The sequence below is a fragment of the Neoarius graeffei genome, chromosome 21, assembly GCF_027579695.1.
Source record: "Neoarius graeffei isolate fNeoGra1 chromosome 21, fNeoGra1.pri, whole genome shotgun sequence".
In the NCBI taxonomy this organism is placed as follows: Eukaryota; Metazoa; Chordata; class Actinopteri; order Siluriformes; family Ariidae; genus Neoarius; species Neoarius graeffei.
The window spans coordinates 29,455,130-29,527,218 of record NC_083589.1 but is presented as its reverse complement, the minus strand read 5'-3'; the positions used below and the strand labels follow the sequence as shown (position 1 = coordinate 29,527,218).

At 41.8% G+C, this 72,089-nt stretch overlaps 1 protein-coding gene across 1 annotated transcript; it reads right to left on the bottom strand.

Annotated features, from left to right (window-relative positions):
• Nucleotides 1-13,425: 13,425 nt before the first annotated feature.
• b4galnt3a (beta-1,4-N-acetyl-galactosaminyl transferase 3a) lies at nt 13,426-71,148 on the bottom strand. Its single transcript, XM_060902941.1, has 20 exons — nt 70,945-71,148; nt 48,973-49,016; nt 48,809-48,847; nt 48,597-48,692; nt 47,109-47,199; nt 46,756-46,856; nt 46,573-46,640; nt 46,310-46,385; nt 46,009-46,075; nt 44,783-44,926; nt 43,199-43,308; nt 33,845-33,948; nt 33,694-33,746; nt 33,366-33,573; nt 33,032-33,267; nt 30,943-31,096; nt 29,124-29,196; nt 28,822-28,975; nt 28,523-28,649; nt 13,426-15,676 (listed from the first exon to the last, which is right to left on the bottom strand). Exons 1-20 carry the CDS (start codon nt 71,090-71,092, stop codon nt 15,583-15,585), a joined length of 2,187 nt encoding a protein of 728 aa, XP_060758924.1. The 5' UTR covers nt 71,093-71,148; the 3' UTR covers nt 13,426-15,582.
• Nucleotides 71,149-72,089: the final 941 nt, after the last annotated feature.

Genomic DNA, 72,089 nt, shown 5'->3' with positions numbered 1-72,089 from the left:
GCATCCCGGAGTTGCTGGCCAAATGCAAACGGCCAGCTGACCTCCTCCAGTGCCAGCGTCCGGAAGCGCTGGCGATGTTGTTCCGGAGAGCGGCCGACCCGCTGCAGGATGGCTTTCCTCAGGTCAGCATACACCAGTCAGCTGTCAGCAGGGAGCTGCTGCGCTGCAAACTGCGCCTCGCCAGTCAGGAGTGGGAGGAGGCGCACCACGCGCTGCTCCACTGGTCACCCCATGCCTCGACTGCTTGCTCGAAGAAGGTGAGGAACGCTTCTGGATTGTCCTGCGGGCCCATCTTCATAAGGGTGCCGGCTGCAGTGATGGTCGACGCCCTTGCTGATGCAAGCATGTGCTAGAATGCCTGGCGATCTTCCTGCTGGGCCAGCATCAAGGCTTCAAAACGTTGCTCCTGTTCCTTTCAGAGGGTGATCAGCACTTGATGCTGGTTCTGCTGGGTGGTAGCGAGGGCAAGGATGAGCTCTTTGAATGGGGAGGACTCCATGGGGTGGTTCCCTTCTGTGCTCCCGGGTTTCGGCACCACTGTAGCAGTTCCTGATGTGGGTGGAGGACAGAAGCATGGCAGGTGATGGTTGATGGCAGAGTGGATGGTCACACAGAAATGTTTTATTTCAGCTTTTCAGCTTGCTTTCTTTCTTTCTTTCTTTCTTTCTTTCTTTCTTTCTTTCTCTCACTCACTCACTCACTCACTCACTCACTCACTCACTCACTCATGCGTTGTGGTTGGGAGGGAGCCCCTTTTCTCTGCTCTCTCCCTCCTTTTATGTTCCATCCCTGTAAAACACACACACACACACACATTAATTGACAGCAGGTGGAATGACTTAGCCACTTACCTTCCCTGACCCCACCCTCCATTCACAGACTGCTGCTTGGCCATGCCCCCGCTGCCACACATAGGAATAAGGAAAAGAGATGCAGGCTTGGGACAACTCATAATGGCTTTTTATTTCTATTTTATTTTATTGGAAGTGCTTTTCATGACTTGATTGTCTCACCCAGAGACACAACAATATATTCACACCCAATACAGCTTAGTCATCTCTCTCTCTCTCCCTCCCCACACACACATCTGTGTCATTCCCTGCTTTTATCTCCTCTTTTGCTGCTCAGTTGCAACATGGAACATTTATTGGATAGACAGAAGATATGTCCATTTCCATAACTGGTTAACAGAAGATGCGTCATCTGCTGTTATTCAGCTGTTGCTTCCCTGTTTCAACAAAAAGGATAATTAAGTGAGAATGATATTCAGTGACTTCAATTCAGCACTTAACAAAATCACCCCACAGCAATTCAAAAGAAAGGTAAACCCGTCAGACTCGAACACCTCCTTCTGCAAACACATCCTTTCATGCAAACTGAATATATATGTATAAAGGGGATTTAGGGCATGACATGATAAACATGTAATTAATTACATGATTGATTGTGCTGAAATCACGATTCATTATGATGTCTCTGACATGCTCTTGTGTTTCCACAGGAATGAAGAAAAGGGATGCAGGCTTGGGACAATTCAAAATGGCTTTTTATTCCTATTTTAATTTATTGGAAGTGCTTTTCATGGCTTTCTACTTTATTGTGTCACTCAGAGACACACACCAACATAATTGCACACACCCAGCTCAGTTCAGTCAGCGCTCTCGCACTCATTCTCATTCTCTCTCTCTCCTCACGTTTGTGTCATTCCCTGCTTTTATCTCCTCTATTGCTTTTAACTGCACCATAGAACATTTATTGGATAGATAGAAGATGTGACATCCTTCAAGACCATCACCGCACATGTTTTTGTGAAGCCATAGATGACTTCACAATGACATGAGCTACTGAAAACTTGAGATGTTGCTTTCAGGTCAGAGACATGCTTAGACAAAAATGATAATTAAGTGAGAATGCTGTTCAACGACTTCAACTCAGCATTTAACACAATCAGCACATGACAACCACATGAAAGCTAAATCTGCCAGGCTTGAATGCCTCCTTCTGCAACTGGATATTGGACATTCTGATGGGGAGACTCCAGCCTTCCATAATCTGCAACACAACTTCCAGCACCACCACACTGAACACCAGTGCTCAGCAGGGCTATTTATGCTAGTGACTGTTAGAAAATCATCTTGATCTCTTTGTGTTTGTACATAATGCTTTGACTGTTATATACAGTGTCTTGCAAAGTATTTGTCTCCCTTGGTGTTTGTTCTGTTTTGTCACATTACAAGCTGGAATTAAAATGGATTTTTGGGGGGTTAGCACCATTTGATTGACACAACATGCCTATCACTTTAAAGGTGCAAATTGTTGTTTTATTGTGACACAAACAATAATTAAGATGAAAAAACAGTAATCTGGAGTGTGCATAAGTATTCACCCCCTTTCGTATGAAACCCCTAAAAAAGAGCTGCTCCAACCAATTCACTTCATAAGTCACATAATTAGATGATTAAGATCCACCTGTGTGCAATCAAAGTGTCACATGATCTGTCACATGATGACTGTATAAATCAACCTGTTCTGGAAGGCCCCAGACTCTGCAACACGACTAAGCAAGCAACATGAAAACCAAGCAATACTCCAAACAGGTCAAAGACAAAGTTGTGGAGAAGTATAAATCAGGGTTGGGTTATAAAAAAAAAAAAATTCCAAACTTTGAATACCCCACAGAGCACCATTAAATCCATTATAGCAAAATGGAAAGAATATGGCACCACTACAAACCTGACAAGAGAAGGCCGCCCACCAAAACTCACAGACCAGGCAAGGAGGGCATTGTGGGTGCAATTGGTCTTAAGTGATCAATCTCATTAAATCATTCTCAAATCAGTCTCATTAAATCAGTCTCATTAATAATACCATTAATTTTGGTGTTTAATAATAAATTACCAAACAGCTAAATTATGGTATATTCCAAATTATTATGATCACTACCAATGCAGCAATAATGTATCACTTACCGTACTACATAAACGCTACAGCCAATAGCACACTGAAGGCAATTTGGAGGTCTTTTAGATTGTGTGACTTCAAAGTTATTATTTTATAATATTAGCAAAAACAATCACAGTTTAACAGGATAATTGAATTTATTAATTTATTATAACAATGATAAAAATGAGTAATAGCAGTTGAATACATTATATACAATATAGTCATATACTTGATGAGCGTGTGTATGTGTGTGTGAGCGTGTGTGTGTGTGTGTGTGTGTGAGGGAGTGCAAGGGGGGTGTGAGGCAGAGATTTTCTCCTTACTACTACGCGAGCCACTGAGCTCTTAGGGTGTGTCCCGTGCGTGACTGCGCAGTATGGGAAGGAGGAGACAAAGAGAGTTTGAATGTGAGCGTGGGAGAATGCGCTGTAAAGTTTGAAATGAATCAGGGCTTGGAATGTTATCTAAGGTGTGTTTGTGTGTTGGGGGAGACCAACCGCCTCATGGTCCCTCTAGACAAAAGGAATTAGCCCTGATTGCTAATTAGACAAAGGAATTAGCTGTGCTAGCTAATTCCACTAGCTTATAACATTACGAAATCCACTGAAATCTTGATGAGGTCAAAATATGTGTAATAATGAAATTAAAGATGTTAGAAAGGATAGAGAAAAAGCATGCAACAGCCTATCTATTAATAATTGAGAGAACAAAAATAGAACAATGATCAATCCAACACTCTGAGTGTCTACAGTGTGCACAATTAAACCGTTCTTGAGTTTAAATTCACACTACTTCATAAAGCTAATTCCTAAGACTAGTCTTTGCCCAAAATGCCAGTCTTACTTCTAGTATTTTGCCTCTACGTAGGATCTGTAGAGATGTCCCGAAGAGGCTGGAGTTCACAGAAACTCGTGAGTTGCTTCCGTGAAAAGCGCAGAGAATTTCTTGGTCTGAACTTCAGCGTTCGTGGGGAAAAGTCTCCGATCAAACAATGTGCACAGCGATTAAGTCAGAAGGAATCTGGTCGCTTCTAACTTTTAATTAACTGCTTTGGGCTGCAGTCGTAACATTACTTATAATGAACAAATAAAAACCGGTTGTAACTCAATCTGAGTGAGGTGGCGCGATTTAAGTAGTTTTACCGTGGTCAGTGGTAAATGAAAACGCGCTGAATCTTCTTTCTTGCCAGGTAGAAGTCGTGATTTCGGACGGTCCAGTGAGAGAGTGCCTCTTTATGTCTGTGTGACCCAAGTCACATCCGCGCCAAAGAGACCGAACTGGAAGTTTCCGGGTCACTTATAGAGTCATGGAGGAAGTGATGTAGGTGATCCCACCTAGCTGTGATGTAGGTCATCGTGGAAGTTAGTTGATGGGATTTGTAGTTCTACACGAATGTGGCTGTACCTACAGCATTAATCAGAGATGCAATAAAGACACCAAAGACAACACTGAAGGAGCTGCAAAGATCCACAGCGAAGATGGGAGTATCTGTCCATAGGACCACTTTAAGCCATACACTCCACAGAGTGGGGCTTTATGGAAGAGTGGCCAGAGTTTGCCCAACAGCATGTGGGATTATCTGGTTAAATGAGACTAAAATTGATCTTTTTGGACATCATGGGAAATGCCATGTGTGATGCAAACCCAACACCCTGAGAACACCATTCTTACAGTGAAGTATGGTGGTGGCAGCATCATGCTGTGGGGATATTTTTCATCTGCAGGGACAGGAAAGCTGGTCAGGACTGAAGGAAAGATGGATGGCACTAAATACAGGGCAATTCTGGAGGAAAACCTGTTTGAGTCAGCCAGAGGTTTGAGACTGGGGCCCACTTTACACGGGGACGGTCTGAAACAAAAACGCAAAAGTCCGTTTTCGTTCTCACTTTTTTCCGCGTCTACACGACCGTTTTCAAGGAGGAAATCTGCGTCTATACGGTGACGCATAAATGTGTGGAATTCAACTGGATGTTGTAATAGAGTGTGCCGAGCGGATGGAGTAGTCAGTCAGAATGATGAGCAAAACAAGGAAAATTCTTGTACAAAAATAGTTTTTTTTATTATTATTATTAAGCCGGCAGTTAACGCAAACAGGACAAACCAAAAAAAAAAAAACACTGATGACAAAACAAAAAAAAAATTCTGGGACAAAATGCCCACGCAAGCTAGGCTACTCTGGCATTACTCACACAGAGCTCAAGTCATGCGTCCTCTCCCTGCCGAGGCCATCCCCCGAATGAACAGTGCAGTGCATATTTAAAAGACTACGTCACAGTCTTAACACAATTAAAATCAATCAACACATCTAGACAGATTTTAACAGTTCTAAACATTTTCACTGCATGCATTTCACTCCTACAACAATGTGCAGACCTTAAATATTACAACAAACACTTATGTAAGATTTTTAGACCATTTCTCTCCGCTCTAATGAGCTGCTTTCCCGCGCATCGCGGAAGAAACCTTGAAAAGCGCTTTCAGACCTGCATTCTGGTTTGGTCCTGCACCCGGAAGACTACAGCAGGTAAATGGCTACAAACATTTCTGGCTGATGTTAGATAAACTCTAGCAGAAAAGGATTCAGATGTTAAGCGTGCGCACTTAATGAATCTTTACACGCTGTTGTTTATAGTGAAAACTAATAAATGCTTCCGCTGTTTAAACCTGCGTCTTTTACAACCCCAATTCCAAAAAAGTTGGGACAAAGTACAAATTGTAAATAAAAACTGAATGCAATAATTTACAAATCTTAAAAACTGATATTGTATTCACAATAGAACATAGACAACATATCAAATGTCAAAAGTAAGACATTTTGAAATTTCATGACAAATATTGGCTCATTTGAAATTTCATGACAGCAACACATCTCAAAAAAGTTGGGACAGGGGCAATAAGAGGCTGGAAAAGTTAAAGGTACAAAAAAGGAACAGCTGGAGGAGCAAATTGCAACTCATTAGGTCAATTGGCAATAGGTCATTAACATGACTGGGTATAAAAAGAGCATCTTGGAGTGGCAGCGGCTCTCAGAAGTAAAGATGGGAAGAGGATCACCAATCCCCCTAATTCTGCATCGACAAATAGTGGAGCAATATCAGAAAGGAGTTCGACAGTGTAAAATTGCAAAGAGTTTGGACATATCATCATCTACAGTGCATAATATCATCAAAAGATTCAGAGAATCTGGAAGAATCTCTGTGCGTAAGGGTCAAGGCCAGAAAACCATACTGGGTGCCCGTGATCTTCAGGCCCTTAGACGGCACTGCATCACATACAGGCATGCTTCTGTATTGGAAATCACAAAATGGGCTCAGGAATATTTCCAGAGAACATTATCTGTGAACACAATTTACCGTGCCATCCGCCGTTGCCAGCTAAAACTCTATAGTTCAAAGAAGAAGCCGTATCTAAACACGATCCAGAAGCGCAGACGTCTTCTCTGGGCCAAGGCTCATTTAAAATGGACTGTGGCAAAGTGGAAAACTGTTCTGTGGTCAGACGAATCAAAATTTGAAGTTCTTTATGGAAATCAGGGACGCCGTGTCATTCGGACTAAAGAGGAGAAGGACGACCCAAGTTGTTATCAGCGCTCAGTTCAGAAGCCTGCATCTCTGATGGTATGGGGTTGCATTAGTGCGTGTGGCATGGGCAGCTTACACATCTGGAAAGACACCATCAATGCTGAAAGGTATATCCAGGTTCTAGAGCAACATATGCTCCCATCCAGACGACGTCTCTTTCAGGGAAGACCTTGCATTTTCCAACATGACAATGCCAAACCACATACTGCATCAATTACAGCATCATGGCTGCGTAGAAGAAGGGTCCGGGTACTGAACTGGCCAGCCTGCAGTCCAGATCTTTCACCCACAGAAAACATTTGGTGCATCATAAAACGGAAGATACGACAAAAAAGACCTAAGAGAGTTGAGCAACTAGAATCCTACATTAGACAAGAATGGGTTAACATTCCTATCCCTAAACTTGAGCAACTTGTCTCCTCAGTCCCCAGACGTTTACAGACTGTTGTAAAGAGAAAAGGGGATGTCTCACAGTGGGAAACATGGCCTTGTCTCAACTTTTTTGAGATGTGTTGTTGTCATGAAATTTAAAATCACCTAATTTTTCTCTTTAAATGATACATTTTCTCAGTTTAAACATTTGATATGTCATCTAGGTTCTATTCTGAATAAAATATGGAATTTTGAAACTTCCACATCATTGCATTCCGTTTTTATTTACAATTTGTACTTTGTCCCAACTTTTTTGGAATCGGGGTTGTACTATGAACACATGTACCAAACATTTCAGGTTTACATATCTAAAAGTTGTAACAAATGTACCCGTAACAAAACATACTTGTAAAGCCCCCATTACCAAACCCACAACAAACATACAACACAGATTGTATTTGGGATGTCTTTGCAACTGTGGTTTAGTCCACTGCACTTGACCATTGAAACATGACCAGCGGGAGGAACCGCTGTTTAGTGACAGACGCATTGCGCTCTGTCACAGATGTGCATGCCAGGCGGCTAGGTGGTGCTGTGAAAGACCTCCGCTATGTCTGCACGCATGCGCAACGTCTTCCGTCTTGTCTGATCTGCACCGCGAATGACTACTCTGGCTATGGTAAGTAAGAAAGTAAGTAAAAAAGTAAGAGCATGCTATACCCGCCTCTGTTCATTAACGGTATATGTGCAGATTCGGTATAGATGTTCGAAGGACTCCTGGACGTTTATTAAAGCTGCCAGAGCAGCTTGAAGGTCCGTTGGATCGATGTAATCAGACATGCTCTTACTTTTTTACTTACTTTCTTACTTCCCGGGCTGGCATGTACAGTATATGACATATGTATGACGTAAACGCGTACCCGACGTGAGCAGATCCGAGCAGTTTCACGTATTGGGTAGTTTAGACGGATATGCAACGGGGGCTGTTTTTAACTTATCCACTCTGGAAGGCGTTTTCAATTTTTTCCGTTTTTCAGCCTCGGAAACGCCGTCCCCGTGTAGACGAAAGGCACTTCCAATAAAATATTTAGTCGTTTTTACCCGACAGCGTCCTCGTGTAAACGGGCCCTGGAATGAAAGTTCACGTTCCAGCAGGACAATGACCCTAAACATACTGCTAAAACTACACTGGAGTGGTTTAAAGGGAAACATTTAAATGTCTTGGAATGGCCTAATCCAGGGCTTTTCAAAGTGTGGGGCGCGCCCCCCCTGGGGGGCGCCAGAGTTCTTCAGGGGGGGCGCAACGTGAGAGACAAAATGGATCGATTTTTAGTACCTGAAGCTACAGGGAGTGAGGAGACAGCCAAGCAAAAAAACAGAGCCTCCAGGATGTTGCGATTTGCAACTTCAGCGCAAATTCAACCAATCCCCGCGAATTCAGGGCGGTGTTGCAATTATATCCAATCACCACAACTTTCCCGCAAATTTGACCAATCGTTGGCGTCGTCTTGAGGTGACATCGGCAAACTACCTTCCGCCTTACTTCCGGATGTCTATGTTCAAGAGAAGCAGCATGTGTGCAGTGTTGCCAGATTGGCGGTTTCAAGTGCATTTTGGCGGGTTTTGAACATATTTTGGAATGGAAAACGTCAGCAGTATCTGGCAACATTGCATGATGTGCGAGACAATGTTTATATAGGCTTAAATTCTGTTGCTGAAAGTGTGTTATGTTTACAGTGGACTGTGTGCACTTTATTTTTTATTTTTTTACTTAATACAAGAAATTAATGGATGCCAACATTTTTGCCAAAATGGTATTTTATTTTCCATTGTTTAGGCAGCTTCAGCATCATACTGTGAGATTCTGTTCAAATTGTTTTTTTTTCTTCTATGAAGCCTGAGCCATTTATTTTATTAGTTTATAATTACTGTTTAATTTAGTATTCAGGAGAGACTGCCTGCACATGGTACTAGTATTAATAGTTTTTTTTTTCTTACATGAAAGCTGAGGCATTTATATTATATTTTAAGGTAACTTCATGTTGTGCTGTGAGGTTCTATGCACTTTAACTTTTGAACCAACAGGTGCATTTGGATCAGTAAAGCCTATTTTTCTGCATTTTTGTAGTCCTGGTAATCTTTTATATTGGTAAAGTTGTTTATAGGACCATTTCTCAGTGTTTTTTTTAATCAATAGTTTTTCAGTAATAACTTAATATTTAACATATCACTCAATTTTAATCACAAAAAGAGAAAATCGCAACAATTTCTCGCAACTTTCACTTCCTCCCGCAATGTAATCACAACAAAAACCTAAACACTGCAACTTTCATCGCAATTTTTTTGGAAGCCCCCGCAACATCAGACATTTTAGCCCCCAACAATCACAAAAAAGGCCCGCGGAATCCTGGGGGACTGGAAAAAGAAGGAAGTATGACCACGATTATTTAAAGTTTGGATTTTCATGGACTGGATCTGAAGATGCTCCACTGCCACAGTGTGTTGTCTGCCAAGAGGTGCTAGCTAACGATGCTATGAGATGTTTAAAATGTGTAAAACAAGATGTTTTAAAAAGCACAGATGTTTAAAATGTCTCATCTCATTATCTCTAGCCGCTTTATCCTTCTACAGGGTCGCAGGCAAGCTGGAGCCTATCCCAGCTGACTACGGGCGAAAGGCGGGGTACACCCTGGACAAGTCGCCAGGTCATCACAGGGCTGACACATAGACACAGACAACCATTCACACTCACATTCACACCTACGGTCAATTTAGAGTCACCACTTAACCTAACCTGCATGTCTTTGGACTGTGGGGGAAACCGGAGCACCCGGAGGAAACCCACGCGGACACGGGGAGAACATGCAAACTCCGCACAGAAAGGCCCTCGCCGGCCCCGGGGCTCGAACCCAGGACCTTCTTGCTGTGAGGCGACAGTGCTAACCACTACACCACCGTGCCGCCTTGTTTAAAATGTGAAAAAGAAAAAAATAATGTGTACAACAACCTTTTTTTTTAATACGAATGGAACATTAAGTATAGCAACAACAAAAATTGTAAGGGGGGGCGCTGTTGTTTATTTGCTCTCTGAGGGGGGGGCTGACTCTCCCACCTTTGAAAACCCCTGGCCTAATCAAAGCCCAGACCTCAATCCAATTGAGAAACTGTAGCATAACTTGAAGATTGCTGTACACCAACGCAACCCATCTAACTTGAAGGAGTTGGAGCAGTTTTGCCTTGAGGAATGGGCAAAAATTCCAGTGGCTAGATGTGCTAAACTAATAGTGACATACCCCAAGAGATTTGCAGCTGTAATTGCAGCAAAAGGTGGCTCTACAAAGTATTGACTTTGGGGGGTGAATACCTGTGCACTAGGGGTGTGCAAAAATATCGATACGGCGATATATCGCGATACTTTGTCTTCTGATTCAATATCGATACTCAAAATTTGAATATCGATATTTTTTCAAATAATAAATCATGTTTCAGACGGGTTGTAAATCCAGTACGACTTCCGCACCTCCGCTCCGCTAGGTGTCGCTGTGCCGCTCCCTCACTGCAAGGCACTCTTCATCTTCTCTTTTTTCCCCGGCGGTTGCAGTGAGGAAAAAAAAAAACAAGCAAGCATGGCTGTTAACGTAAACCTAGAGACGCCGCCGAACTTTAAGGCAGATGTTTGGAGGCACTTTGGATTCCAAAGGAAAGGAGAAAAAACAGTGAGCCGGACAAAGAGTATGCACTCTGCAAAACCTGTTTCGCTCCAATTAGATATTCAGGTAACACAACAAACTTGCGAACTTGCTTAGCACGACACCACCCCGACATATTAGCTCAGCCGGAGCCGCTGAAACCCGACCCGAAGCAAACTACACTGGACAGCGCCAAAGTCCTCCCGTCTACTTCAGTGATGTGTGACTTACTGTAACTGTGAACTTAATTTTGTCATTTAAGGCCAAAGGCAAGAAACTGCACTTTATCTTGCATTTTCAATTTTAGTGTGTGTGAGACACTGCATTTTATTTTGAGTATTTACTCAAAGTTCAGAAGAAACATGATTCACTGAGGTTTCAGTTCAGTTTCAGTGTGTGGACACTGACCCACACTGCACTTTGTTTCATAATTGTGCTCAGGGAGACTAAGATGCCCACTGCACTTTTCAATGTGTTTCAGACAGTGTGTTGTTCCTGCAAAATAAGCACAAGTTAAATGTTCTCAGGTATATGTTCTCAAGTTTACAAAGAACAAATTGATATTCGTGTTAGCACTGAAATGTATGTGCAGTCTGCAGTGCAAGTTTTAAGTTTTCATAAAACAATTTGATTCTGCTTGTTAAGCAGCACTGATGTGTCCATGCTTACAAAAAAGTTGATAATACTAGCACAGAAATGGGAATTTTCTGTATGTTGTAGTGAAGCAACTCTTGGTTTTGCCAGCAGTGGAATAGAGACAAATACATGTCTGGCAAGAGTGTGTAGTTATGTATGTGAAATGTAATTTTACAGTGGTCAATAAATTCTGATTTTCTTCAGTGACACAGATATCGTGATGTGCTTGAAATTTCTTGCAATATATCGATTATCGCAGAATTGCTGTACCGTGATATTATCATTATCATGGGCAAAATATCGCCATAGTATCGTATCGTGAGGTATCTGGTGATACCCAGCCCTACTGTGCACACTCCAGATTTCTGTTTTACATCTTAATTATTGTTTGTGTCACAATAAAACAACAATTTGCACCTTGAAAGTTGTGGGCATGTTGTGTAAATCAAATGGTGTTAACCCCCAAAAAATCCATTTTAATTCCAGCTTGTAATGTGACAAAACAGGACAAACATAAAGGGGGATGAATACTTTTGCAAGACACTGTACCCTTGCATGCTCCCCCTCCCTTTTAAGAGTTACATGAAAAAGTCATGATCTCTATACACTGAGCTTTCTTTATTTTCTTCCTGTGCTAGCAGAGTGTCCACCAGTGATAAGAAAGAATAAGATATTTTGGGCTAATCGACCCATATCATTTTCCCTTCCTTTCTCTGTAATTTTTTGTGATAATGCCTGTATAAATATTGTTCACTGATTATTAAAGTTGGGACCGAGTAAAGCCTGAGAACTGTTGTGTGGCTTGTTTTTTTTTTTTTTTCATTATCCAAGCATGCTCAGCACTCTGCATAAAGGAGGACTGAGTTCTGGATTTGAGCTTAAGAGATTTGAACCTAAGAATCACACATGACTCTGCTGCAAACTACACCTCAAATCACATCAAGTTTGCTAACGATACTGCAGTAGTGGGCCTCATGAGCAACACTGATGAGCCAGGATACAGGTAGGATGTGAAACAGCTCACAGATGGATACAGAGACAACAATCTACTCCTGTATCGCAATATCAATAAAATGAAAGAGATGATGTTTGACTTCAGCTGCACCTGTGGTGATCACTCTTCACTGTGCATCCATGGCACACTTGTGAAGAGAATTAACATCCTTGGTGTGTCCATCATGGGAGACTTCATCTAGATCCTCCACACAACCATTCTAGACAATAAAGCATAGCAGCACCTTCCTTTCCTGTAGAGAAAATGTATTTACCTCGTCTATGGTAATGAAATTAATTCTGGTCATTGTTTCATATAAAATAGTATGATTGGTGGGGGGCATGGCATTTGTTGTGGGAGGTACAGCAGGAGTATGGTGTATCTGGGCTGCTTGAGTCTGTGTAAGTGAGTGAGAATTATAGTCTTTAAAGGTATACTGCCTTTCAGATTTTTCAAGTGTAGGTCATAAAAAGAATTTTCCCTGACACCCAATTACTTCTGTTTAGTGGACCAAAAGCTACTGAATTCGAATCACAGACTTCCATTTTTATTAGGTTTTTTTTTTAAATAGAACAATTAATGAATTTCGGGCCACATGGCCCTAAATTAACCACTATTTTTTCTTGCGTCACCCAATTCAAGATACTACGTCATGCATCACATGGTGGGCTTTCCCCGTTTGTGCAAGGCATTGTGGGATAAAAACTTGAAGGAGGAGAGAAAAATGGAGGATGCACATGAAACGTGAAAGACCGACTACAGTAACAGAGACGAAAAGACATTATGTTGTGAAGGAAAGGAAACGCAATGATGTAACTGTCAGCGCACTGTCAAGGTAAACCTGTAGATGATGGTAATGCTACACTGGATGCCAGCTGCTGTAAAACACAAAAGAAGAAGGAAAAGAAGAAACGAAGAAGGTAAACCTGCGCAAGCACACAGACTTCCTCTGTCTGCTTGACTGGGCGAAGCAAGCAATTTCATGCACATTATTTGATAGGGAATCCCCTCAAATTAAATAACTTCCCAGCCACAGAATGGTCTGGGTTTTTTTTTTAGATATTGCAGAAACAAACATATATCACAATGACCAAATTTCAGATGGAACTAAATTTCACTGATTTTATGAAATCGAAAGGCTATCTAGCCTTAAGCCAGTCAGATGAGAAATTGTTGAAATCTAACTAGAATACAACAGGAGAGTTACATGTAATCTTACAGGATTTTTATTAACTTCTTTTTCATATCACATGGAATCAATAAATAATAACCTAGTCTAATTCTTTTTACAGTTGAAGTAAATATAAACAATGCTTACACACACACACACACACACCAGCCACTTTATTAAGTATACCCACCCACCTGCTGGTTTATGCAGTTATCTAATCAGCCAATCCCTTGACAGCAGAACAATGCATCAAATCATGCAGATACAAATCAAGAGCTTCAGTTAAAGTAGATACGCAGAACCATGGGCTCACTTTAATTTATAAATGCCTTGAGACCTCAAGAATGGCACAGGAATAGTTTTAAGCGTTAACAATAAATCTAACAGTCATTTTTATGATTAAAGTGATTCATATAGGTAGCGGTCTGAGTGAATGACCTTGACGTCTGCAACGTCACAGCAGGAAGGCTATCGGTCTCATCACCATTTCCGCTATACTAAAACACAGAGCTGACTGCAACTCCGATCCTCCATTTTGAGCTAATTTATTGCCATGCCACGTAGATGTGTTGCTGGCGGGTGCAGCAACATGACAGAAGGTGGATTTACATTGGATTCGTGGCCCAAGAATGTTCAAACTGCAAAGATTTGGACACGTTTTGCGAGAAGTTCACGGGCACATTGGGCACCTACGAAGTGGTCTCTCCTCTGCTCTGCACATTTTACTGAAGACTCATACGAGACCTCTGATCTGTTGAGGAGCGTTGGCTATAAGCCCGTATTGAAAGAGGGTGCAGTACCAACAATTAAATAAAACTACGAGAAAACGAAAGTATTTGTTTTATTTATTTATTTTTTTAAAAAAAGGAAAGTAAGTTCAGTTGCACCAGTTCTCCCATAGTGTGAGCCGAGGGTTGTTGGTAAAACCCGGGACGGAACAGGACATGACATATCGCTCGGGCAGTGACCTCCCTGTGGTTGTTGCTAAAACCGGTGACATCCCGTCCCGTCCCAGGTTTTAGTAATTGCCTGAGCCGAGCATGGCGGAGTACTAAGTATGGAGAAAATGGACAATGAGTGGACCAGCCATCTGATTTCTCTGCTGGATATTGCTGCCATCTCACCTTTACGTGGAAGAAGCAAATGAACGGAGAACTGAACAAACAACTGAAAGTCAGATTGTTTCAAAACAATCGGCCACAAGATTGGCCTTCAAGTGAGAACACAGAGAGGTAAGCTCCGACTCTCATTTGGATACAAAACAACAAAAACAACATGTTGTTTACCTGCATTTAGATTAATACACGTACAACTTGTATTGTGTGTTTAAGTTACGAGTATAAGATTATTTAATTTGCTTCAGAATGTGATTGTCTCAGTTCATCTGATTATTTAATTAGCCTTCTATGTTTTATCAGTGAAAATGCATGCATGTATGTTGCATAAGTTATAACACCTATCCTGTTTTAATGAGAGTCCACCCACAATCAATGAAGTCAAATCAGTCTTAGTTGAGCAAATCGGTAATGGTATTTCTCACTTTCACCATAACTTTTTATTTATATAACTTTGGTCTTTAGTTGTAAAAGGCCTTGGCCTTAAAACCGGTTACCACTGTGACGTCATGCACTCAGCTCGAATGCCAACTTTGCGGTCGATTTTAACTCTCAAAAATATATATATATATTATTCCCATTTATGCAGCATACAAGAATTAAGGATGGAGATACTATCCACTCAGAAATTTATTTAAAAATAAAAGTTTTGCATATCTGCTTTAATGTTCACTTCAAACATCAGAATGGGAAAAATTGTGATCTCAAAGTGTGACTTTCACTGTGGCATGGGTGTTGGTGCCAGATGGACTGGTTTGTGTATTTCAGAAACTGCTGATCTCCTGGGGTTTTCACACACAACAGTTTCTAGAGTTTACATAGAATGGTGTGAAAAACAAACATTTTTCCACATTGTAAAAAAAGGGCAGGTAAACATGAACATCATTGGATTGTTATTGAAGGGTTAATTTAAACCATTTAAAAATGCATCAAGCTTTCAATTTATTTATCACACTTTGGTTGCTGCATAAACTTTTTGATAGATGTTAAAATTTGAAAATAGCAAAAATAATATATCTTAAAAACTCTTTACAACATGCTCTGTGTCCTTCCAACTGATGCTGTCCATGCTGTTCAAGATTCATTCTGTGTTCCACATGCCTTGCTTTGTATGGAAGAAGTGTAAAAAATTCCTCAGGTTTAGTCGTTCCACCTCTAGCTTATGCAGTAGGATTCTGAATAGTAAATGAGAGACAATAACAGTGGATGAACCATACCTGTTGCATGGGATGCATTGTACTACTTCAATAAAAGTGATTCAAGAACAAACAATATTTGCTGCACTGGTACATGATTTTGATAAACATGTAAAATAGCGGTGGCACGGTGGTGTAGTGGTTAGCGCTGTTGCCTCACAGCAAGAAGGTCCGGGTTCGAGCCCCATGGCTGGCGAGGGCCTTTCTCTGTGGAGTTTGCATGTTCTCCCTGTGTCCGCATGGGTTTCCTCTGGGTGCTCTGGTTTGCCCCAAAGACATGCAGGTTAGGTTAACTGGTGACTCTAAATTGACCGTAGGTGTGAATGGTTGTCTGTGTCTATGTGTCAGCCCTGTGATGACCTGGCGACTTGTCCAGGGTGTACCCCGCCTTTTGCCCGTAGTCAGCTGGGATAGGCTCCAGCTTGCCTGCGACCCTGTAGAACAGGATAAAGCAGCTAGAGAAAATGAGATGACGTAAAATAGTTTCCACTGACTGTTATTACTTTTTTGCGTTTTTATAGTGTCTTGTTTGCATCTTCTGCATGTTCTTCTGTTACACACCTTTGTAATTGTTGGACAGAACTTCTGCAGAATTCACAGTGATACAGATATCGACAAAGATGTCAATTGGCAGATTTAGACCCACATTTTGAGTCAAATCTGATCCAAGTGCCACAGCCTAAATGGACTGCATAGCCATAAATGTTCATGCACAATGATGACTGATAAGTAGAATAAAAGCCACAAAACAGTTCTGAGTCTGTTTTGAAGAGTGTGAAGATGACCTCGGATCAGGTATTCCTCAGATATTGCTAAGTGCTATGATTTCAGAGCCAATTCTTCTTCCCACTCCTCATCCAAAGACCGTGAGTTGGCCTAGTGGTTAGCGTGTCCGCATCTCGACTGGGAGATCACAAGTTCTACTTGCCATCAGGTCATGCCAAAGACCAGTATAAAAATGGTACCTACTACCATCTGGCAAGGCATGCTGCAATACAGATGTGAGTGGGGAAGTCAAACTCTCATGGTTACCAGAGGACTAGACCCCCACTGTAACCCTAGCTGTATAGGTGAGAGGTCGAGGGCTATCGAAATGGAGATTGGCGCCACATCCATACGCCTTAAAGAGTTGGTTAGTACTGGGATGGGAAACTGCCTGAGAAGACCAGCTTCTCAGAGGGACTCTGACTTTGATTTGACTCCTCATCCAAAGAGGTTGCTTTACCTTTGGATCTGGGAGATGCTTTCTGTCAGACAAGGAACTGCAAGCTGAACCACTGTTGTCATCACTGGCTTCACCAGCATCCAGAAGTATATCTGACCATGCTTGCATACTCAGATGACAGCCTGAATTTCACTAACTCATATTTTCCTCGAACTATAAAATTATGGAACAGTCTCCCTAGTTATATAAAGCAGTCTACGTCAGTTCCTGAGTTCAAAAAACTACTTCGTAGCCATTATAATTCAAGATTGTACTCATGCCGGGCACCATGACCTATATTTATTTAATTTGGATATTTTTGTTACTTCGTCAATTGATAATTATTTTTTATATTTATTGTTTTTCTTGTTTTTAATCATCTAAATATGTTTTGTAATGTCTTGTATTTTGTTAAGGGGTTGAATGTAAATTGGGGCTTTGCCCTGTATTCTTCTCCTGCCACTTTTGCTATTTATGCATTTATTGTGGCAAACCTCAATAAAAGAAAAAAGAAAAGAAAAATGGCTACAATAGCCACCCTCAAAATGGCAGCAGCCTATATTCTATTCAGTACAGCTCATACCACCATCTACCATCTTCTCTGATGTTCTTTCTGCTTTGCAGACACAAGATTCATGACAGTGGATCCTCTTTTTCTTTCAGCTGCTCCTGTTAGGAATCACCACAGCTAATCTGTTCCACAAAGTTTTTACACTGGATGCCCTTCCTGACACAACCCTCCCCAATCTACCTGGGCTTGGGACCGGCGCTAAGTATGAACTGGCTGGTGCAACCCCAGTGACTGGGTATTTTACCTTGTCTGCATGTCTTTGGACTGTGGGGAAAACTGGAGCACCCAGAGGAAACCCACACAGACATGGGGAGAACATGCAAACGCCACACAGAAAGGCCCCTGTTGGCCGTGAGGTTCGAAACTGGAACCTTCTTTCTGTGAGACAAAAGTGCTAACCATTGCACCACTGTGCCACCAGTGGATCTGCACAATACATATTTTCATGTCCTCATCTCTGCAAAACACTGAAGCTTTCTGAGTTTTGCCTTCCAAGTATTGTATGTTGTTTGTCATAGAGAAGCTACTCAAATGGGTCCCTACACAATTAGCCTCACCATTTGGGTGACCATAATGGGATGGCAAAATATTGTAGTGGATGCACTGTCAAGGCAGCACATATACCCAGGAGAATGGTGTCTATATATTTGGGCGGCACGGTGGTGTAGTGGTTAGCACGGTCACCTCACAGCAAGAAGGTTCCGGGTTCGAACCCAGCGGCCGGCGAGGGCCTTTCTGTGTGGAGTTTGCATGTTCTCCCCATGCCTGCATGGGTTTCCTCCGGGTGCTCCGGTTTCCCCCACAATCCAAAGACATGCAGTTAGGTTGACGTGGGGCGGCCTTGGGCTGAGGTGTCCTTGAGCAAGGTACCTGACCCCTGACTGCTCCCTGGGTGCTCTGGTGTGGCTACCCACTGCTCTGAGTGTGTGCGTGTGTTCACTGCTTCAGATGGGTTAAATGCAGAGGATGAATTTCACTGTGCTTGAAGTGTGCATGTGACGAATAAAGGTTTCTTCTAAAATAAAGGTTTCTTCTTCTAATGCTAAAGGGACTTATTGTTGACTATGGTTCTTCCTGAACAGAACAGGACAATCTTAGGTCAGGATGCACTGACCCATGACTAGCCTAACTGTTTAGCATATATGATTCCTCCACTACTGCGTATTCTGACAGTGTTATACACAATTCAACAGTCAGATCACACAGTCCTGGTTGTGGCCCTGAAATGGCCATGTGAGACCTTGGTTTCCTCCACTGATCTTGCTGATGGATTGAATTCCTTGGCAGCTTCCTCTCAGCAAGATCTGTTGACTTAGACAGGATGACTTGGATATGTCTTCTCAGGTGGGTATGGCCTCTCAGATGGAAGCACAAGCCAATGACTACAACTCGACATTACAAGAAACATTATTGAATGCAAGACCCCCCAGTACAGAGGCCTTATACTCTCCCAAGTGAAAACTGTTTTGCAAATGGTAGGCAGCAGTTACTGCATTCTCATGGACCCAGTGCACAGTCTGATGCCTAAAGACCTAACCTTTCTACAGCAACTGCTACAAAAGGGCAAGTCTACATCTACATTTAAAACATACTGCACATTATGCATTTCGCTGCACACTATGGAAGGTGACTTGGTGGCCTAGCTTGTGGTATAGTTTCAGACATAAAGTTATCTATGTGTTAAAACACCACCCCTGGTAGTTAACCGGTCTTCAGAGAATGACAGTTACACTTGTGTTTTGATCTTTGCAATGGACTTTGATTATAATTCTTAAATGGGTCATTCTAGAATTTGGGGTACAGTTCATGTCTCCGAGATAAACCTTTTGTTATTTTCCACAAAAGAAATCCTTATTGAATCAGTTTTGAACAATAATGGAAATGATGACAAGCTTTCACCAATAGCAATGCTTGATGTACATTTTAGACCCAATTTATCCATAAAACATTAACTAAATGACTCCCTCCCCCCACATTATTGGCTGTCTTCGACGACTGATTCATACGTTCAGCCTGAATAAACATGAAGTGATTCAGTTGAACAATCTGTTTTTTGGGGGCTTAGTCTATTAACTGTTATAAAATAATTGCATAGAAAGTCTATTTTCTGTATTATGTGAAATTTCAGGAATAAAAAAAATAAATTTTTTATCCATCCCAATGTTCTTGTCTACTCTGGTTCTATACCCATATAATGTCCTAGGGATGAGCGAGTACAGCATTATCTGTATCTGTATCTGTTAACCATTATGAATTATCTGTACCCGTATCTGTACTCGGAGTGGACGGGGCATAACTCGGAAGTGGGTCTGGTTGTCTTGAAACGGTCGGGGTTTTAACCAGTATGTTATTTTAAGCATGCAATTGATATGGGTTGATCAGAAATTGTTATATTTATTGCTGATTAGAAAACTATTTACAGGACAGCATCAGCATTGAGCTTCAGATCAATGGTTTTGATCACGATAGCAAACGAACTATTTACAGAACAAGTTTTGCAACAATGAATACAACACATGCGGTTGCAATTATGAAATGAAATGTAATGAACAAGAGTTTTCATACTCAACATAACTTTCTTTTTTTAACTTTTAATTTTTTTTATGATCAGTGTGAATTATTTTTTTTTGGTTCTTTTTTATTTTTTTTTATTTCCACACCAGGTGTGTGTGTGTGTGTGTGTGTGAGAGAGAGAGAGAGAGAGAGAGTGTGTGTGTGTAGCTTAATTTGTAATATTATTTATACCACTACTACCTAGAAAGTGTCAGACACTCAGTGCGTGAAGTAAAATAAAACTGGTTAGAGCCAACTGATGGTTTAAAAAAAAAACCTCAGACAACCGGCAGAGAGAGAGAGAGAGAGCGCGAGAGAGAGAGAGTGTGAGTGTGTGTGTGTGTGTAGCTTAATTTGTAATACTTATACCACTACTACCTTTATTTTTACATGAATTACAGCAAGAAAGTGTCAGACACTCAATGCGTGAAGTCAAAAAAACTGTTTTTAACCGATGGTTAAAAAAAGAAAAAAAATCTCCAACAGGCAGAGACGCAACGCGAGTCGCTTTCTACCAAGCACCACGTCTGAACGAACCCACGTTTACCAGAACTCTACTGGTTATAAGTAAGTACAAACTGAAATAAAAACAAACTTGAAGCTGAAGAAACCCGAAACATTAATGGAAAAGAGCCGCGAACCTGAGTGACTGAGGGAGAGACAGAGAGCTGTTCTCTGTGTGAGTGAGCAGAGCAGTGTGTGTAGGGGAGGGGCGCTGTGACGCTGTGTGAGGATTTTCATTCAGGCCGAACACAGATATTGACTCGTATTACTTGTATAATACTCGTACTCAGCAAAAGTGCTTTGTCCGTACCGGATACTCGTTTCAGCCGAGTATCCGGCTCAACTCTATAATGTCCACAAAGACTTTTAATAATAATATGCATGACACCTGCACCAAGTGATGTCACTTCCTCTGGCGGGAAACTTCAGAAAGGCAGTGAGGTGTGTTATGTTTCTTCTCTCATTAATTTGAACAAAATGTTGAGGATACACCAACAGGAGATTAATTATTCATCAAATCTGTTATTGTGATATTGGAGTGAATCTCTCACTCATTTTTAAAAAGCAATAATATGATTAAGATCCATAAAATTCTGTTTTTATACATGCCATGTGGTCGCTAGTTTGAGGTTAGCACGTGGAGTTAAGACACAAAATAGTGGGAAATGTCAACTCATTTATTGTCAATTCTGTTAATGGATTGCCCAGTTTAACAATAATTTTTTTGAATTTTTGAATAAATACTTAAAGTTTTACAGATTTAAGGTTTGAAAATACTTCTAATGTTAAATTTGAAGTGTGTTCTATGACAATAAAAAAAACTTTACTGGAAAAAAAAATCATTCCAATTTTTTGTTTTCTTTCAACACTTGAAATGTACTTGCAATTATAGAACAGGCCAAATATATCCACATTTACCTTCTTTAGTTATTGTTTATAACTCATTTTCAGAATGAATATTCAGCAAAATGACTTTTCTATGCATTAGAGTGAGTTCACTGTGGATAAAATGCAATTTCAACTAGGGAACTAGTTCTTGACGTCTGTTGCTGTCTTTTTGTGAGCAATTATCCTTATTTAGCTTGGTCCTTATTCTATCATATTTTCCATCCATTATCTGTAGCTGCTTTATCCTGTTCTACAGGGTCGCAGGCAAGCTGGAGCCTATCCCAGCTGACTACGGGCAAAAGGCGGGGTACACCCTGGACAAGTCGCCAGGTCATCACAGGGCTGACACATAGACACAGACAACCATTCACACCTACGGTCAATTTAGAGTCACCAGTTAACCTAACCTGCATGTCTTTGGACTGTGGGGGAAACCAGAGCACCCGGAGGAAACCCACGCGGACACAGGGAGAACATGCAAACTCCACACAGAAAGGCCCTCGCCGGCCATGGGGCTCGAACCCGGACCTTCTTGCTGTGAGGCGACAGCGCTAACCACTACACCACTGTGCCGCCCCAGTAAAGGAATATCTTATCTTATCGTATCGTATCTTATCTTGTAACAAATTGAAAAAATAGGTGCCATGGTGTTATTTCAATTTAATATCTCATCTCATCTCATCTCATCATCTCTAGCCGCTTTATCCTTCTACAGGGTCGCAGGCAAGCTGGAGCCTATCCCAACTGACTACGGGCGAAAGGCGGGGTACACCCTGGACAAGTCGCCAGATCATCACAGGGCTGACACATAGACACAGACAACCATTCACACTCACATTCACACCTACGGTCAATTTAGAGTCACCAGTTAACCTAACCTGCATGTCTTTGGACTGTGGGGGAAACCGGAGCACCCGGAGGAAACCCACGCGGACACGGGGAGAACATGCAAACTCCGCACAGAAAGGCCCTCGCCGGCCATGGGGCTCGAACCCAGGACCTTCTTGCTGTGAGGCGACAGCGCTAACCACTACACCACTGTGCCGCCCCAGTAAAGGAATATCTTATCTTATCGTATCGTATCTTATCTTGTAACAAATTGAAAAAATAGGTGCCATGGTGTTATTTCAATTTAATATCTCATTATTTTCAATTAACTCATTATTTCAAGATATTGTCATTTTTAGTTCTCATTATTGAGATATTTTCTCATTATATTTTCAACTTAATATTTAATAACCCACAATCTTTAAGGTAAGTTTTTTAAACATTATCTTAACTCTTATTCTGTATGATTTTTCCCAGGTAATAAGTAAGGTTTAGAGCAATTCAGTTGATGCATGTATGTCTAATGACTGGTATCATATTTATGCGTTCACGTCAAAGTCCTAACACATTGAAAGCATTCCAAAATTTGATTTGCTTATTTATATAATATTCAATACCCAATAACATTCAAAACCAAACAAATTATATAAAATGAAAAACTAACATATGTTTTCCTCAATACAGCAATATCTGGCTTATTCTCTGAAAAAACAACATACAGAATAAGGATTATTATTACTATAAACTAATATTCAATCAATAAATCTTATTGAGAGATTGCAGGATGTTAAATATGAAGAAGAGGCCTTTGTCACGTGTACACAAGAGCACAGTGAATTTCCTCCTCTGCATTAAACCCAGCTGAAGCAGTGAACACACACGCGTGTGCACAAGTGAGCAATGAGCACACACACATATCCAGAGCAGTGGGCAGCTATATTACAGCACCCGGGGAGCAGTTGGGGGTTAGGTGCCTTGCTCAAGGGTACTTCAGCCATGAATACAGAGGGAAGGAAAAGTGCTGTTCATTCACTCAACTCCCCCCACATTTTTCCTATGACCCTGTGGCAGCAAGGTCATGGCCAAGCATCGGTCTGTGAATGGAGGGTGGAGTCAGGGAAGGTAAGTGGTGGAATCATTGCACCTGATGGGAATTAACCTGTGTTTGTGTGTCTTCCCCAGTGACCGCGCCCTTTAAAAGGAGAGAGCAGAGAAAGGGAGCTCTCTCCCCAACCAGAACACGTGTGTGTGTGTGTGTGTGTGTGTGGGGCTGGGAGAGTGTGAAAAGCTGAAAAGCTAAAAATAAAGAGTTTTTGAGAACTCAGTTCTGGCCTGCCGTGCTTCTGTGCTCCACAAACCTGGTCAGATACTACAGTGGTGCTGAAACCCAGGAAGGAGTGCAGAAGGGAACGGCCACATGGAGTCCTCCCCCTTCAAGGACCTGGTCCATGCCCTCGCCATGGCCCAACAGAGCCAGCACCAGGCACTGATCGCCCTCCGGAAGGAGTAGGAACAACGGTTCGAAGCCCTGGTGCTGGCGCAACAGGAAGATCATCAGGCGTTCCAGCACCTGCTCGCGTCGGCGGGGTCCAAGATCACCACCGCCGCAGACCCTCCCCAACTTACCCTAATGAAGATGGATCCGCATGACGACCCCGAAGCCTTCCTCGCTCTTTTTGAGCAGGCAGCAGAGGCGTGGGGTTGGCCGGTGGAACAGTGCATGGCGCGCCTCCTCCTCCTGCTAACGGGCGAGGCCCAGCTGGCCGTGCTACAGCTCCCCGCCAACAGCTGGCTGGTCTACATGGACCTCCGCAAGGCTGTCCTCCAACGTGTGGGTAGCACCCCAGAACAGCAATAGCAGCGCTTCCACGCGCTGCGCCTGGAGGAGGTTGGCCGGCTGTTTGCGTTTGGCCAGCAACTCCAGGACGCCTGCCGCCGGTGGCTGAGGGCCGATAACCGTGACGCCGAGGAGATCATCGATCTGGTGGCGCTGGAGCAGTTCATCACTCGACTTCCAGAAGGAACCGCGGAGTGGGTCCAGTGCCATCGCCCGGCGTCGCTGGATCAGGCCATTGAGCTGGCGGAGGACCATATGGCGTCCGTTCCGACGGCAGAACAGCGTGCCTCCCCTTCTCCCCTCTCTTTTCTCTCTCTCTCCCTCTGTTCCTTGTCCTCGCCCCATTCCCCCACCGTGGAGGCAGGGGCCGGCTCCACCCCAGCCGGCCCGCTGCACCCGCGGTGCCCTACTGTTTCCTGCTCCCTTGTCTGTGTCTTCCCCCCCCCTCAGGTGAGTGATCTCCGGAACACCAGTGCAGGGAGAGAGCCTGGGCTGGTATGCTGGTGCTGCGGGGAACCGGGGCACCTCCAGCATCAGTGCTTGGCGATGGAGGTGGGTGTGGTGGTCCAGATCCCCAATGCACCAGGGACTGCCCTCGATCAGACCGGAGTGTATCACATACCAGTGAGTATCCAAGGGGATACGTATCAGGCTTTGGTGGACTCCGGCTGTAATCAGACCTCAATCCACCAAAACCTGGTGCAAGATGAGGCATTGGGAGGAGCACAATTGGTGAAGGTGTTGTGTGTGCACGGGGATGCTCACAACTACCCTTTAGTGTCAGTCCACATTCTATTTCGAGGGGAAAAATTTAGAGTAAAGGTGGCAGTTAATCCTCGCCTTACCCACTCGATAATTTTGGGGACTGATTGGCCGGGATTTAGGGAATTAATGACACATTTAGTGAAGAGTGGGGCCTGCCATAATTCAGCGGGGGGAGGTCCCGGAGTGGCATTGGCGGGAGCAGCTGTCACAGAGCTGTCTACGTCATCACCACGTCAGAGTGAGGAGCAGCAGGCTCCTCCTCCCTCTCTCGGAGATTCCCTCGTGGATTTCCTGTTAGAGCAGTTGCAAGACTAGACTCTGCGGCATGCATTTGACCAAGTGAGAGTAATCGATGGTCAAACTCTCCAGCCAAACACCACCCTGTCCTTCCCCTATTTTTCCATTATTAAGGATAGATTATACCGAGTGATGCAGGACACTCAGACTAAGGAACAAATAACACAGCTTTTAATCCCAAAGAGCTGCCAGGAATTTATATTCCAGGTGGCTCAATTTAATCCCATGGCTGGACACTTGGGGCAGGATAAGACACTAGCCCTAATAATGGCCCAGTTGTATTGGCCAGGGATTCGTGGTGATGTCCATAGGTGGTGTACGGCGTGCCACGAATGCCAGTTAGTAAATCCCGTGGCCATTCCAAAAGCGCCTTTGCGCCATCTGCCATGAATTGAGACCCCGTTCAAAAGAATTGGGATGGATCTCATCAGGCCATTAGATCGGTCAACATGAGGATATCGCTTTATTTTAGTTCTGGTGGACTATGCAACGCGATATCCGGAAGCAGTGCCTCTTTGCAATATCTCAGCACGTAGTATTGCAGAAGCACTCTTCTGCATCATCTCCTGGGTCAGAATCCCCAAAGAGATTCTGACTGATCTAGGCACTATGTTTATGTCACGCACACTGCTCGAATTGTATGGGTTACTGGGAATTAAGTCTATCCGCACCAGTGTTTATCACCTACAAATGAATGACTTAGTCGAACTGTTTAATCGCACCCTCAAGAACATAATTAAAATTTGTAAGCGAAGACGCATGCAACTGGGATAAATGGCTCAAGCCCCTGTTATTCGCAGTGCGAGAGGTCCTGCAAGCCTCCACGGGGTTCTCCCCATTCGAATTATTATACGGGCATAAGCCATGTGGCATTCTGGATGTGCTATGGGAAAACTGGGAGGAGGGACCTTCAAACAGTAAAAATGAAATTCAATACATTATCGACCTGCACGCAAAACTCCACATGCTCATGCACCTAACCCAGGAGAATTTGTGGCAGGCCCAAGAATGTCAAGTCCGTCTGTACGACAGGTGCACGTGCCTTAGGGAATTCACACTGGGAGATAAAGTACTCATGTTGTTGCCCACGTTGAGCTCCAAATTGATCGCCAGGTGGCAAGGACCCTTTGAGGTCACACAGCGAGTTGGGGATGTCAACTACCGGTATGAGGTGAGGTGAACGGACAGGGGTGGGGCGTTACAGATTTACCACCTCAATCTACTAAAACTTTGAAATGAGGAGGTCCCCGTGGTGTTGGTGCCGGTGGTTCCGGAGAAGGCGGAGCTGGGGCCAGAGGTTCAAAAAAGAAAATTGACATCGCCTACCACTCCGTTCCCCTGTGGAGACCACCTCTCCCCTACCCAGCTCACGGAGGTCACCCAGTTGCAAACAGAATTTTCTGACGTGTTCTTGCCATTGCCCGGCTGCACTCACCTCATAGAACACCACATTGAGATGCCCCCGGGGGTAGTAGTGTGCAGTCACCCTTACAGACTGCCTGAACACAAAAAAAAGGTGGTTCAGGAAGAACTCAAGGCCATGCTCGAAATGGGCATCATCGAGGAGTCCCACAGTGACTGAAGCAGCCCGGTGGTCTTGGTTCCCAAGGCCCATGGGTCAGTCTGGTTCTGTATGGACAATAGAAAAGTCAACGTGGTGTCTAAATTTGACACGTACCTAATGCCTCGTATTGATGAGTTGCTCGATCAACTAGGCATGGCTCATGTTTATTCGACACTGGATTTGACAAAGGGATATTGGCAGATCCCCTTGACTCTGCTATCCCAAGAGAAAATAGCCTTTTCCACACCGTTTGGCTTACACCAGTTCATCACACTTCCTTTGGGGCTGTTTGGGGTACCCGCTAAGTTCCAGCGGCTGATGGATAGGGTCCTCCATCCCCACGCCACCTACGCGGCCGCCTACTTGGACGACATCATTATTTACAGTAATGACTGGCCGCGGTGCTTGGAACACCTAAGGGCCATCCTTAGGTCGCTGAGGCGAGCGGGTCTCACAGCCAACCTGAAGAAGTGTGCGATTGGGTGGGTGGAAGTACGGTATCTGGGTTTCCACTTGGGCAATGGGCAGGTGCGTCCCCAAATTAATAAGACAGCAGAGATTGCGGCCTGCCCGAGGCCCAAGACCAAAAAGAGGGTGAGCCAGTTCCTGGGGCTGGCTGGCTACTATCGTAGGTTTATACCTAATTATTCGGACGTCACCAGCCTGCTGACTGATCTCACTAAAAAGGGAGCACCAGATCCGGTCCAGTGGATGGAGCAATGCTAGCGGGCTTTCTCGGAGGTAAAGGCTGCACTGTGTGGGGGGGCCACTGTTACACTCCCCTGACTTTTCCCTCCCCTTTATTTTGCAGACGGATGCGTCAGACAGAGGGCTGGGGGCTGTTCTGTCCCAGGAGGTGGAGGGGGAGGACCATCCAGTGCTGTACATCAGCCGGAAGCTGTTGGTGCGTGAGGGCAGGTACAGCACAATAGAAAAGGAGTGCCTCGCCATCAAGTGGGCGGCCCTCGCCCTTCACTACTACCTGCTGGAGTGCCCTTTCACCCTCTGTTCAGACCACGCACCCCTGCAGTGGCTCCACCACATGAAGGATGCCAACGCGCGGATCACCCGTTGGTATCTGGCACTCCAGCCATTTAAGTTCGAGGTGGTCCACAGGCCGAAGGCACAGATGGTCATGGCGGATTTCCTCTCCCGTCAAGGGGGGGGGGGGGAGTCGGCTGCAGGCCGGACAGCTCCCCGGCCTGAGTCGGGCGGTGGGGGTATGTGGCAGCGGGGGTGTGGCCAAGCGTCGGTCTGTGAATGGAGGGCGGAGTCAGGGAAGGTAAGTGGTGGAATCATTGCACCCAATGGGAATTAACCAGTGTTTGTGTGTCTTCCCCAGTGACTGCACCCTTTAAAAGGAGAGAGAGCAGAGAAAGGGAGCTCTCTCCCCAACCAGAACACTTGTGTGTGTGCATGAGTGGCTGGGAGAGTGTGAAAAGCTGAAAAGCTAAAAAATAAAGAGTTTTTGAAAACTCAGTTCTGGTCTGCCGTGCTTCTGTGCTCCACCCACCTGGTCAGATACTACAGACCCTTTGGGCCAAAGGCTGCTTCTCTAAACTTTAGGCCATGGCTGACCCCAGTGGAAATATGAGAAAATAATGATGAGCTATGAAATAATTGTTTAAATAATTAAATAATAACTAGATATAATGAGTTATTTTGGGGAAAAAACCCATGAGATCTTGAAAAAAAAAATAATGACATAGAACTTGTGAGTTTGTGGTTTTAAACATTTACATGAAAAGTACTTCTGTACTTTAAAATGTTGACATGATCTTTCAGATTTTGTTGGTGACATGTCCAATGCTTACCTGTCCAGCAACTCCCAGTCCTCTCCTCCCCACTTGCTTGTAAATTCTTTAATGTTCATTCCTCCAATTCGAACCATGTCTGATTTATAAATGGCAATCAGACCATAACCTACCGTTTCCCAGAAACCTGTGTCACACACAAAAACCTAGCTACTATAACTATAATAAATATGAGCTGTAACACAAAACGTGACAACGTACAAAGAAATTTGGAAACTACCGACAAAGTAGTGCAATTAGTGCATCATGTAAATTAACACAGAGCATGGCACACTCATAGAATGTGTGGCATAACATACCTGCAGGGGCATGCACTGTGGCACCACATTCTAGTCTCATCACAACAGGAGCAAACACCATTTTCCCTTGCACACAGTGTTTACGCACACTGTCTATTAGTGTCGAAGGAAAGTGGAGGTGCAGATCACACAGGAACAAAATACTGTTCTCGTCCTAATAAATAAAAAAAAAAATTGTGAAAATATCTGATGACTAATTGATTAGTGTTAAATGTAGTGATACAGTGGATCCAAATGGTCCATTTAAGATCCTTAAAAACTCAATTTATATATATTTTTTATTTTCAAATTTGTTTCCCTACTTTGACAAGGTCTATTCCTACTTGAAGTCCTGGTGATCTTCCAAAAGGTCCATCCAATCTCTTAAATTGGTAGCTGCATATAGTCCCAAAAAATTTGAACAAATAAATGACAAACATACTGTATATACATATACAGTGGTGCTTGAAAGTTTGTGAACCCTTTAGAATTTTCTATATTTCTGCATAAATATGACCTAAAACATCATCAGATTTTCACACAAGTCCTAAAAGTAGATAAAGAGAACCCAGTTAAACAAATGAGACAAAACTATTATACTTGATCATTTTTTTGAGGAAAATGATCCAATATTACATATCTGTGAGTGGCAAAAGTATGTGAACCTTTGCTTTCAGTATCTGGTGTGACCCCCTTGTGCAGCAATAACTGCAACTAAACATTTCTGGGAACTGTTGATCAGTCCTGCACACTGACTTTGAGGAATTTTAGCCCATTCCTCCGTACAGAACAGCTTCAACTCTGGGATGTTGGTGGGTTTCCTCACATGAACTGCTCACTTCAGGTCCTTCCACAACATTTTGATAGGATTAACATCAGGACTTTGACTTGGCCATTCTAAAACATTAACTTTATTCTTCTTTAACCATTCTTTGGTAGAACGACTTGTGTGCTTAGGGTCGTTGTCTTGCTGCATGACCCACCTTCTCTTGAGATTCAGTTCATGGACAGATGTCCTGACATTTTCCTTTAGAATTCGCTGGTATAATTCAGAATTCATTATTCCATCAATAATGACAAACCGTCCTGGCCCAGATGCAGCAAAACAGGCCCAAACCATGATGCTACCACCACCACCACCATGTTTCACAGATGGGATAAGGTTCTTATGCTGGAATGCAGTGTTTTCCTTTCTCCAAACATAACGCTTCTCATTGAAAGCAAAAAGTTCTATTTTGGTGTCATCCATCCACAAAACATTTTTCCAATAGCCTTCTGGCTTGTCCATGTGATCTTTAGTAAACTGCAGACGAGCAGCAATGTTCTTTTTGGAGAGCAGTAGCTTTCTCCTTGCAACCCTGTCATGCACACCATTGTTGTTCAGTGTTCTCCTGATGGTGGACTCATGAACATTAACATTAGCCAATGTGAGAAAGGCCTTCAGTTGCTTAGATGTTACCCTGGGGTCCTTTGTGACCTTGCCGACTATTACACACCTTGCTCTTGGAGTGATCTTTGTTGGTCGACCACTCCTGGGAAGGGTAACAATGGTCATGAATTTCCTCCATTTGTACACAATCTGTCTGACTGTGGATTGGTGGAGTCCAAACTCTTTAGAGATGGTTTTGTAACTTTTTCCAGCCTGATGAGCATCAACAACACTTTTTCTGAGGTCCTCAGAAATCTCCTTTCTTCGTGCCATGATACACTTCCACAAACATGTGTTGTGAAGATCAGACTTCGATAGATCCCTGTTCTTTAAATAAAACAGGGTGCCCACTCACACCTGATTGTCATCCCATTGATTGAAAACACCTAACACTAATTTCACCTTCAAATTAACTGCTAATCCTAGAGGTTCACATACTTTTGCCACTCATAGATATGTAATATTGGATCATTTTCCTCAATAAATAAATGATCAAGTATAATATTTTTGTCTCATTTGTTTAACTGGGTCGTCTTTAACTACTTTTATGACTTGTGTGAAAATCTGATGATGTTTTAGGTCATATTAATGCAGAAATATAGAAAATTCTAAAGGGTTCACAAACCTTCAACCACCACTGTACAAAGCAAAAATATTTATCAGTGCTTATGCCTCGTAAAACCAGTTGTTTTGATGAAAAAAAAAAGTTGTACCTTGGTAGATTAGCATTTTTCAGTTCCTTCTCTACATCAACATCTGTGCTATTATAGTCAATGAGAATGATGTTAAAGTTTTTGTCTCCTGTGGCTTTGTACACTTTCTCCATTTCCTTTATGAAATGAATGACCCATCTTCCTTGGTTTTTCACTGTTGAAATAGGGATCAGAAAAACAGAGCATCTTAGAAAGACAGCATTTGAGCAAAACAGGGCCTTCACAATGGAGATGTAATGTAGTAATGTACATGTTTTATTTTGCCAGTATCGGGTTGCAGGACAGGGCTGTCAAGGTTCCATGCACTGGTTCATGCATAGCAGAGTAAGGCAAGGGCCTTGCTTCGGTTCTTACTCAGGCCCAGTATTAACTAATCCATTCCTGATGGACCATGAAAGGTTTGACATTCACACAACTACACTTGGAACAGCCTTCCAAGTAGTGTTCGGGAATCAGACACAGTCTCAGTGTTTAAGTCAAGGCTGAAAATATATCTGTTCAAGTCAAGTCAAGTCAACTTTGTCAAATATGCTATACATGCTCGACAGACAGCACAGATGAAATTTCAGTCCTCTCTGACCCACAGTGCAAACAGGCAATGCAATAAATAAAAAATAGAATAATTGAAATAAACAATATAAACACTCTAGATAAGAAATAGACATAGACTAAACACTCATTATATATATATATATATATATATTGGAGCAAAAGGACATAAAATAAACAGTCAAGTGCACTTGAGGTATAGCAGATAAACATGAAATAACCAGTATAAACAATAAACTAATAGCTGTTAAGGTGAGGTAGTGCGGAATAGTGCAAATGAGCGAGGTAAAGTGAAATGTGCAGTCCCCGAGTTCAGTGTGCAAATGAATGTTGAGAGTATGCGTGTGTGCGTGTGTGTTGGGGGGGGGGGACTGTGAGGGTGACATGATGTCAGATGCCGAAGGGGGGGCAGGGGGGTGTGCGGGCAGAATCTGTGGCAAGGGGCAGAACAGGGAGGGAGTTGAGCCTCCTGACCGCCTGGTGAAAGAAACTGTCCTTGAGCCTGCTGGTTTTGGCCCGGAGACTCCGCAGTCTCCTCCCTGACAGCAGCAGGCTGAAGAGGCTGTGAGATGGGTGGGTGGAGTCACCTGCAATCCTGATGGCTTTGTGGGTGAGGCGGGAGTTATAGATTTCCATAAGAGAAGGGAGAGAGACACCAATGATCCTCTCAGCTGCTCTCACGATGCGCTGCAGAGTCTTGCAGCAGGACACGGTGCAGGTGCCGTACCACACGGTGATGCAGCTGGTCAGGATATTCTCGATGGTGCCTCTGTAGAATGTGTGCATGATGGGGGCCAGGGCTCTTGCTCTCCTCAGTTTGCGGAGGAAGTACAGAAACTGTTTAGTTAAGCCTTTTGTTAATGGTGTTTATGAGGTAAAGGTGTAAATATGGAGGGTCTTCAGACACAGAGTGTTTTGGTAAACTGGGATCTATGGATGCTGTCAGTCTCCACTTGCTTGCTCACTCGAGTTTGTTGATGGTGTAGTGGCTGGCTGCTTTATGTCCCGGGGCTCCCTCATGCCTGTGTTACCTTCTGGCTCTCCCCTTTTAGTTATGCTGTCATAGTTAGTTGCCGGAGTCCCTGCTTGTACTCCGTGCAATATGTATACTGTTCCTACTTATTCAGGTGACATTGGGCATACCTAGCAACCTGTGTTTTCTCTCTCTTGTTAATGTTTATTGTTAAAAGCGCTATACAAATAAACTTGACTTGACAACTGAAAATCTGTCTCTAAGAATATACTTATGGTGGTTTATGGCATTTATAGAGCACCAGTTAATTGTAACCTGAAAAACTGGTTAAGCAATTTGTCATTCTTTGGGCAGGAGGCTTACTGAAATGGAAACAAAGAAAAGCAATTATACTGTAAATATATTAATGATGAATGAAATAAATAGTTATTTTGTCAGTCCCTCTGCAAATGAAGGCCAAGTTTTGTTTGCATTAACTCATGATATTGATTTTGCTTACTTGTTAAAAAAGATAAAACAGCCAAATAGCATAACTGAAAGAAGTATCATAACTACACAAGTTCTGACCTGCTAGAATAACATGGACTGTTGCTTCTGGGCGCCAGGCAAAACCTTTTGGGCTGCAAAGGGTAGGTACTTCTTGATTCTTCTGTTTATTTTTGTCCTCTGTAGTATAGACGTACTTGGAGAGCAAAAAGTTTTTCCCCTGTCTGTCCTCCAGCTCCAGCTCCAGCAGGTATCGAACACCCACAGCATCATCTGACTTCTTCTCGACATTTAGCACATGCTTTATGACCAGATCACTGCACATCCATGAAAAGTCAAGTCAAATCCTGCTAAAGTTGGTCACCACCACAAGCCAAAACATTCAGAATGAAGATACTGAGGGGTGAGAATATACCTCGTGGTCTTTGTTGTGTCGTTTTGTAGTTGAGTCCTGAAGGCTTCAACTACAGGCATGACTTCTTTTTTGAGCATTATAATATTTCCAGCTCGTCTGCAGGCCTGAGTGGCAGAATTGCCCTGCTTTGAATGGAAATCCAAAGCATTTATACTGAAAATCTGTTTCCATTTTGGCTCCTGTTGGGAGTCTATGGACAATGTACCAGCTGTTAGGAATTATAGAAAACACAGATTATAATTAAATTTTCAATATTAGATTAGGTTAATTTAAACCTTAGAATAATCATAAAAAACACTTTGAAGGTGTCCAGGTATAAGTTAGCTACCTGCTTCTTCTTCTGCTCTGTTTTCAATTTTCAGATATGAACCAAACCCACCCCTTGAAAGAAAGCATACACGTAAAGGCATAGTTGAATAAATCAATGAAAGTACATGCAACCAATGCTATGGATGAGAGTGTATCAAGGTCTACATTACCCTTTTTCAAATAATTCATCCTTTTGGTAAAAGCACATCTGTGCATCAGTCCCTTCATGAGCTAATCTGGTGTGGTCATTGGGATACACTGAGGAGTAGTGAACCTTTTATTTAAAAAATAAAAATAAAAAAAACAATAATAAAAAAAATTAACCATTATCCCATGGTGTACTAATCTGAGCGCATGGGGAAAATAAGTCAACAAAACATTTCAGAAGTGAAATAGTTGAAATACTCTTCAAACAAGTGTTGCCGGGCAAAACAAACCTTGCCTGGCAACATTTACTTTATACCTAAATGTTGATAATGGTAATATTTCTCAATCATCAGCTGTCAGGTTATAGTCCTATGAAAATTCATGACCTTGAGTTTGACATTTCAAAGTCGTTCAAGGTCAAAGGTCATGGCAGCAACTGAAAGGACAACATCATCCTGAAGTTCCTGGATGACACCGCAGTGATAGGACGCATCACTGGCGGAGACAAAACGGCCTACAGGAGGGGAGGTAGCTAGTCTGGTGTCATGGTGTGAGGACAACAACCTCACCCTCAACACGGACAAGATGAGGGAGATAATAGTGAACATGAGGAAGGAGTGGAGACCTCATTGGCCACTATTCATCCAGGAGCTTGAGGTGGAGAGGGTGAGCAGCTTCAAATACCTGGGTGTTCACATCAGTGAGGACCTCACATGGACACTTAACACCACACATCTGGTTAGGAAGGCTCAACAGTGACTGTACTTTCTGAGGAGGCTGAGGAAGTTTGGTATGTTGCCCAAGATCCTCAGCAACTTCTACAGCTACATGATTGAGAGCATCCTGATCAACTGCATCACTGTGTGGTATGGCAGCGCTACAGCTATGGACTGCAAACGCCTGCAGAGGGTGGTGAAGACTGCCGAGAGGATCGCCAAAACTCCACTGCCCTCTCTGCAGAGCATCTACCACTGCAGGATCCACAGGAGAGCTGCCTCCATTCTCAAAGATCCCACCCACCCCCAGCACGGACTGTTCACACTTCTACCCTCAGGCCGGAGGTACAGAAATGTGAAATGTAAGACTGTCAGACTAAAGAACTCTCTCTTTCTCACCGCCATCAGACTCCTGAACAGCTGACAGGAGTCTATAACCATGGACTACCTCCCTGTAAGCTGTCCTTGACTGTTAACATCTGTTTACATTTGTTTGCACATTACTGCCCTTTTTGCTGATGTTCCCTGACTGTTTACATCTGGTTACATTGTTTGCACATTACTGCCCTTTTTGCTGCTGTTTCCTTGACTGTTTACATCTGGTTACATTGTTTACACATTTGCACATTACTGCCCTTCTGCTGCTACATCCGATCATTGCTTTATTTTTGTATACACTACGTATTTTGCACTACATTTACCTTTATGTTGTACTATACTGGGCGGGTTTTTTTTTTGCTTTTATTTTGCACTATATTGCCTTTACTTTGTATTACTTCTTCCGCCTATTTATTTATTTGTAATTGGCATTCACGGTCGACAGCAAACTAAGAATTTCATTGTGCAAGAGAGCATGTCCTTACTGTGCATATGAAAATAAATACTTTGAACTTGAACTGAACTTAAACTTGAAAGCCCATATGGGACTTCTTATATGTTGATAATGGTAAACATCTGGCTATCATGAATCATTTTAAAGTTATAGCCCTTTAAAAATGCATGACCTTCAGTTTGACCTTTCAAGGTCACTCAAGGTCAAAGATCATGGTGCCAAATGAAAGGCTATATGAGAGTTCCTATATGCTCATAATAGTAAAAAGCTGTCTATTGGCAACCGTTTTTGAGTTATAATGGAAAATATGTTATTTTGACTGAAAGATTGACCTTTCCAGTGACCTTGACCTTCACCTTGACTCTATTACCCCCAAAATTTAATCAGGTAATCTACAGACCATTGCCCACCTACCCTGAAAATTTGAAGTCAATCGGTGCAACCGTCTAGACCAGGGGTGTCAAACCTGATCCATAAAGGGCCTTGTGGCTGCAGGTTTTCATTCCAGCCATGCAGCAGCACACCTGACTTGGCTCATTCAATCAACTGAACTGTCTTCACACAGTCAAATACTTGCAGCCACACCCACCCTTTATTAAAGGGTGGGTGTGTCAGTTGATTGAATAAGCCAAATCAGGGTGCTGCTGCATGGCTGGAATGAAAACCTGCAGCCACACGGCCCTTTATGGATCAGGTTTGACACCCCTGGTCTAGACGCTAGATTGTTAACAGACAGACAGACAGACACACACACAACCAACCAACCAAACCAACCACACTAATTACAATACCTTGCCCCGTTTACTCTGTTGCCGGTGAGGTAAAAACTGCTTTTGTGTATTATATTTGATAGATAAGACCAGATGACTTTCCAACAGCCATGTATATAGTAATCCAGATAAACAAAAACCAAACACAAACATTCTTTCAAAAGTGCAGAAATTTATTGCTGTGGTATTCCGTGGCCTATTTGTTAGTATCTCTCTAACCTGAGCATGTGCAGCTGTTTTTTTCATGAGCTTGAGGCAGACATCTACAGCAGCTGGAAAGTAGCCAAGTTTCAGTAGACAAAAGCTGCACTGACTGTACACTTTTTTAGGGCCCGAGCACCGTTCGGTGCGAAGGCCCTATTGTTTTTTGAAGGATTATTAGGGCCCGAGCACCATTCGGTGTGAAGACCCTATTGTTTTTCAAAGGATTCTTCTTCTTCTTCTTATTATTATTATTATTTTTCTGTCGCGCTTGGCTTTTTCTGAGGCTTTTCCCATGCATGAAAACTCATGAAATTTGATACACACATCAGTCATTGGAACCGCTTCTCAGCCACAGACGTTTGGCCCCGGGCATGGCTTTACAGAATATTGGATATCGTGATTCTGATGATATTGACACGTCTAATTCACATGCCTAGCACAGTATCACCATCTGGCCAAGCAGGAAATGTGCCAAAAATTTTCAATGCTTTGATGGATTGATCTATGACATGCCTGACATAGCGCTACCAACACACTCACACTCATATACATGTAGCACACACACACACACACTATGCATACACACAGTTGCAATCATATACACACACATGAATACTCACGAGAATGGGTAACATATACAATTCTGTGCACACTCATACACACACAGTCATATGCATATTTATGCATACACACATACACTCTCTCACAAGTATGCGCTCACATGCACACGCAACATCTATGAACACACTCTCTTTCTCACACACACACACACACACACACACACACACACACACACACACACACACACTTTCTCTCTCTCTCTCTGACAAACAGACACACACACACAATAATAGTGACCTGCCATCATTGTGCATTTTGTTGCTGACATATGAAAACTCTGCAAGTACACACACACACACACACACACACACACACTGCAGACACAGGAAAGCTAAGATGACTTAAGATTACAGCGTGAGATAGAGATAAGGAGGAGACACATGTATAGTTTTATACACATATAAATGTACATTTTCACACTACAGAAACACACACACACACTGTACAGTCTTTGTCTGTCTCTCATCTGTCAAGCAGTCATGGCATTTACCGTACAACATGCACATCACCTTTGAACATTTGATGAATATATAACATGTGACTGTTTTATTGGGTGGTGGAATGTCGTGGGTTGCAGAACCACATGTGCGAGGGCCTGTCAAGGCCGCTAGCGGCTTTAAGTATTATTATTATTTTTTTTTTTCTGTTGCGCTGGGCTTTTTTTGAGGCATTTCCCATGCACGAAAACTCATGAAATTTGATACACACATCAGTCATTGTAACCGCTTCTCAGCCACAGACGTTTGGCCCCGGGCATGGCCCAGGGACTTCATAGTGCCCCCTAATGTCATGGAGTCCTTGGATTGGCATATAGTTTCAGCTACGCATCCCAAATTCGGTACGTATGTAGTTCGGCCCAAGACGAACAACTTTCCTATATACATTGCATTAGTCACGCCCAACAGGAAGTGAGGTAATTGGGCTTATATGCGTTTGGACACATGGTCATTTTTAACATACTCCTCCTAGACGGTTCATCAGATTCATGTCAAACTTGGCAAACATGATGCCAAGATATTGCTTATGTTTAATTGCGAAGGGATTTTTGATATGTTGTAGTATGTTGAAATGGCAATATTATGAATTTTAATACTTGCCATATAAACAGGAAATGTGTCATGAATTCATAATACATTTAATGATTTGGCTGAAACCTTTCAGGTTATTAGAGAATGTGATTATTATGACATCTAGATGCCCAGTATGCCTGTCTGGTATAGCGCCACCAACTGGCCAAGGAAAGAATAGGGTTTTGAATATGTGTGTTTTGACACATGATGAATTTTAACATGCTCCTCCTAGACAGTACATGAGATTCATGTGAAATTTGTTATACGTGATGCCAAGATGTCGCTGATATTAAATTGCGAAGGGATTTTTGATATCTTGTAATGTCTTGAAATGGCCTTTTGATTTTAATATCTTGCCACACAAACAGGAAACTTGTCAGAAAGCCACAGTGCATTGACTGTATGGTCGGACACATCTTACTTCAATAGATATTATGATTATTATGATAACCTGATGCCCAATGGGCCTGCCTGTTATAGCGCCACCACCTGGCCCAGCAGGAAATGTGCCAGAAATTGGCAATGCCTTAACTGATTGATCTGACACTTTACAAAATATTGTGTATTATGATTGTGATGATATTCACATGTGTAATTCAGATGCCTAGTATAGCGCCACCATCTGGCCAAGCAGGAAATGTGCCAGAAATTGGCAATGCCTTAACTGATTGATCTGACACTTTACAAAATATTGTGTATTATGATTGTGATGATATTCACATGTGTAATTCAGATGCCTAGCACAGCGCCACCATCTGGCCAAGCAGGAAATGGGGAAAAATGTTCAATTCATTGATGGATTGATATGAAACTTCACAAAATATTGGATATCGTGATTCTGATGATATTGACATGTCTAAATCACATGCCTAGCACAGTATCACCATCTGGCCAAGCAGGCAATGTGCCAAATATTTTCAATGCTTTGACGGATTGATCTATGACATGCCTGAAATAGCGCCACCAACACACTCACACTCATATACAGTACATGTAGCACACACACACACACACACACACACGCGCACGTGCACACACAAACACACACAAAGTCATATGCATATTTATGCATACACACACACTCAAGTATGCACTCACATGCACACGCAACATCTATGAGCACCCTCTCTTTCACACACAGACACTTCCTCTCTCTCTCTCTCTCTCCCTCTGACAAACAGACACACACACACACTAATAGTGACCTGCCATCATTGTGCATCTTGTTGCAGACATATGAAAACTCTGCATGTACACGCACACACACACACACACACACACACACACACGAACACTGCAGACACAGGAAAGCTAAGATGACTTAAGATTACAGCGTGAGATAGAGATAAGGAGGAGACACGTATAGTTTTGCACATATATAAATGTACAGTGGGGCAAAAAAGTATTTAGTCAGCCACCAATTGTGCAAGTTCTCCCACTTAAAAAGATGAGAGAGGCCTGTAATTTTCATCATATGTACACTTCAACTATGAGAGACAGAATGGGGGGAAAGAATCCAGGAAATCACATTGTAGGATTTTTAATGAATTAATTGGTAAATTCCTGAGTAAAATAAGTATTTGGTCACCTATAAACAAGCAAGATTTCTGGCTCTCACAGACCTGTAACAACTTCTTTAAGAGGCTCCTCTGTCCTCCACTTATTACCTGTATTAATGGCACCTGTTTGAACTCGTTATCAGTATAAAAGACACCTGTCTACAACCTCAAACAGTCACCCTCCAAACTCCACTATGGCCAAGACCAAAGAGCTGTCAAAGGACACCAGAAACAAAATTGTAGACCTGCACCAGGCTGGGAAGACTGAATCTGCAATAGGTAAGCAGCTTGGTGTGAATAAATCAACTATGGGAGCAATTATTAGAAAATGGAAGACATACAAGACCACTGATAATCTCCCTCGATCTGGGGCTCCACGCAAGATCTCACCCGGTGGGGTCAAAATGATCACAAGAATGGTGAGCAAAAATCCCAGAACCACACGAGGGGACCTAGTGAATGACCTGCAGAGAGCTGGGACCAAAGTAACAAAGACTACCATCAGTAACACACTACGCCACCAGGGACTCAAATCCTGCAGTGCCAGACGTGTCCCCCTGCTTAAGCCAAAACATGTCCAGGCCCATGTGAAGTTTGCTAGAGAGCATTTGGATGATCCAGAAGAGGATTGTCATATGGTCAGATGAAAGCAAAATAGAACTTTTTAGTAAAAACTCAACTTGTCGTGTTTGGAGGAGAAAGAATGTTGAGTTGCATCCAAAGAACACCATACCTACTGTGAAGCATGGGGGTGGAAACATCATGCTTTGGGGCTGTTTTTCTGCAAAGGGACCAGGATGACTGATCTGTGTAAAGGAAAGCATGAATGGGGCCATGTATCGTGAGATTTTGAGTGAAAACCTCCTTCCATCAGCAAGGGCATTGAAGATGAAATGTGGCTGGGTCTTTCAGCATGACAATGATCCTAAACACACCACCCGGGCAATGAAGGAATGGCTTCGTAAAAAGCATTTCAAGGTCCTGGAGTGGCCTAGCCAGTCTCCAGATCTCAACCCCATAGAAAATCTTTGGAGGGAGTTGAAAGTCCGTGTTGCCCAGCGACAGCCCCAAAACATCACTGCTCTAGAGGAGATCTGCATGGAGGAATGGGCCAAAATACCAGCAACAGTGTGTGAAAACCTTGTGAAGACTTACAGAAAACATTTGACCTCTGTCATTGCCAACAAAAGGTATATAACAAAGTATTGAGATGAACTTTTGTTATTGACCAAATACTTATTTTCCACCATAATTTGCAAATAAATTCTTTAAAAATCAGACAGTGTGATTTTCTGGATTTTTTTCTTCTTCTTCTTCTTCGTCTTATTATTATTTTTCTGTTGCGCTTGGCTTTTTTTCAGACATTTCCCATGCACGAAATCTCATGAAATTTGATACACACTTCAGTCATTGTAACTGCTTCTCAGTCACAGATGTTTGGCCCCGGGCGTGGCCCAGGGACTTCATAGCACCCCCTAATGTCATGGAGTCTTTGGATTGGCATATAGTTTCAGCTATGCATACCAAATTCGGTAGTATGTAGTTCCTCCCAAGACGAACAACTTTCGTATATACATTGCATTAGCCACACCCAACAGGAAGTGAGGTAATTGAGCTTATATGTGCTTGGACACATGCATGGTCATTTTTAACGTACTCCTCCTTGACGGTTCATCAGATTCATGTCAAACTTGGCAAACACAATGCCAAGATATTGCTTATGTTGAATTGCACAGGGATTTTTGATATGCTGTAATTTGTTGAAATGGCAATATTATGAATTTTAATACTCGCCACATAAACAGGAAATGTTCCATGAAGTCATAATACATTTAATGATTTGGCTGAAACCTTTCAGGTTATTAGAGAATGTGATTATTATGACGGGCGGCACGGTGGTGTAGTGGTTAGCGCTGTCGCCTCACAGCAAGAAGGTCCTGGGTTCGAGCCCCGGGGCCGGCGAGGGCCTTTCTGTGTGGAGTTTGCATGTTCTCCCCGTGTCCGCGTGGGTTTCCTCCGGGTGCTTCGGTTTCCCCCACAGTCCAAAGACATGCAGGTTAGGTTAACTGGTGACTCTAAATTGACCGTAGGTGTGAATGTGAGTGTGAATGGTTGTCTGTGTCTATATGTCAGCCCTGTGATGACCTGGCGACTTGTCCAGGGTGTACCCCGCCTTTCGCCCGTAGTCAGCTGGGATAGGCTCCAGCTTGCCTGCGACCCTGTAGAAGGATAAAGCGGCTAGAGATAATGAGATGAGATGAGATTATTATGACATCTAGATGCCCAATGTGCCTGTCTGGTATAGCACCACCAACTGGCCAAGGAAAGAATAGGGTTTTGAATACTGTATGTGTGTTTTGACACATGATGAATTTTAACATACTCCTCCTAGACGGTTCATGAGATTCATGTGAAATTTCTTATATGTGATGCCAAGATGTCGCTGATATTAAATTGCGAGGGGATTTTTGATATCTTGTAATATGTTGAAATGGCTAGCACAGTATCACCATCTGGCCAAGCAGGAAATGTGCCAAATATTTTCAATGCTTTGACAGATTGATCTACGACATGCCTGACATAGTGCCACCAACACACTCACACTCATATACAGTACATGTAGCACACACACACACACACATGCACGCACGCGCACACACACACACACACTCATACACACACTCACAGTTATATGCATATTTATGCATACACACATACCTGTACACACTCTCACAAGTATGCACTCACATGAACACGCAACATCTATGAGCACACTCTCTCTTTCACACACACACTTTCTCTCTCTCTCTGACAAACACACACACACACACACACACACACACACACACACACAATAATAGTGACCTGCCATCATTGTGCATTTTGCTGCAGACATATGAAAACTCTGCATGTACACACACACACACACACACACTGCAGACACAGGAAAGCTAAGATGACTTAAGATTACAGCGTGAGATAGAGATAAGGAGGAGACACATGTATAGTTTTGTACATATATAAATGTACATTTTCACACCACAGAAACACACACACAGACACTTAACAGTCTTTGTCTGTCTATCTCTCATCCATCAAGCAGTCATGGCATTTGCAACATGCGCATCACCTTTGAACATTTGATGAATATATGACATGTGACTGTTTTGTTGGGTGGCAGAATGTCCTGGGTTGCAGAACCACAAGTGCGAGGGCCCGTCAAGGCCGCTAGCGGCTTTAATTTCACTTTGCTTTCTTTATTTCTCATTTCTGAAAAATAGTGCCATGGCACACACAAGATGAAAGCTGATGTGTGATCACCCTGTGTCTGCTGGATTCCTAACTATCATTCTATCATTACTGCCTCATACGCACACACAAAAACTGGCAATTTAGTCAGTTCATCAGTCAGTAATGAGTCAATAATTTAGAGTATCTGTCTACTAGAATGTCTTTGAGAGGTTAGAATAAACCAGAGAAACCAGATGAAACCCACATGAATGCCATGAGAACATGCAAAACTCCACACAAAACAGTATTTGCCTTTAAAAAGTTTGAATTTAAAGTACTATTCCTCAGTGAACCCAAAGTACAGATGCACTTACATAATTTATACCATCATATCTCTCAATGGTTGAGTTGTCATATACATGAAGTGGAGCGTAATCACATTCAGGAAACACATTTTCCAAATAGGACTCGTTCAGCAGTGGTACTGTTGAGAGAGAGGGTCTGAAGTTTATACTGAGAGTTTATTTACGCTAAAACAAGATATACAGTACAAGCATTAGGCTGCTGGGCCATAGAAGGTTCACGCTGCACGCTGCATGCTGCACACTACACGCTACACGCGTGTAAAGAAAAGTGGACAAACGTAGCATGACTTGCTCTGGGCCATAGAACGGCGTTCACGTTGCACGCTGCACGCTGCACACTTCACGCGTGAAGCATGAAATGAACATGCACACTTTTTTCTAGGCGTGAAGATGGAAATTCCAGTCAATGCATGCGGTCACCGCCGCGCCAGCCAATCAGAACGGGTCTAGGGAGATAACTCTATGCTTTCAGGGGAAAACTTCAGAAAAAATATAATTGAATGGTATAATTGAAAAATAGTTCTTCATCGGGATTGTCAAGCAGATTATAGAATGTTCGGTGAAATTCACCACGGGTTTCTCTCAGAAGGAAGTGTTCTCGGCTCCAAATTCTGTTCCTTTTTCTCTTCCTCTGTCTCAGTAAAAGCAGAATGAGGCAATCGTCGTCATCCGAAGAGTCCATATTGTTGGTTATTGTTGTATTACTCGGTCAAAGTAGAACAGACGCAACACGTGAACATCCAAGCATGAAGTTTAATGGCCCAGGGTCCGGTTCTTCACGTGAACGTGTAGCGTGTAGCGTGCAGCATGCAGCGTGCAGCGTGAACCTTCTATGGCCCAGCAGCCTTACATCATTTAGAAAGGAACAGAATAACCATATTTATTATATCCACATTCACTGGATATAAGCAATCATGCACTCTGATTGGCTACTCTACTACTTGGATATCAGCTCATATACCATGAGTAGAGAAAAACAAAATGGCAGAGCGTGTTGCTGAACCAACCGAGGATGAAATAAAAACTTTACTCGAAAACAAAACCCCCCAAAATACAAAAAAGCAATGAAATATGGAATAAAAGTATTTAATGGTAAGAACGTATCTTTTTTAATTTTTCAAGAATTATTATTGTAGCATTTTTCACAAATTTCTACTGTCATTTTGCCAGTTTGTTTACATTCTAAGTGGAAATGATTTTGTTGGACGTTTGATATAGTTTTTATTTATCGAATTTGCAAAAAATAAAAATAAAAATGTGCTGTTTCTCAAAATCCAGTGAATGTGGATAGAATAAAAGTTATTCCACTCAACCTCATCGTACTTGGCTTTTAGCCAACTCAGTGTTATGGTCCTTGTTGGCTATCAGCTCATGTACGACTCGATTTCGTGGAATAACTGTTAAATCGAGGAAAGATGAAAACAAACAATCTCAAAGATGTATTTGGAAAAAGCTTCTGCAAAAAAACAAAACAAAACTGCAAATAAATGATCAGATGAGTAAGAAAGTAAATAAGGGTATAAATAAATATTTCTTTGGAGCTATCCATGTCCTGGCTGATAAAAATGTTGAAAACCTTTTTTTCAAACTCACTCCTGTAAATTGAGTCACGTGGGTCTTCTTTGACCATGTCCACTTCAGGTTTGTCTGGATTGAAAATGGGGTCACGGGACCATTCATGACTGGCTTTCGTTTGAGGGATGTCATAATTTTCCACCAATAGTAGAGAATTGTCATCTGTACACATACAATGGAACACACTTATTTATTAATTTCACAGATGCATTAATCCAAATTTTCTTGGATATCAAAGAGAATGCAATACAAACATTTGAGTAGTTAATTTGTTAAAATGCAGAACAGTGTTCAGGGCTGCACTTGGACTAAGTCACAAAATAGCAAACGATCTTAAAGACAGATACCACTACTGCTTCATGTTATAATACTTTTTCCTCAGTACCCATATTCATTTTTGTATTCATAGATGTACAGTACTGTAAAAAAGTCTTAGGCACATGTAAAGAAATGCTGCTGACCAAAAATGGCTTAAAAACAATGAAATGTTTCAACATTAAAAAAAAAAAAATACTATAAACAGCAGTAAGCCATAATAAACGAAACAAAGTCAATATTTGGTGTGAGACGAAATTCCCTTTGCTTAAAAAAAAAAAAAAATTAGTAGTCTCAAGTACAATGAGTGCAGTTTTATAAGGAAATGAGCTGTAGGTTTTACTGAGCATCTTACAGAACCAGCCACAGTTCTTCTGGACACTTTGACTGTCATACTCGCTTCTTCATTTTGCACCAAAACCCAGTAGCCTTCATTCTGTTTTCTTTTTCATCTGAAAAGTGCTCTCTTATGTAATATGCTGCTCAGATACAAACATTTTTTTTCTGTAGCATTTTTTTTTATGGAAAATGAACATTTGGACTCTAAAATGTTTTTGTACTGACTCGATAATGGAGAAGTCATAAAATAGAACTCTATAACAAAGTTTGTATGAGCAAAAAAAAATAGGGTGCCTAAAGACTTTTGTACAGTACTGTATATGCTTGAATTCGCTGAATAAGGTCTGTGTGTGTGTGTGTGTGTGTGTGTGTGTGTGTGTGTGTGTGTGTGTGTTTAGTATAGTGTACAATTACTTGGGTGGAATATCAAATGTATGCTGCTTAAGCATGTATAAAAATGACATGGAAAAAGTTTTAGTAAAAGTTTAAATCTCTCTCTCTTACACACACACACACACACACACACACACACACACACACACACACACACACTTTCAAATAATAAGCGTAATGAGAGCCATGTAACTCACCAGCATAGAGGGACAAATACTCTGCAGTAATGACCTCAAAACTGCTGTATTCATTATTGAGACGCCACTGAAACAAAAAAATAACAATGAAATCTCTTCATCAAAGACTTGTGCAACTTTGACGCACAAGCTTTCAGTGCATGATGAAAATTCACTTTTTATTGCTCATAGTTTAATGCAAGATTAGTGAAACTTGAGTTATGGCATTATTAAAAAGAAAATCCATGAACTAAAAACCACAGGTAGAAACTACACACAGTAATAGCATGTAGAAATACAGAAATAGATGAAACAGACATACAGCAACCTCCAGGTGATCAATCCCTTCACTTTGTTTGTAGAGTACTTCAAAGAAATACTGTGTGTCTTTTGCTAATCTAAAAAAAAAAAAGTATTGGATTGTATTAATGAACATCATTTAACAGTTTACAGTAGCAATTGATAAAGTTTGATCTGAGCCATGTCACAGATAGAAGTCTGAACTGTAACCATTTTCAGGGTCTTTCATATAATACTGGATAAAAAAAATCTGTACAGAAAACTATTAGAAGAGATGTCACTTACAATACAGGCAGAGATATTTGAGTTGAAAATTTCCCGTACTCTCCTGGGGCTGCCCATTCCTTTCCTGTCTGACCAACAATACACAAGGGCAATTAGGCATAGGCTACTTCTCATAATAAAAAAAAAAAAAAACTACCTATGTTCACCTTTGTGTACCAGTGTCATGCCTGAATAATTGTTTACCTTGCCAAGGTAGGCCATGAGTTTGATATTTTTTGTGCTCTCATCTGAACTCAGCCAGAATTCTGCATTATTATCAGAGGCAACAGCAAAAATGTATTCACCTGGTAAAGAGCAAGTAGAAATGATTAGAACAAATCTTGCCGCACAGAAAGGGTGCCTAAACTTATCTACCAAAGGCATGTGTGGATGCAGACTTTCATTTTAACCAAGCAATGTTCTACTTGTTTAATCAGTAGACCTTGGCATTCAATTCACTAGTTATTTGGAAATGCTATTTGCCCACAATTAAACCAAGTTCAAACTTGGAACCAAGTTATGTGATTTTACTGGAGTAAAAATAAAACAGAACACACCACTTATTGGAGGATGAAGGTATCCAAAGATTCTCAGACCATAATTAGTCCATCCAGCATGAACAGCCAGCCTTCTGATTGTGGTGCGAGTCTACAAGAATGATAGCACACAATATATGTAATTAGAGGTTGGTTTTAAATCAGCAATTTGTAGTTATCTGTAATTATTGTATGATAATTATTAGATGTTACACACGTACAATACTATGCAAAAGTCTGTGTAAAATGGCTTAAAAATAATGAAATGAAACGTTTCAACATTAAAAAATATATAAACATTAGTAAGCCAGGTGGCACGGTGGTGTAGTGGTTAGCGCTGTCGCCTCACAGCAAGAAGGTCCGGGTTCGAGCCCCGTGTCTGGTGAGGGCCTTTCTGTGCTGAGTTTGCACGTTCTCCCCGTGTCCGTGTGGGTTTCCTCCGGGTGCTCCGGTTTCTCCCACAGTCCAAAGACATGCAGGTTAGGCTAACTGGTGACTCTAAATTGACCGTAGGTGTGAATGTGAATGGTTATCTGTGTTTATGTGTCGGCCCTGTGATGACCTGGCAACTTGTCCAGGGTGTACCCCGCCTTTCGCCTTAGTCAGCTAGGATAGGCTCCAGCTTGCCTGTGACCCTGTAGAACAGGATAAAGCGGCTAGAGATGATGAGATGAGATGAGATGAGATGAGATCAGTAAGCCATAACAAATGAAACAAAGTCAATATTTGGTGTGAGACAACCCTTTGCTTAAAAAAAAAAGTAGTCTCAGGTTCAGTGAATGCAGTTTTATAAGGAAATTAGTTGTAGGTTTTACTGAGCATCTTGCAGAACCAGCCACAGTTCTTCTGGACACTTTGACTGTCACACTTGCTTCTTAATTTTGCACCAAAACCCAGTAGCCTTCATTATGTTTTCTTTTTTAATCTAAAAAGTGGTCTCTTATGTAATATGCTGCTCAGATACAAGCATTATGTTTTTCTGTAACGTTTAATTTTGTGCTGGAAAATGAACGTTTGGAACTCAAAAATGTTTTTGTACCGACTTGATAATGTAGAAGTCATAAAATAGAAATCTAAAAGTTTGTATTAAAAAAATAGTGGGCCTAAGACTTTTGCACAGTACGATAGATAAGAATAATCAGGATTTAATCTGTCAGATGACATTAAAAATTAGTTGAACTAGTCAAGAACTATATTAGTTGTACAATTCCATTAGCTAAGTTTAGGTGATTTTGCAAACCAACCAACCAACAAAAACCCCACAACACACACATTTCGTAATTAAAGTCCCAGGAAACTGAAATCTGCAAATGCTTGTGAAGTAAATTAATGTGTGTAATCTCAGTTCGATATTTCCAATGTAATGTAACTAAGTTTGTGTGGGTTAAACTTATCGAAAGCCTAATATCATTTCTTCCCCAAAATAGCCTTTACTAAATATGCATTCACACTTGAACAATCTCTGAGAAACCTATCAATTGAAGAGTGTGTGTGTGTGTTTTCACTAACATGGGGAAAAAGAGGGTACAGCACATTTGCCCTTAGCTGATCCACAGAACCTCCACACCAGTCTTGAAAAGCATGCATGTTCACTTCACCTAGAAACTGTTCACATAATAAAATTATTTTAAAAAACAACAGCAATAAACAGCAAAATGGAAAGATGACATCGTTAATCAACTATCTGCTGCAAAATTTTATGAAGTGTTTTTTTTTTCTACCTCAGGTTTCCATAATGGCTGTTGATCTCCTCGTTTCATCTGAGATAGATAAGGAAAAAAGGTGGTATTGAATAACCCGTAATACAGAATATCATTTCCACATTTTCTAATAGGAAAAATCACAATGAAGCAATGTATTAAGAGGGGAAAAAGTTTAATTTCACCTGAGACTCTGAAGACCGGAGATTTTGGTGTCTCTCCCAAAATCCTGAAACAAAAAAATAAGTATAAGAAGAAGCCTTCATTTGTCACATGTATACACAAGTACAGCGAAATTCATCCTCTGCATTTAACCCATCTGACACAGTGAACACCGAGCAGCTATGCTACAGCACCCAAGGAGCAGTTGGGGGTTAGGTGCCTTGCTCAAGGGCACTTCAGTCATGAATACAGAGGGAGGGGAAAGTGCTGTTCATTCACTCAACACCCCTCACATTTCTCCTGCCAGTCCCAGGAATTGAACTGGCAACCCTTTCGGCCCAAGACTTCTTGTCTAACTTACAGACCATAGCTGCCCCCAGTAGTATGGCTCGTCATAGTCATCATAAGCACAAACAGCTAGCAGAAAACAATTCATAAGAAACTGGGAACCTATGTGGCTAGTAAAACAAAGGAAATACTTTCACAGACAACAAAAGGTACACTTCACTGGATCAGGTACACTCATCGCCCACATTCACAGGAAAATCACAAAACTCTAAGTTTGGCTGGCATCCTGCATGGACAAAACAATGTCCTGCTAGAAACCATTTTCTGTTAAAACAGGTATTCACCACCTTTTTTGGCAGTGACAGTGCTTTCCCCTCCCTCTGTATTCATTAAGGGAATAATTGTGAATAAAGTCGCCGGTGAAAGTATATTATCCATCCATTATCTATACTGCTTATCTGTCAGAGTTGTGGAGGAAACTGGAGCCAATCCCAGCTGACTTCAGCGTCAGAGGGGTACACCCTGGGCAGGTTACCAACCTATTGCAGGGCTAACACAAAGTTGACAAACCATTCACACCCACATTCATGCCGATGGGCAATTTAGAGAAGCCAGTAAACCTTTGGACTGTGGGAGAAAACTGGAGCACCCAGAGGAAACCCATGCAGCTACAGGGAGAACCTGCAAACTCCACACAGAAAGGCATGAATTGATCACGAGGTTCGAATCCAGAACCTTCTTGCTGTGAGATGACAGTGATAACCACTGATTCACCATGCCTCCCTGTGTATGTTATAAATCAGTAAAAATAGTAAAAATCTTCTGGGACCCCATCTGCATTTCACGCCACCCCATGTGGCGTCATAACCCAGAGTTTGCAAAACTGTGTGTTTATAGATGTTTAATTTACAATGTCAAATTTATATATGCGGCAGCCTGGGCATCAATCATTTAAAAGCAACTGCCAATTCTTCAGTATATAGGGCAAGTATAGTGTAGTGTATAGAGATCAAATGTACACATCTTTGTTCCACACAAATGAAATATGTTTCATCAACATAAATTAATCCTTTATGTTTTACTTATCTTGTAGGTTCCATGTGAGTAAGATGATTTACATGAGCAATTATACAAGCTTAGTATCAAAGTAAAGACCTCAGCATCACTGTGCCATGTACTGTATAATATGAACAGGTTAACTGAATATTGTTCAATTTTTTTCTGTCAGCATCAACATAGTAGTGTTGTCTTCTAGTGAGTTTTGATAATGTGATTGGACCACATTGATACTAGGTCAATAGATCAAATGTACTCATTATTTTAAATGAAATTTAATGTAAGAGATGAAATCATATTTTGATGAGTAACTAAATATCTTGATGTAAATACAAAACATTTTTATGCATCATTTTCCTTAAATCTGACCAACCACATTCCATTTTTAAAGGAGTTTGTCAGGGATAGGTTGGGAGTTGGATGTATGTGCAGAAGCGTTTTATTCATAAACATGACAAGAGGCAAACAATCCTAAACAGCAGGCAAAATTGGAAACATGAAAACAGGCAATAGGTCAACCGAGGCACAAACAGGCTATTGCAGACTAGGCAGAATCAGAGACGAGAAACAGGAAATCAGGGATCAGGAAACCAGGAGAAACAATATTCAAGCACAGCTCAGTAAAGGGTGACAATGCAAGTCAATACTTCACAATGTGAGTGTGTTTTCATAGTCTTTATATAGGCGCGCTGATTCAAGATGTTTATTTGTCATATACACAATAACAGACACAGTGGTTTATTATTGGGTAATGAAATTCTTATTTTGCAACTGCCCGACCAAACTATGCTTACCGATATAAAAAGATATATATATATATATATATATATATATATATATATATATATATATATAAGACGAAATATAAAATATAAAGTGCATATGGAATGCAAAATATAAAAGTAGAATGAAAAATGAAGATAACATTTTAAAAAAAGAGGCAAACAAACAATGTGCAAACATAGAGGTAGATATACTGTGCAATGTCTTGTGCAAAATTGCTAATATAGAGGTAGATGGTGATTATAATCCGTGGTTCATAAACCTGATGGAAATATAGAGGTAGATGGTAATTATAATCCATGGTTCAAAAGCCTGATGGCCTGGGGGTAAAAACTGTTTGTCAGTCTAGTAGTCCTTGCTTTCACACTCCTGTAGCGTCTGATTGCACCTTAATCCTGTGCAGGTGTGCATTGTTAACGACACATGTGAACGAGAGTCCGCTTGGCATGCACGCTTTCTGGAGTGTGCCCAAGAGTCAGTCTGATGCACACACCAAGGCGCGCAGGTGTGACAGAAACACCCCCCCAAAGAGCTCTTCAGGACCTCCATGAGCTTAAAGCCATATTCCCTGGTGCTGGGGATGAGGGTCTGATGCTGGATGCCGTGCCATCTGTGCGCTGCTCTGTGCCAACATGGCACCGGATTCTTGGCTCAGGTGGAGGTTTGGGCTCTGGCTCTGGACAGGACTTGGACTCTGGGGTACATGTTGGCTCGGGCTCCAGACCGAACTTGGACTCTGGACTCAAGGTCTTGATTGGACTTGAACTTGAGCTCCAGATTGGACTTGGGCTCTGGACTGGCCACAGACATGGGTTTGAGCTCTGGACAGAACTTGGGCTTCAGACTGGACATAGGCCCCTGCCTTGGACTAATTGTGGACTCCTGACTGGATGTGGACTCAAGCTTTTGACTGGACTTAGGTGCAAGCTCTGTCTGCACATTGTTCCTGTCCTGGTCAGGGCCTGGCGGCAGGAAAATGACATCTTCTTAGCCGGGCAGCAGTGTCTTCATAGAAGTCTGGTGCCGGTTCTGGAACTGGCTCTTGGTCTGATTCTGGTTTGGCACTAGCTCCGGCTCTGGTTCAGGCACTGGCTCTGGCTCTTGCTCCAGCTCTGACACAGGCTCAGCTGCTGGATGTGGAGTGACAGCTTCCTCCGTTGTCGCTGTGTTGGCCTCTGGGAGGAGCTCAGGAGCGACGGCCTCCTCCTCCTCTGGCACTGTGTCAGTCCCCGACATGATGCCCCCCCCCAAAAAAAAAATGCTCATAGGGGTCCTCCTTCTCTAAAGCCTCATAGATGTACCAGAGCATGACCTAAAAAGCCTGTGAGCTCCAGAGACACAGGTGCTCAGCCCATTGGCGTGCTCAGGGTTCTTGCAGGATTCAGTAAGTTAAATTTTAGACCTTTTTTAGACTTTTTAAGACCATTATGAAAAATTTTTAGACCAACACGAAGCATTACAATCTGCCCTACCCCCGCCCTTCCCAAAAAAAGACAATCGAGTTCAATTCTCAAAACAAAGTCATTTGTATTGGTAAACTGACTATCAGGGATACAAACTGATTGTGTGCTTATTTTTGTCATATGGAAACATTAGTACATTATGTCACATAGCAACAAAAGTACAAGACAATAGAGTGATAAAGGGCATTTGTGCAGTAAATGCAGTCTGTAGGGGTTTGGTTTTTTCCCCTAACTGCAACAGAACTCATTTAAACTTTTGGTTAGTGGTGTTCTGGTAATAAAACAGCGTTATTATATAATGCACTGTTGTCAGATGATGACTTTCTTGATTGCTCATGTGAACCCCATGCTGCAAACCACAGCATCACAGACCTCCACTTGCTGTAGCAACCATTTCAACCATATTAACAGTAAAAATGCATACACATCTTTTAAAACTAATAGTTAAAACATACGTAGTAGCCCCGTAGCACACTTGCTTCCAGTTAAACAGCAAACTCATGCAAGGCGGCAGCGATTTACCAATGAAATCGAGTCATACCTTGCGAGAGGTATACAAGGGAGACAGCAGGTTTTTAAGCAGTAGCGGAGCAAACAGGGGCCATTTGAGACAGAGGCAGGGGCGCCGCTAGAAATCTTGGGCCCTATGAAAGATTACAATTTAGGGCCCCCCCCGGTAAAATTTTCAAGCTCAAGCAACTGAATTTGAAGTCTGTTTTTGGCTGCCACTTCGCATGTGATCAGCTACCTAGCAAGTTTAGGTGATACAATTATTTGGTATATGAACATTTTAAATGCAGAACTGTCAGAATTAGACTGAATAGACTGTTGCCTTAAAATGAAAATTCCATGATATATATGGAAGATTAAAAAAATCTCCTTCTCACCCCCGGCGGGGGGGTGGTATCCATGTCATCCTCAAGCTCGGGTCCTCTACCAGAGGCCTGGGAGTTTGAGGGTTCTGCGCAGTATCTTTGATGTTCCTAGTACTGCACTCTTCTGGACTGAGGCTTCAGATGTTGTTCCTGGGATTTGCTGGAGCCACTCTCCCAGTTTGGGGGTTACTGCCCCAAGTGCCCCCACTACCACGGGGACCACACAACCCTTGACCTTCCACATCCATTCCAGCTGCTCGTTCAACCCTTGATACTTCTCAAGTTTCTCATGTTCCTTCTTCCTGATGTTGGCGTCAGCTGGGATCGCCACATCTATCACCACCACCCTCTTCTGCTCTTTGTCCACCACCACTATGTCTGGTTGGTTAGCCAGGATCTGTTTGTCAGTCTGGAAGCTGAAGTCCCACAGAACCTTGGCCCTGTTGTTCTCAGCCACCTTCTGTGGTATGGCCCATTGGGACTTGGGTACTTATATTCCATACTGGTTGCAGATGTTCCTGTATACTATCCCAGCCACTTCCAGGCAGTGCACAGGTTGGTCTGTCTCTTCTTACACTCTCGGGCGACTGTTCTATCAACCAGTATTAACATGTATTGAGCCACATGCTTACTCATTTTTGCCGCAGTGATGCCCGACAGGGCCTTCCATGTTGTGCAGAGACAGGTAATTGGCCGGTAGTTGGATGGGATGGGTCCCTTCTGGGGGTCCTTCATGATTAGGACTGTCCTGCCTTGGGTTAGCCATTCTGGGTGGGTCCCATCCCTCAGCAGCTGGTTCATCTGTGCTGCTAGGCGTTCATGGAGTGCAGTTAGCTTCTTCAGCCAGTACGTATGGATCATATCGGGGCCTGGTGCTGTCCAGCTCTTCATCTTTGACACTCTTTCTTGGATGTCTGCCATTGAGATGGTTACTGGTTCTTGTTCTGGGAGGTTGCTGTGGTCAGCTCTTAGGTCCACTAACCATTGGGCATCGGTGTTGTGTGATGCCTTTCTTTCCCATATGTCTTTCCAGTATTTTTCCACCTCAGCTCTTGGTGGGTCTGACCGGTTGTTGTTCCCCTGCCACTGAGAGTACACCTTGGCTGGTTCAGTGGAGAACAGCTTGTTTATTCTCCTGGCCTCTCCCTCCTTGGTGTATCTCTTCAACCGGGTGGCCAGAGCTGTTAGTCGCTGTTTGGCAGTTTCGAGTGCCTCTGGTATGGAGAGTGAGTTGTACTTCCTGGGTGCCCCTTTATTCACCATGTTCCCTTTCTGTAGTTCAGCTAGCTGGCTAACTTCTCTCCGTGCTGCCTTTATCTTGGCCTCTAATCGTCTCTTCCATGGTGGATACTGTTTGTTATGTCCCGAGCCCACCTTGTATCCAAGCATCTCCATGACTCCAGTACTGTTGCTGTACTGTGTATCAGTGGTACATGTTGGTCTCAGTGATGGTTCTTGTGGAGATTGTCTTCAGAAGGAGTAGATCTTCTGAAGGTACTTGGCAACTCAGCTTCGGTATTCGTCAGGGGCTCCAGGTTTCCAGTTGGGTCACGATCTTCCTTCTCAGGTCAGCAGTTCTTGTGTTGAGGCTGTTAGCTGTTGGGCAGCTTGGTACCCAATCTCTGGTTGTAGGGATGATGATGACGACCTGTCTTCCTGCTCCTTAATCTCATAATTTCATTAATCTCTAGTTGTGATAGTAGATTTCGAATGTTGGAACACTGGGCTAATAGCTGTTTCTTTGTTAGCCTTGATTGGTTTCGAAGTATCCAATGGGTTTCGAAGTATCCAATGGTCCCACATTCGCTGCATGTACATGCATGCACATTCCAGCAATTCCGTATTTTCTGTCCTCGTCCATCGATGTTTGCCCTGGTTCCCTAGCAACTGATGCAGACCTTGTTGACCAGGGCGACGTCTGAGCCGGTATGACTATCAGTTATGTCTTCACTAATTCCTGAGGTAGGCTGATATATCATGAGGGGTCTTGCCTAAGGACCCTTACTGGATGATGTTTTGCCCCGACCGGGATTCTCCCACGTCGTAGTCAGTGAGCATTACCACTGTACTATCCAGCTGATATATATATATCCAGGCTGATATATATATATATATCAGCCTATATATATATAGTTGAAACCGTATATTTACATACACTTTAGGAAAAGACACAATCTTTTTTTTTTCTCATAGTCAGACATGAAATCAGACATTCACTTTAACTTTTTCATGTCTGTCTGAATATTTAAAATTATTTCAATGTACTTAATGCCAAATTAATCAGAGAAGGAGTTTTTTATTCAATATTTTAATTGCTTTTATCAAATCAGAAGTTTACATACACTGCAGTTTGTGTGCCTTTAAACAATGTAGGAACGCCCAGATGATGATGTCATGTCTTTGGAAGCTTCTGATAGGTTAATTGGCAACATTTGAATTAATTGGAGACACACCTGAGACACACACATGTGATTGTATTTTAAGGAACACCTCAAACACAGTGCTTCCTTGTACACAACATGGGTAAATCTAAAGAAATTGATCAAGATCTCAGACTAAGAATGGTTAACTTGCACAAGTCTGGCTCATCTTTGGGGGAAATTTCAAGAAGCCTGAAGGTGCCACGGTCTTCAGTTCAAACCATTATACGAAAGTATAAACAACGTGGGAATGTCGAGCCATCATACCGCACAGGAAGGAGACGGATTCTGAGTCCCAGAGATGAGCGGGTTCTGGTCAGTGCTGTGCGTAAGAACCCAAGAATGAATGCAAAGGACCTCGTGAAGATGATGGCTGAAGCTGGTAAGAGTGTGTCACTGTCCACGGTGAAACGAGTTCTGTACCAACATGGGCTGAAAGGCCACTCTGCCAGGAGAAAGCCATTACTCCAACACAAACATAAACAGGCCAGATTACAGTTTGCAAATGAACACAGGGGAAAGGATCTCAATTTTTGGAGACATGTCTTGTGGTCGGATGAAACTAAAATTGAGCTGTTTGGCCATAATCAACAACGATATGTTTGGAGAAAAAAAGGAGACGCTTACAATCCTAACAACACCATACCAACAGTGAAACATGGCGGAGGCAGCATCATGTTGTGGGGTTGTTTTGCTGCAGGAGGTACTGGTGCACTTCACAAAATCAATGGAGTAATGAAGAAGGAACAGTATGTGGAGATACTGAACCAACACCTGAAAGCATCTGCCAGGAAGTTAAAGCTTGGCCACAAATGGGTCTTCCAAATGGACAATGACCCGAAGCACACCGCCAAACTGGTCAAAAAATGGCTTGATGACAACAAATGCCGCTTTTCCACTACCAACGCGGCTGAATTGGGCTGAGACGTGCCGTGCTGAGTTGGGCTGAGTCGAGCTGAGCGGGGCTGTTGGAGTTGCATTTCGACTGCAACCACGCTGAACCGTGCTGGCTGGAAGTGGGTGGACACATTGGGTGGAGTTAGCGAAAGTGGGTGGACGTCAGGTGATGTCGTTATGCGGCGCAAACAGTGACATCAGTGACCTTTTAAGCGGTAGTCTCACAACCCGGAGAGTAAACAATAAACATGGAGGACATGGTGTCGTTAGTGTTGCTGGTCTTGGTGCTGTGGCTTGTTGTCACCGACAACACCAACAGATACTGGCAAGAGCGTATAGATGAGGCGAGGCGCATAAGGCTTCATAATTCTCGTAATTCGTAATTCTCCTTCTTCCGGGTTTACAGATCCCAGCGTGCTCGCGGGGCGTGTGTGGGCATGTGAGGACACTCCTCCTCACCAATCAGTGCACAGGGGAGTGTCTCCTCACGCCCCTAGCCTCACTCAGCTCAGTTTGGCTCGCTTCAGCCCCACTCCAAAACCGTGCGAGTTTTGGGGGCTGAGCAGGGCTGAAGCGAGCTGAGTCGTGCTGTTCTTAGATAGTCGAAACGCGAGCCGTGTCGGGCTGAAGTGAGCTGAAGCGAGCTGAAGTGAGCTGAAAAAGGGTAGTGGAAAAGGGCCAAAAGTCAATGTTTTGGAGTGGCCATCACAAAGCCCCGACCTCAACCCTATTGAGCATTTGTGGGCAGAGCTGAAACGACATGTGCATGCAAAGCAGCCAAAAAATATGGCCCAGTTATACCAGTTCTGTCAAGAGGAATGGGCCAAAATTCCTGTCAAGTATTGTGCAAAGCTTGTTGAAGGTTATCCAAAACGTTTGACCCAAGTCAGACAGTTTAAGGGCAATTGTACCAAGTACTGATGAAGTGTATGTAAACTTCTGATTTGATAAAAGCAATTAAAATATTGAATAAAAAACTCCTTCTCTGATTAATTTGGCATTAAGTACATTGAAATAATTTTAAATATTCAGACAGACATGAAAAAGTTAAAGTGAATATCTGATTTCATGTCTGACTATGAGAAAAAAAAAGAGTGTCTTTTCCTAAAGTGTATGTAAATATACGGTTTCAACTGTATATATTATTAGGCCACTCAGTAGCCTATGGAGTTCATTCAATCCAAATGTTTGTGTTGAGAGAAATTGCATGCATCACTGTATCAGTATGGATTTATAACATTCTGTATGCACATTATGGATACTCCAGAGCCCTCTAGCAAACATCATCAATAATCAGGATTACAAAATGTATTCCTTTGTTTCCTCCATTTATTGACTTATTGTATGTGATCAAATGTATGCCTTGACGAATAACTACACTAGTTTGTTGATACAATTACATAGTGCACTGCAAGAAATCCACTAAGTGTTTTTGGTTTCTTTTAGGCATCACACATTTATTAGAAAACACAGCAAATGTTCAAATATTCAAGTTAAATACTTAGTAACAGTATCAATAAATCCACACATGAACAATAGCAATGATATCTATGACCACAGCTAATGTGCAAAATATTAAATACTTAACATCAAAAAATCCACACATGAACAATGGCAAAACACCTAGACTTAATTATACAATAAAGATACCTATGAAAAAAGGTGATTTTTTTTCACACACAGTGTGATATCCGGACTTCATAATTCATCACACCTGCTCCTGCTTAGCAACTTCTAGAATGTACACCTCTGTTGCGCACATAGAAAAACTGACAACTTGCTCTAAGTTGCACTAACAGAGCTGTGCGCACACGGAGCTACACATTTCACGCGTCCCGCTCCCAGAATCAGACTGTACCATTAGTAAAAAAGGTGGAGGGGTGAAATGACAATATCATAAATAATTCAAGAAAAATGTTATAGCAAATCATAACCATGTATAATTTGCATATTTTAACAGATGAAATGAAATATTTTATTTCAAAAACTTACACAAGGCAATACTATTAAAATAATATTAATATCCCTCACAGGCCCCCCTGTCAGTGCCAGGCCCTTAGAATCGTCCTAACTTTCCCCCCCCCAGCGGTGCCCCTGGACAGAGGTGTAAAATCATTGCAAAATATGAATGCAAAATTAATAAATACTAAATAATAAAGCCAGGAAAGACACAATTGGGGAGAGAATAATATATTAAAAAAAGAGCACTGTTAGAAAGCTGAATACGCTGACTGGACTCATGCGCTCCATGTGATCATGGTAACCAGAGTGCGAATTACCCCACCATAATTGGGGGGTACCATCATGGTCCACTATCATATCAATCCCCCCCCCCCCCCCCCCCCCGGTCCTGTCCCGTCTCGTCTATGGAAGTCGGTGTCAGTAACTCAACACAATAACTCTGAACAATAATTTTTAATGTCATTAAGAAGCATGACAAACCATACAGTACTACCACAGAAGAAAAACAGCAGTACAACCTGATGATAACCTTCTTTGTCAGAACAAACTGGGTATCAACACTACAAATGAGTCACATACAGTATATACACACATGCAGAACAGTCCTGCTGAATGTCTTGCTCTCTTTCGTCCTGCTGAGCCTCTCCTGTCTGCTGGGAACCCATTTTCTTTATTCACATGAACAGTGTATGAAACCTAACTGCACCTACACTTGTACTGTAATTGTCTGTAGATCTTAGTGCTAATATTTACTACTTTTTTAGCACCAAAAAAATGCCTGATGTCTGGGCCTTTTCTTTTCCTCATGTTTGGCCTACTGTCTCTGTGAATAAACTCAAACAGGGTACTCAGATGAAACTATGAATACCTTAAAAATAATACAAAAGGAATGTAAGTAAAAACAATAGAAAACATCCATGTACTAGGCTATTTTGCCTAGGCTAGCCTACTACCTGGCTCTTTTTATGTTGCCTCCAGAGGTTCTGATTGTAATTTTACATAGGCTTAGCTAGGCCTACATCAGAACTTCTTGTGCCTAATCACACACACACAGGATGGGCCTATGTGCCAAATGAATTTCAGAAGGGCACAATTTATTCATGATAAAATGAGAATGGAAACATATGGAGTTCTTCTCCTTTGAAATGAGAATCGTTTCTATACCACACTGTAATAAGCTTGATTTAAATAGAGACTTAGCTTATCTTGCTAACTAACGTTGGTAACTAACGTTAACGTCCATCCACTGTAGCCTTCTGGCCTCAGTGGGTAAGTAATTCAACGTATAAAGATGTGATATGAGCTGAAAGAACAAATCACTTTAATAAATGAAAGTTGTAAAATAACACATTTTCAACAGGCTAAAAGTTGGTTAGCAACTAACATTACCACGTCTTCTGCTGCAAACCACATGACTGTATAAATTGCTGCAAACCCATGGACTGTATCTGATGAATCAACTGAATACGGTGTGGACTAGAAGCTGTTGCTTCTAGCGCAGGGCTTTTCAAAGTGTGGGGCGCGTCTCCCCTAGGGGGCGCCAGAGTTCTTCAAGGGGGGGCGCAACGTGAGGAAAAATAAACCAGTATAAGTTACTATTGCAGACATTTAGCGAACTTCAGCTAGCCTTTGCCAGAGACAAAATGGATCGATTTTTAGTACCTAAAGCTACAGTGAGTGAGGAGACAGAGTCTGGGCCAAGCAAAAAAAGAAGGAAGTATGACCACGATTATTTAAAGTTTGGATTTTCATGGACTGGATCTGAAGATGCTCCACTGCCACAGTGTGTTGTCTGCCAAGAGGTGCTAGCTAATGATGCTATGAGGTGTTTAAAATGTGCAAAACAAGATGTTTAAAAAAGCACAGATATTTAAAATGTGTAAAACAAGATGTTTAAAAAAAGCACAGATGTTTAAAATGTGTAAAAAAAAAAAAGAGGTTTTAATAAAGCTCATATGTTTTAAATGTGTAAAAAAGATGTTTTCAAAAAGCACAGATGTTTAAAATGTGTAAAAGAAAAAAATAAAAATGTGTACAACAACCATTTTTTTAAAAATACGAATGGAACATTAAGTATAGCAACAACAAAAATTGTGTGTGTGGGGGGGGCGCTGTTGTTTATTTGCTCTCTGCGGGGGGGAGGGGGGGCTGACTCTCCCACACTTTGAAAACCCCTGCTCTAGCGCGTTCTAGCGCTGCGGTGACTAAAAATTGTACGGTCCACAATAGGGGTGTCTGTCTGAAATCGATTTACATTAAAATGTTCCTGCAGTAAGAATGCCGAATGGGAGTTGGTTTGAATTATATATTCCTTTTCACAATATCAGAAAAAATATCGGACCCCTCAAAAACTTATATTTTTGTCTCTTTGGGGGGTACTGGGTCTTCATTGGAGGGGTATAGTACCCCCCAGTACCCCTTGTAATTCGAACTATGATGGTAACGTTGGGTTTGGAACAGGTCATCTAAAATTGGGATAACATTTACCCGGGACTGGTATTTGAGGCGGGTCGTCTAGCTTAAGCTTGATTAGTGTTGTTACGCATGCCAGTGTTTCCCACAGAAATTTTGGAGACTATGGGGGCAGCCCATGGGGGGGGTTTGTTTAAAATTGAGTGGCATGTTAAATATTAAGTTATTACTGAAAAACTATTGATTAAAAAAACAAAGACACTGAGAAATGGTCCTATAAACAACTTTACCAATATAAAAGATTACCAGGACTACAAAAATGCAGAAAAATAGACTTTACTTATCCAAATGCACCTGTTGGTTCAAAAGTTAAAGTGCATAGAACCTCACAGCACAACATGAAGTTACCTTAAAATATAATATAAATGCATCAGCTTTCATGTAAGAAAAAAAACCTATTAATACTAGTACTGTGTGCAGGCAGTCTCTCCTGAAGACTAAATTAAACAATAATTATAAACTAATAAAATAAATGGCTCAGGCTTCATAGAAGAAAAAAAACAATTTGAACAGAATCTCACAGTATGATGCTGAAGCTGCCTAAACAATGGAAAATAAAATACCATTTTGGCAAAAACGTTGGCATCCATTAATTTCTTGTATTAAGTAAAAAAAATATGTTGCCAGATACTGCTGACGTTTAACAGCCCAAAATATGTTCAAAACCCGCCAAAATGCACTTGAAACCGCCCAATCTGGCAACACAGTAATGGCTGCACTCATGTCGAGGATGTAAACAAAGTTGATGCGGCAACGGACATACATGACATAGTGGATGTAATTTACGTTCACAAATTTTTTTGCCGTCAGAAATATTTAATATTAAATTTTGTGACTCGACTGACAATAGCCGGTGGCATAACAAGCCACAGACGGCGATTTGCCGCCGGTGACCGGCTACTTTTGAGACCGCTGACAGTGTGAAAGCTCTCCGCGCTAATGTGAGCGGCTATTTAATCCACCGTTCCAGCCTAACACAGCTCCTTTTAGCGATAGTGTGCTTCAGCCTATTGCTTGCAGAACGTTCTCGTTTTTCATACTTACGGCGGTGCTTGAAAGTTTGTGAACCCTTTAGAATTTTCTATATTTCTGCATAAATATGACCTAAAACATCAGATTTTCACACAAGTCCTAAAAGTAGATAAAGAGAACCCAGTTAAACAAATGAGACAAAAACATTATACTTGGTCATTTATTTATTGAGGAAAATGATCCAATATTACATATCTGTGAGTGGCAAAAGTATGTGAACCTCTTTACTCACTATTATTCGACGCGCTATCCACACTCTTCATCGCACTGCCAACACAACCGCTAACCTTCTCTGACTGCCACAGACTGCATAAACTCGGCGGGAACTTAGAAGGTAGAACTACGGTAGGCATAGTGGACAAACTGGACCGTTGCATACTTGCCGCGATCATCGGTGATTGAAGTTTTTAGCAGGCAGACAACAATGCAACCGGCACATTTTTTATTAATGTTTTGCAGGCACTTCTAGGAACGGACTGAGCAGATGTAAGAATTTTAGACTTGGATAAATTAAATTTTAGACCTGGGATGAAAATATGTGTGTTTTTTAGACATTTTAAGGCCTAAAATTTAACTTTCTGGATTTTAGACTTTTTTTAGACTTTTTTAGACCCCGCGGGAACCCTGGTGCTGTTTCCATGAGCCAGGAGATCATGCAGCTGACCCAGACAGGTTCTGGAGGCTTGGGCTCTTCCAGGTCTGCATAAAAAAAGGCACATTGCAGGCTGAATTCCTTTGGGTGGTAGTCCATGCCACTGTAGGGTGCCAGGGTGTCAAATCAGGCACACTGCCAGAAAAACATGGTTAGGGGCTGAGGTACAGAAATCTGGAAATGGCGTGAAGGAGCGGGCTGGTTAACTTCTGCTACATCCATACCAGCGAAGTATTCTGTCAGGGATAGATTGGGAGTCGGATGTATGTGCAAAAGCGTTTTATTTATAAAAGTGACAACAGGCAAACAATCCAAAATGGCAGGCAAAATCAGAAACGTGAAAACAGGCAATAGGTTGAGCGAGCCAGAAAGAGGCTATTGTAGACTAGGCAGAATCAAAGACGAGAAACAGGAAATCAGGGATCAGGAAACCAGGAGAAACAATATTCAAGCATGGCTTGGTAAAGGATGATAATGCAACTCAATACTTTGCAATGTGAGTGTGTTTTCATAGTCTTTCTATAGGCGTGCTGATTGCGCCTTAATCCTGTGCAGATGTGCGTAGTTAACAGTGTGTACACTGTCTGGAGTACGCCCGAGAGTCAGTCTGATGCATGCGCCAAGGTGCACAGGTGTGACAGAGTTAAAATCGTGGTATATCAGATATATTCCATTCAGCTAGCAAATCAAAAACGAGCAGCTGAATACATCTGATATACCATGAAAAAAGCCAGCCAATATTATTATAACCCCGATTCCAAAAAAGTTGGGACAAAGTACAAATTGTAAATAAAAACGGAATGCAATGATGTGGAAGTTTCAAAATTCCATATTTTATTCAGAATAGAACATAGATGACATATCAAATGTTTAAACTGAGAAAATGTATCATTTAAAGAGAAAAATTAGGTGATTTTAAATTTCATGACAACAACACATCTCAAAAAAGTTGGGACAAGGCCATGTTTACCACTGTGAGACATCCCCTTTTCTCTTTACAACAGTCTGTAAACGTCTGGGGACTGAGGAGACAAGTTGCTCAAGTTTAGGGATAGGAATGTTAACCCATTCTTGTCTAACGTAGGATTCTAGTTGCTCAGCTGTCTTAGGTCTTTTTTTGTCGTATCTTCCGTTTTATGATGTGCCAAATGTTTTCTATGGGTGAAAGATCTGGACTGCAGGCTGGCCAGTTCAGTACCCGGACCCTTCTTCTACGCAGCCATGATGCTGTAATTGATGCAGTATGTGGTTTGGCATTGTCATGTTGGAAAATGCAAGGTCTTCCCTGAAAGAGACGTCGTCTGGATGGGAGCATATGTTGCTCTAGAACCTGGATATACCTTTCAGCATTGATGGTGTCTTTCCAGATGTGTAAGCTGCCCATGCCACATGCACTAATGCAACCCCATACCACCAGAGATGCAGGCTTCTGAACTGAGCGCTGATAACAACTTGGGTCGTCCTTCTCCTCTTTAGTCCGAATGACATGGCGTCCCTGATTTCCATAAAGAACTTCAAATTTTGATTCGTCTGACCACAGAACAGTTTTCCACTTTGCCACAGTCCATTTTAAATGAGTCTTGGCCCAGGGAAGACGTCTGCGCTTCTGGATCATGTTTAGATACGGCTTCTTCTTTGAACTATAGAGTTTTAGCTGGCAACGGTGGATGGCACGGTGAATTGTGTTCACAGATAATGTTCTCTGGAAATATTCCTGAGCCCATTTTGTGATTTCCAATACAGAAGCATGCCTGTATGTGATGCAGTGCCGTCTAAGGGCCTGAAGATCACGGGCACCCAGTATGGTTTTCCGGCCTTGACCCTTACGCACAGAGATTCTTCCAGATTCTCTGAATCTTTTGATGATATTATGCACTGTAGATGATGATATGTTCAAACTCTTTGCAATTTTACACTGTCAAACTCCTTTCTGATATTGCTCCACTATTTGTCGGCGCAGAATTAGGGGGATTGGCGATCCTCTTCCCATCTTTACTTCTCAGAGCCGCTGCCATTCCAAGATGCTCTTTTTATACCCAGTCATGTTAATGACCTATTGCCAATTGACCTAATGAATTGCAAGTTGGTCCTCCAGCTGTTCCTTTTTTGTACCTTTAACTTTTCCAGCCTCTTATTGCCCCTGTCCCAACTTTTTTGAGATGTGTTGCTGTCATGAAATTTCAAATGAGCCAATATTTGGCATGAAATTTCAAAATGTCTCACTTTCGACATTTGATATGTTGTCTATGTTCTATTGTGAATACAATATCAGTTTTTGAGATTTGTAAATTATTGCATTCTGTTTTTATTTACAATTTGTACTTTGTCCCAACTATTTTGGAATTGGGGTTGTATTATTATACACATTCGATGGAACAATTATAGATTTTACAAAAAGTTAACAGGGGTGTAACTTACCAATATTGAATGCTGATTCTGATCGAATGTAATTCAATGTTCTGTCAATCCAATGTACATTTACAAAGTCAAAGTTCTAACAATAAAAATGCTACAAGTCCAAAAAGCCTGAACAACAACCGAACTTATATACAAGTTAAATACAGGTTGACAATTCAAGTTCAAAGTTACTTTTGGTCGTAGTTGTTACAATGCAGTTGTTCAAAACAAAAGGGCTTTGAAGTCCATGAGTGAAGTCCTCTTGTAAAAGTCTCCATCACTTCTCCTCACCTCCAAGTACAACTTTGATAATATTTCTGCTACTGCTCTCTTTTCCAGTTTTTCGATGTCTGTTGGTATGTTTTTCTCTTGTAAATATGCCTGAAGAATGTCCAGTGAAGTTTTTGTAGCCTTTTGGGTGTTCAACGCACCTTTCTCTTTAAATCTTCCACTTTTAATGATGCAAACCTGGCTGCCATATTTCTGTACAAACTGTCACAGTCACTTGCTAGTGCAGAAGTTTTATGTCTCTGACGTGTCTCTTTTCCAGTTTTTCGATGTCCGTTGGTATGTTATTCTCTTGTAAATATGCATAAAGAATATATACAGTCATGGCCGAAAGTGTTGGCACCCCAGAATTTTCTCCAGAAAATGAAGCATATCTCCCAGAAAATTATTGCATTTACACGTTTTGTTATATACATATTCATTTCCTTTGTGTGCATTGGATTAAAACAAAAAGAAAAAGGAAAAAAAACCAAAATTGATATAATTTCATGCAAAACTCAAAAAATGGGTCAGACAAAATTGTTGGCACCCTCAACTTAATATTTGGTTGCACACCCTTTGGAAAAAATAACTGAAATCAATCGCTTCCTATAACCATCAACAAGCTTCTTACACCTCTCAACTGGAATTTTGGACCACTCTTCTTTTGCAAATTGCTCCAGTTCTCCCATATTTGAAGGGTGCCTTATCCCAACAGCAATTTTAAGATCTCTCCACAGGTGTTCAATGGGATTCAGATCAGGACTCATTGCTGGCCACTTTAGAACCCTCCAGTGCTTTCTTTCCATCCATTTATGGGTGCTTTTTGAGGTATGTTTTGGGTCATTGTCCTGCTGGAAGACCCATGACCTAGGACGCAAACCCAGCTTTCTGACACTGGGCCCTACGTTGTGACCCAAAATCCCTTGATAATCTTCAGATTTCATGATACCTTGCACACAGTCAAGGCATCCAGTGCCAGAGGCAGCAAAACATCTTTGAACCTCCACCATATTTGACTGTAGGTATTGTGTTCTTTTCTTTGTAGGCCTCATTCCATTTTCGGTAAACAGTAGAATGATGTGTTTTGCCAAAAAGCTCTATCTTGGTCTCATCTGTCCACAAGACGTTTTCCCAGAAGGATTTTGGCTTATTCACGTACATTTTGGCAAACTCCAGTCTAGCTTTTTTATGTCTCTGTGTCAGCAGTGGGGCCCTCCTTGGTCTTCTGCAATAGTGTTTCATTTCATTCAAATGTCGACGGATAGTTCGCGCTGACACTGATGCACCCTGAGTCTGCAGGAGAACTTGAATACATTTGGAACTTGATTGGGGCTGCTTATCCACCATTTGGACAATCCTGCGTTGCAACCTTGCATCAATTTTTCTCTTTCGTCCTCGTCCAGGGAGATTAGCTACAGTGCCATGGGTTTGGAACTTCTTGATGATGTTGCGCACCGTAGACAAAGGAACACAAAGATCTCTTGAGATGGCCTTGTAACCTTGAGACTGTTGATATTTCTCCACAATTCTGGTTCTCAAGTCCTCAGACAGCTCTCTTCTCCTCTTTCTGTCCTCCATGTTTAGTGTGGCACACACAGACACACAATGCAAAGATTGAGTCAACTTCTCTCCTTTTTATCTGGTTTCAGGTGTGATTCTTATATTGCCCACACCTGTTACTTGCCACAGGTGAGTTTAAACGAGCATCACAGGCTTGAAACTAAATAATTTACCCACAATTTTGAAAAGGTGCCAATAATTTTGTCTGGCCCATTTTTGGAGTTTTGTGTGAAATTATGCAAATTATTATTTTTTCTTTGTTTTTTTGTATTGTTTCAATACACACAAAGGAAATAAACGTGTTTAAAAAACATGAGTAATTGTAATCATTTTCTGGGAGAAATACTTCATTTTCTGGAAAAAAAATCTGGGGTGCCAACACTTTCGGCCATGACTGTAATAAAGTTTTGGTAGCCTTTCGGGTCTTCAGCATGTCTTTAGTTTCAGTTTTCAGTTTATTTATTTAGTGCTTAAACCTAGCACTAGATTAGCTTTGTGGCGGCACGGTGGTGTAGTGGTTAGCGCTGTCGCCTCACAGCAAGAAGGTCCTGGGTTCGAGCCCTGGGGCCGGCGAGGGCCTTTCTGTGCGGAGTTTGCATGTTCTCCCCGTGTCCGTGTGGGTTTCCTCCGGGTGCTCCGGTTTCCCCCACAGTCCAAAGACATGCAGGTTAGGTTAACTGGTGACTCTAAATTGACTGTGAATGTGAGTGTGAATGGTTGTCTGTGTCTATGTGTCAGCCCTGTGATGACCTGGCGACTTGTCCAGGGTGTACCCCGCCTTTCGCCCATAGTCAGCTGGGATAGGCTCCAGCTTGCCTGCGACCCTGTAGAAGGATAAAGCGGCTAGAGATAATGAGATGAGATGAGATTAGCTTTGTCTTCTCTCTTTCTCAGCCGACAAAGAAATGATTGCGCGCATGCGCAACAGAAAAGTTTTGCCATTGGATCTTCACATGAGCTCCGATGTGTGACGTCGTGTTGTCTTGACAACGTGCAATATTATAACAATAGTGCACACTCTTTCCCCATTGGGAAGAGTGCCATAATACATGGAGGATTAGTGATATGATAATAATATTGCATGCCATCAATAAACCCACTAGAAGGCAATAGAATACATTTTATTCCATTGAAAAAGTGTCCTGTATGTATAATAATTCCCGATATTTCACTCTAATGACGTCACTCCCAGTGTTTTCCTGCTGACTAGACGCACATTGTCAAAATGGTGAACCGGATCAAAATTAAAATTCTTTTGATTAACTTGTATTTTGTGTGTGTGTGTGCGGATGTGTCCATATAATATAAAGAACATTACATGATGGTGCAAAGATATGAAGTTTACGTTTGCTTTGCTCACTTGTGATACATTCACCACTCAAAAATAAACTTCATATCTTTGCGTGACTGTGTAATATCCTCTCTCTCTCTCTGTCTCTCTCTCTCATATATCTAGGGTGACCACCGACATGAGTCTGTAAGTTAGGACACTTGTGTCCAAAAGTGAGGACAAAGGCCCTAAAGTTAGGACACCGTCGCGTTACCGGGGAGGGTAAGAAAAACTTATAAAAAAATGTATGAAGTCAATATATATTTATTAACTTGGAACACCTATCAAAAAGAGAAATGTGGAAAATGATGGTCAAGACCATGTCAACAAGAAACAAAACATTACTGTAAAGTCCCTGTAAAGAGTTGTGTCCATCTATAGACACTGAAAAAACAGTCTTTGCCATGCCATAGGCCAACATATTTATTCACTTGAAAATGACCATCAAAAAGAAAAAAAAAAAGAAAAATCGAAAAATGAGTCAAGAAACATGTAGGCCTACTGTCATTTAGCCTACTATACTGGCCTTGGCTTATCCACAGGAACTAAACTAAAAACAAAATATTGTTGTGTTCATTTATGCTCATCCAAAAAAATATCAAAAAGAAAAACATGAAAAATGACAGTCAACCATGTCATTTACATTTGGCCTACTGTCCGCGTGTCTGTCTATCGCACCTTTACCTCTGCTCCCCACATCAATGTCAATGCGACAGAGCTTGCAGAAGGCGAAGTGTTCTCCTTTTTGGCTCTTGCCGACAAAACGATGCTCTAAGCACCAAGCATTTTTAAAGGATGTCTTTCGTTTCAGCATGAGTATTGTTCAACAGCATGCGTGCCAACATTCATAGGTTTTTCCATACAAACATTTGCACTGTGCGTGCAGCTCGGAGGAGCAAAAATCAGTCAATCATGTGAGCGCAGCTTTTGAGTGACAACAGCTTCCAGACAATCAGAGGCTGCAGAGGCTCCATCAGCTGCGTGCGCAGCGCGAATGTTTGTATACGAGAAATCCCTGTAGGCTATCTTTGCCTGTATGTCATCGCAGAATAGCAAGTGTAAATAATGGGCGGGGATTTGTGACGATTGATGCAACGGTGGCGGCTGAGGGTCCGAAATGAGGACAAAACGTAAAAAGTGAGGACGCGTGACAGACGTCCGGACAGACGGCTCTAAAACCGGACTGTCCGGACGAAATCCGGACAAATGGTCACCCTACATATATCAGACCCTCCAGGATTTCGCGATGTTGCGATTTGCAACTTCAACGCAAATTCAACCAATCCCCGTGAATTCAGGGCGGTGTTGCAATTATATCCAATCACCGCAACTTTCCCGCAAATTTGACCAATCGTTGGCGTCGTCTTGAGGTGATGTCAACAAACTACCTTCCGCCTTACTTCCGTGTATACGTTCAAGAGAAGCAGCATGTGTGCAGTGTTGCCAGATTGGGCGGTTTTAAGTTCATTTTGGCGGGTTTTGATTGAACATATTTTGGGCTGGAAAACGTCAGCAGTATCTGGCAACACTGCATGTGCGAGTCAGTGTTTATGTAGGCTTAAATTCTGTTACTGAAAGTGTGTTATGTTTACAGTGAAGGACTGTGTGCACTTTACATTATTTTTTTACTTAATACAAGAAATTAATGGATGCCAACATTTTTGTCAAAATGGTATTTTATTTTCCATTGTTTAGGCAGCTTCAGCATCATACTGTGAGATTCTTTTCAAATTTTTTTCTTCTATGAAGCCTGAGCCATTTATTTTATTAGTTTATAATTATTGTTTAATTTAGTCTTCAGGAGAGACTGCCTGCATACAGTACTAGTATTAATAGTTTTTTTTTCTTACATGAAAGCTGAGGCATTTATATTATGGTAACTTCATGTTGTGCTGTGAGGTTCTATGCACTTTAACTTTTGAACCAACAGGTGCATTTGGATAAGTAAAGCCTATTTTTCTGCATTTTCGTAGTCCTGGTAATCTTTTATATTGGTAAAGTTGTTTATAGGACCATTTCTCAGTGTCTTTGTTTTTTTAATCAATAGTTTTTCAGTAATAACTTAATATTTAACATATCACTCAATTTTAATCACAGAAAGAGAAAATCGCAACAATTTCTCGCAACTTTCACTTTCTCCTGCAATGTAATCGCAACAAAAACCTAAAAACCACAGCAACTTTCATCGCAATTTTTTGGAACCCCCCCCCCGCCGCATCATCAGACATTTTATCCCGCAACAATCACAAAAAAGGCCCGCAAAATCCTGGGGGGACTGATATATGCCAAACCAAGTCATCAAGAACCAAAACAGGGGGAATGAAGAAAACCCCATAGGATTTCTAATAAGTAAGAATAATTGTTTTTTTGTTTCAATTCTACATATTTAGGTATTTAGCATTCAAACCACCCCTTAATCCCAACCATGGTAAGAATTTCCCACTATTTATCTATAAGTTGACTTTTTTTTTAAATAGCACAGATTACACAACATATTAAAAGAATAACTTGATTGTTAAAAAAGAAACCATAACTCACCATAACCTGAGATTTTTTTCACTTCACCTTGATAAAAAGCAAAATATGCAAAAATAATCAGTGCTATTAAAGACAGAAACAATGATCGAAACAGTTTTAAGTTGATGCTGAATGAGTCTCTGAGTTTGCCCAAAAGTTGTTCCATCATATTCAGAAACAAGCAGTTGTCTTAACATCAGAAACAAGGACACTACTTTTGAAACATCGTGTCATTCCAATTATAATATGTTCCTGTTTACTACACCTGCTAAGCAAGAAACTAGGCGTGTGTAATGAGGTAAGCAGGCAACATTATGCCAGTCTCACAAATTAATTTGGACGCTAATTAGATGCAAGGAGTTATAGTTTTAGGGTCTTTATTATGTGATGATAAACAGGTGTGCTTATCTGCAGAGAAGTCTTTATTTATTTATTACTTTTACATAGACATTATATACCTTTTAAGCCAGGTACAGTACCAACAATACCAATAAGTTACAGTCCTAAAAGCCAACGCCTTTTGGCAGCCAGCCACCTTCATGCAGATCACTTAAGCACAGCCCGATGACGTGCTTCACACTTGGCAGTATGCCAATCCTTAAACTCAGCCCAAAGGTGTGGTGTACTACACCTTTACTAACTAACTATAATTAACTACTGTATATACTAACCCCATTTCCAGAAAAGTTGGACTATTTTCCAAAATGCAACTAAAACAAAAATCTGTGATTTGTGAATTCATGTGAACGTTCATTTCACTGACAAAAGTACAAAGAAAAGATTTTTAAGCTTTACTGAACAACTTACAGTGGTGCTTGAAAGTTTGTGAACCCTTTAGAATTTTCTATATTTCTGCATAAATATGACCTAAAACATCATCAGATTTTCACACAAGTCCTAAAAGTAGATAAAGAGAACCCAGTTAAACAAATGAGACAAAAATATTATACTTGGTGATTTATTTATTGAGGAAAATGATCCAATATTACATATCTGTGAGTGGCAAAAGTATGTGAACCTTTGCTTTCAGTATCTGGTGTGACCCCCTTGTGCAGCAATAACTGCAACTAAACGTTTCCGGTAACTGTTGATCAGTCCTGCACATCGGCTTGGAGGAATTTTAGCCCGTTCCTCCGTACAGAACAGCTTCAACTCTGGGATGTTGG

Excerpts from the sequence above, each read along its gene's own strand:
- b4galnt3a (XM_060902941.1), bottom strand. The coding sequence starts at position 71,092 with ATGATGGAACAACTTTTGGGCAAACTCAGAGACTCATTCAGCATCAAC. Across the intron at positions 43,309-44,782 it reads ACGTGACTCAATTTACAGGA|TACCACTGCTGAACGAGTCC; the intron begins GTGAGTTTGAAA and ends CTCTCTCAACAG. Across the intron at positions 33,574-33,693 it reads CAGAGCAGAAGAAGAAGCAG|CTGGTACATTGTCCATAGAC; the intron begins GTAGCTAACTTA and ends AATTCCTAACAG.